The 72,089-nt window shown below is 41.9% G+C and overlaps 1 protein-coding gene and 1 pseudogene across 2 annotated transcripts; one reads left to right on the plus strand and one right to left on the minus strand.

Moving 5' to 3' along the window:
• Positions 1-1,851: 1,851 nt before the first annotated feature.
• On the minus strand, positions 1,852-53,104 carry TXNRD3 (thioredoxin reductase 3). 2 transcript variants are annotated; one of them, XM_025377636.1, is made up of 16 exons: positions 52,725-53,092; positions 42,764-42,824; positions 41,299-41,408; positions 39,483-39,587; positions 39,164-39,236; positions 37,236-37,355; positions 29,177-29,319; positions 26,483-26,598; positions 25,417-25,642; positions 23,779-23,871; positions 16,453-16,529; positions 15,737-15,893; positions 9,783-9,890; positions 5,486-5,581; positions 2,884-3,018; positions 1,852-2,327 (listed from the first exon to the last, which is right to left on the minus strand). In XM_025377636.1, exons 1-16 carry the CDS (start codon positions 52,761-52,763, stop codon positions 2,265-2,267), a joined length of 1,722 nt encoding a protein of 573 aa, XP_025233421.1. In that variant the 5' UTR covers positions 52,764-53,092; the 3' UTR covers positions 1,852-2,264. The 2 variants fall into 2 exon arrangements, with proteins under 2 accessions (XP_025233421.1, XP_025233422.1); XM_025377637.1 differs by lacking the exon at positions 9,783-9,890 and having other exon boundaries at positions 52,725-53,104.
• Positions 19,610-20,203, plus strand: LOC112618344 (annotated as a pseudogene).
• Positions 53,105-72,089: the final 18,985 nt, after the last annotated feature.

Raw genomic sequence — 72,089 nt, forward strand, 5'->3', positions numbered from 1 at the left:
AGAGGAAAATAAAAGGGTGAGAGGAAGCCAAGACAGATAGATTTATATGTAGGCATCCTCCCCTCCTTGCAAAAGAAAGATTATTAGCCATTCCAATAGTCTGTAACCTGGACAGTGGTTACAAATGCTTAAGATGGATTGCTTCTTTCCACTCACATCAGTGAGAAGACAGGCTTCTCTGCTGCCTCTCTCTGTGAGGCAGTCTGTTTCCCACTCAACTTTCCACTGGGGTGCAGCCCATTGGGCTTCCAGCTTTACACAAAGATTTCCTATCAGAAACTCCACCCATGCAAACCTGGGATTTCGTTTTTTTTGCCCCATGCTCAGTGCAAAGCAGGAGTTGAAGGCTTCCAGGGTTCTTGGTTTTGCTTCATTTGGGATTCTGGAAAAGCTGGCTCTGTGTGTGTGTGGCACTCAGCAATACAGTTAACAAAATTATTAAAAATATATTTTATCAAGTATTTAAATCAAGTCTGTTGAAAGCATTAATCACACCCTCTCCATATTGCTTCTAATCTTTAAAATCCTTTTGTCTCCTGCAATTCAGCTCAAATATGGCTACTTTCATTAAACTCTGTTCAATCACCCTACCCCTGCCCCACAGCCAATAGAAATTAGTAACATCTCCCTCTGCCTCCTGCTGCACTGTTTCTGCCACAGGGATAGCAATTACCCCAACATACTTTACACCTTTTAGATACATTTGTATTTTTTTCTCCCAAAGAAAAAAGCCACTCTATAACTAGGTCCTATGTCAGTTTTCTTTGGGTTTCCAGTCCCACTACCCCGCTGCTCCATTCCCTGCCTCCAGAAAGGGTAGCAAAATGCCTGTCTACAAACAGTGTTCCTAACTGTTGGCTTAACATTTGTCTTTTAAGATAAATGGCTAGAAATTCTGACCCCAGCCTATCCAATCTTAAGCTAAACAGCTAGTGTGGCTCATGAGAGCAAGTGGCTTAAAAGAGCCTTGCATTGGCTACTGTGTGGCATACTCAAGAAAACAGAGGTTTTCCAAAAGGACCTTGGATGGGCCTCTGTCTTCAAGGACCTCTGAAATGCTGACATGTCTGTAAATTCTCATGCAATCACTTAATATTACCTGTATTCATTTATGGAACTTGACCATCATTAAATAGACTATGACAGAATTATTTCACAGTTAAATTAGTTAGATTTCACATAATACAGTATTAAGAACTTTTGGAAATATTACTATTAAGATAGGGCCGGGCGCGGTGGCTCAAGCCTGTAATCCCAGCACTTTGGGAGGCCGAGACGGGCGGATCACAAGGTCAGGAGATCGAGACCATCCTGGCTAACATGGTGAAACACCGTCTCTACTAAAAAATACAAAAAACTAGCCGGGCAAGGTGGCGGGTGCCTATAGTCCCAGCTACTCGGGCGGCTGAGGCAGGAGAATGGCGTGAACCCGGGAGGCGGAGCTTGCAGTGAGCTAAGATCCGGCCACTGCACTCCAGCTTGGGTGACAGGGCGAGACTCCGTCTCAAAAAAAAAAAAAAAAAGATCAACATGAAAAAGCAATTCAAGTACTTTTATATTACATGAGATATTTTGTTCAGTGTAGAGATATTAATTAGGGGAGAATAGCTTCAAGGTTATCACCACCAAGTAATACGTGTGAGTGTGAAGCACGAGTCAGCATTTTAACAGTAGGTTAAATGTGCCTCAAAAAAGAAAAGAGATGACTAACCTTACATAGTGTGTACAGCTTCCTGCTAATGCACATGGTCCTCTGCAGACAGCTATCCAAATGCAGCCCACAGACACTGTTCACCAGCGAGCATGTGTGAATTCTAGGCCCACACACTAGAAAACCACCACTTTACAGAGTTTCATAACTAAAAATATATTTTCATAGAAACAACAAAGCAAAGGGGATGAAAACAATGGCGACCAGAAAAGCTAACTTAGATGAATGGTGCCACTCAAAGGTCTTTCTGAGGGAAGCTGAGTCCTGGCTTGCGAGAGTCGGCCTTGGCTCACCTCACAACAGGGCTCCAAGCTAAGGCGTCAAGGAAGCAGTCCCACTGCTTCTCGCAGTCAGCGAGACTACAGGGCAGATGCCCACTGCTGTCCTGTCTCCTCGTCTACTTTCTCATCTCAGTGTTGTAAGGCAGCCCTGCACTGGTCCCTGAGTAACAGAGCAGCTGTCATGAGCGCAGGTTCATGTTATCTGAGAGTGTTCTTATCTTTGAGAGAAATGAGAATATGACAAGGAAAACTAAACAGCAGCAGGCCTAGCCTCAGCAGCCTTTCTGAGTGATGTCTAGTCCCGACGACTTTGTGATTTCCAAAGTCGTGAACACCTGTTCAAGAGAAAGAAAACAAATACATATTTAGATGTTAGCACTGCTTTAAGAAAACACATTCTGAATATTACATTTATGCTATTCTTTAAAATATAGAAATCTGGCCGGGCATGGTGGCTCATGCCTGTAACCCCAGTACTTTGGGAGGCTGAGGTGGGTGGATCACTTGAGGTCAGAAGTTCGAGACCAACCTGGCCAACATGGTGAAACCCCATCTCTACTAAAAATAGAAAAATTAGTCAGGCATGGTGGTGTACACTTGTAGTGTAGTCCCAGCTACTCAGGAGGCTGAGGTGGAGAATCACTTGAACCTGGGAGGTGGAGGTTGCAGTGAGTCAAGATCATGCCACTGCACTCCAGCCTGGGTGACAGAGTGAGACCCTGTCTGAAAAAAAATTAAATTAAATTAAATTAAAAATAAAATATACAAATCAGTTACTAATATGACATCTAATAAGTGCTTTATAATAGTTTTTCAAACTACATATAGTTTTTCAAAAAACTATAATAGTTTTTCAACTGAAGCCAATTTTTAAAACCTCCTGTTTCCTACCTCCCCACATGTGGGGTGAATTCCAATGGTGTCATCAAGTAGCTGTTTTGTGAGCCCACATTTCATTGCAGCTGCAAATCCTTGGGTAACCTCACCGGCGTTTGGTCCAAGAATATGAAATCCTATCACCCGATCCTTTAATACAGAAACAAAACAAAGAGAATCCCTGTAGGTTAATGGTCTGAATACGGATCCATTCACTGCAAGTTCACAGTTAAAATATACAGTATCTACTACAGAAAAAGAACTTCAATGTCAAAGTGAGCAGAGAACATTACCATGAAACTAAGCCACTGTAAGAGTCTGTTAAATGAGCCAGTAAATGCACATCCAGAGTTAATTTGCACTCAAATTTACTAGAACAAACAATTTACCCACTGCATGAAGGACTTCATTAGTATGATGTAAATTTCCAAATTATGCTGAGACAAAGCACAACAACAACATAACAAATCTGAATTAAAGTCCAACACTGGAATAACTCTGGGGCAGCAGGTTTTACTGGAAATAAGAGGTTGCTGGCCCAGGAAGCAAGATGCCCTGTTCCCAACATCAAGTGGAGACAAAGGAGAGGCTGGTGCAGGGCTGCCACCCAGGACTGTGTGCTGAGAGGTATGGGGTGCAGGCAAAGAGCTGACCCACCGAGATGGGAAGCAAGATGTGCAGTCATTTTCCACAGTAATGGTGCATTCTAGGCTGTCCATTTGTCAATGTTCCTTCATAGCATTATCCTTCACTGTGATCTTCAACAGTAAAAGCATACAAGAGATGAAGAGAAAGACTATAAAAGGGCAACGGAGGCCAGGGCCAGGAGAAATCCTTGCCTACTGAGTTTCTGAAAAAAGCAACAGCTCAGAATAGTCATATACATCTGCATCTGCTAGCGGGCACTCCAGAGGGGAGGCAGGCAGAAGCTGCCTGGGCTGGGGCTTCAGAGTGAGTTCCCAGGGCCCACGGAAGACTACTGCATTGGAACCTGAGGTGGTTGGTGGGTTGCTCAGCAAACAGAAAAGTGGGGTGGCTCAGAGCAAAGTAAGGACACTTGGTGAGAATCTCCACTGATAACTGTAAATGAAGGTCCTGAGTGAGGGAAGTCTCATTTACAATTTTGACCTTAGAGCTGGAATCAAGTATTCCCATTTCATAAGTTCAAGGGTTCTGCTCAAGAAATAGGCATGTGGCCAGGGTAAAGGAAAGGGACACAATCCCCATGGTTAAAGAGCAAGGCCAAGAGTGTGGCCTGGGGACCTGGGCGGGAGCCAGAGGGGTGACGTGGGACACAGCAGAGGGGCTCAGAGATGGGAAACGGGGCTGACAGCCACAGAGGTGCAGCCCACACCCTCATGAGGAGGTCAGAACTAGCATGGTGGCTGCAAGTCCCACCTTCAGCAGCGGCTCTCCCATCAAACCCCAACCGTCTCACTTTCGGAGAGTAACAATGTGTAGTCTCTCCCTGCTCCCTTTGGAAAGGCCGCCCACAACTGCCAAAAATTGACCTCAGATAACTCTGTCCCAAAGAATCAGGATGTAGCCCAGCACATAAGCATCCATCCTTAGGAGCACAGCTGCGAACTTGCCCAACCTGGAGCATTTCAGGGCCATTATGATCACCATCCCTGTCACTGCCCTGTAGCCATGTGCAACTACCAAGAGACTAAGCCCTAGAGCTCTGGATGACTTCTTCATTCAGGCAAAAGAGCACATGCTAATGGGCTACTAGCCTGGGACACCCTGTTTTCTGTTATACTGAAAATAAGATAAATACAGAGATGTGAGAATTAAACAAGATAATGACTGCTGTTCAGTAAACTTTTATGTAAATGTCACTTGTTGCAGTTCATATTTATCTATTTGTACGTTTCCTCTCCCCAGATAGATGATAAACTCTTCAAGAGAAGAACCAAGTCTTAACACTGCTTTCTACGTTCAGAATTCTTTATAAAGCAAATTATAAATAAACTGTGTTTTAAACTACGCTACTGAGGAAGGCTATTAACCATTTTGATGCTCGCCACTGGTAACTGGGAGGAGGAAAGCCTCCAATAATGGGCTGCTGCTTTAGTGAAAGCATCAGGAATTAGCTCAGTAAGTCAAGTTTCACTTTGTGTGAACATCTCCATCTAAAGACTTTTGACATACATTCAGTCTGTTTATAAAATGCACACATACAACTTACTATTTGATGACCAAAATTTTCACAGATCTTCTAGTTCTAAACTATCAAGTTTAAACTATCAGGCTATCAAGATGGCCCTGGGAAAAGGCAGCTTTCAGTGATGTATTTTGAGTGGACACTGGTAGGGCTCAATCGCAAACTGTCACTGCTCAGCCTCTGTGACATGTTAACTAAATGACAACAAGGAGGTGCTCTGCATTGTCCTGAAAGCTACGTTAGAAAGATTATAAAAATGGAGCAGTCCGAGCTGCTCAGAAGGCTGAAGCAGGAGGATCACTTGAGGTCAGGAGTTGGAGACCAGCCTGGGCAACATGGCGAGATTCCGTCTCCAAAAAAAAAAAGAAAAAAAATTATAGAAATCCAAATACTAGAAAAAAAACTACGTTTAAATATCACAGCATTTTGGCTTCTAGTGGTATTACATACATGGTCTAATTTATTGCAGATTATCTTTGCGTAACAAGTGTTGTTCTCTCTGCCAGCTACTGTCCATTCAAGAGGCCAGAACAAAGTATGATATATCTGGAAGATAAAAGACAGAAAAAGGGCAGAATTAACGTATATGGAAACCATTCTTTGATAGGCTCTTTAATTCTATAAAGGCAATAATCTCCATAGCAGCTTTCAGAAATTTAAAGTTCAGTGACCCCAACTTTATGTATCTGTTAGGAGCCCCGGGGTCAAGGCTCCTGAAATGCTAGCTGCATACGTGTGTTGGCTGTTGTTTTACTTGCTTGGCTGTAAGTCCAAGCAAAAATCCACAGACAAAATTTAGTTTTCAAACATGTATAGAGTACCAGCAACCCAAGGCAGAGCACCAGGCACAGGTTCTTGTGTGGGCTGCAGAGTTGAAGACTGAGATCCTGACGTCAAAGCTGACCCTGATAGCAGGGCTCATGTTCCAGCAAACTTAAGGAGGAGCAGAAGAAATAAAACAGCTCCAGTCATTTAGAGCTCCAGAACATAGCGATGGGAGAGCAGGAATCATGTCTCTCACATTTCTGTCCCCAGGCCCTCACGCCAGTGCCTCTATGCCTCTTCAATCTGGCTCAGTCTTCTAAGAACCAGAATAAAATGCCATGTGCCCTCTCTCCAGCTTGGGGTTGCTGTGGTCTCCCAGTGTTGTACCTCTGAATCACTCCATACACAAACGGGCAGTTAATGCTGGGTGACAGAATTGGAAATGTAGTATGAACAATAATCCACAATGGATGGATTTAAATTTTAAAATACCACCCAGAAATAATCATTTTGAATGTTAGGGAAAAGCATCAATTGCTGGTGCATGTAGAGTTAAAACAAAATTTTTATTAAGGAGGTATCACAATATACAGTTACTTGTAGCCAAAAAAAAAAATTGATTTAACTTGTTTTTAACAGAAGAGAAATAAACTCTTCTACCCACTTTTTTGTTTGTTTGTTTTGAGACAGGGTCTCACTTTGTCACCCAAGCTGGAGTACAGTGGTGAGATCTTGGCTCACTGCAGCCTTGACTGCCGAGGTTCGAGCAATCCTCCTGCCTCAGTCCCTAAGTAGCTGGGACTACAGGTGCGCGTCTCCACACCTGGCTAATTTTTGTATTTTTTGTAGAGATGGGGTGTTGCCATGTTGCCCAGGCTTGTCTCAAACTCCTGAGCTCAAGTGACCCACCTGCCTCAGCCTCCCAAAATGCAAGGATTACAGGTGTGAGTCACCACCCCCCACCACTTCTACCTATTTTAATACAAACTTTTTAATCTCTGCAGCTACTAAAAACAGAAATGTTTCTTTATCTTAGAATATACTTTCCTAAAAACACACCTCTAAGGTTAAAAAGAGATGGTACAAACTCTTACCAGGTTTTGTTGTTGTTGTTGTTGTTGTGTTGTTGTTGTTGTTTTTTGTGAGACAGTCACTCTTTCGCCCAGGCTGGAGTGCAATGGCACGAACTTGGCTCACTGCAAGCTCCGCCTCCTGATTTCTCTTACCAGGTTTTAAACATGATTTTTAAAACAGTAAGCTACTATTTCTGATGTGTTCTATCACTTCTGCTATGAAGCAAGGAGGTGAACACTCACACTTCCCCCCATCTCCTTTCATTCTTTCACTGGTTTTGTCAAATGTGGTTTTTCCTTCTAGCACTTTGAAGATTTTACTGTATTTAAATTTCTTACCCTTCTGGTTCAAAGTGGATGTGAAATGTGGATCCAACTTCCAACTTTATATTTTTCCTTAATAGCTACCCACTTATTCCGGCACCCTTTAATGGATGGCCTGTGTTTTTACTATGGATTTAAAATATGACCTTATCACATACTAATTCTTACGAGCATTTGATTCCATTTCTAGGTTTCACATTCTGTTCTACTGATCTTGCTGTCCATCTGTGTGCCACTGCTGCACAACTGTAAGCACTGCAGCCATGTGGTAAAGTTTCATATTTAATTAGGGCTCCCCTCATTATTCTTGAAGTCTTTTTATCAACTTATGCACAATTACAGACATAATTTTCAAAGCTCTGCTGTGGAAAACAGTGATCTCTGATCCCACCTATTTCAATGAACCTAGAGGCCGCCATGTTCAACCTCTTTTATTTAATCATTTGGGTATTTACCTCTATGTTTCTAAATAACATGCTTATATTGCTACTGCCTGACTTTCCTATTTTAGGCTTTATTTATTGATTTGGCTCTATGCAAGAGCAAGATGAGCTCTCTTCCCTGGCCCCTAGCACTCACTCTAGCTCCTTCCTGCCCTTCCCATCCCCATCTTCCCAATACAGTTATATACTCTTAGCTACCACAGTTACCAGTGTTTCCTTTACTATGTAAAAGCTATTGACAGACAACTTGAAAGCAACAAGCAAAGGATGAAGCTGCACCCTTAGCTCGCACATGGACAAACACTAACTCAAAATGGACCACAGACCTAAATGCATTCACACTTCCTCCCATCTCCAGTCATGCACAGCACGTGTTGCAAAACAATGCTGGTCTACGATGGACAGCATATATGACTGTGGTCCCATAACATTAAAATGGAGCTGAAAAATTCCTGCCACTTAGTGACATTATAGCCATTGCAACATCATAGTGCAGCACATTACTCACTATTTGTGGTGATGCTGGTGATGCTGATACCGCACTGCCAATCTCCAACCGTCTAGCATATATAATCATGTACAGTACACAATACTTGATAAAGATAATAAATGTGATATGACTATGATACTGATTTATGTATTTATTATACCACACATTCTACTATTATTTTAGAATGTACTCCTTCAACTCATAAATTAACTGTGAAACTGCCTCAGGCAGGTCCTTCAGGAGGTATCCAGAAGAAGGCATTGTCATCATAGGAGGTAACAGCTCCACGTGTGTTACTGCCCTGGGACAGGATGTGGTGGGAGAAGATGGTGACGTTGATGTTTCTGACCCTGTGTAGGCCTAGGCTAATGTGTGTGTTTGTGTTTTCATTTTTTATAAACAAGAAGTAAAAAAAAAATAATAGAAAAAAGCTTATACAATAAGGATGTAAAGAAAGAAAATATTTTGTACAGCTGTACAATGTGTTTGTGTTTCTCTATAATGGGAACTTTAAAAAAATATTAACATCACATTTTAAGTCCTGTCATAAAGCAACAAATAAATAAATAAAACAGGTGAGTTGATCTGCAGCAAACCTTGGTGAAAAGACCTTAAAGTAATCCCAAAAACTTGGGGAACTTGTTTCCTATAAAGATAATCCTTTGTCTGGGACACAGCCTTCTACATCCTTCCTGTCATGTGCCTGACATCTTTCTACCTTAATTTTTCATTAATTTCAGAAACTTTTAAAACTAAATGTTAAATCCATAATTATTATCATCGATTTTCCAAGACCAATGCAAAAAGGATAGCTTATTATTATATAAAGAGTTAATTAAAAAACTCTGATAAAATGTTCCCTAAAATGTAAATTTCAAAAATAACCATCTAAAGTAACATAAGGTTTTAATTACACATTTCCCCAGCACCAGAAATTTAAATAGGAGTTTCTTAAATCCTTAGGCCATTTAACTAGGGAATATCAGTGCTATCATTTAAATAAATTCCCAATAATAAATCATACAACTAAACTGCCTTCAAGGAAAAGGACTATGATTTCAATTCTCTTTTACTTGAAATATCAAGTATTAATAGCCCTTCAATTCTTTTTAACTCTCTCTCTCCCGCCTATGTTGGGAGAGTGGGCAGAAAAAAGTCAATCAAACTTCCCAGCAAGAGACAATATAAGAAAATATTTTTAAGATTATAATTGGACAGAGTTAGGGTGTAAAGGAGAGGTAGCAATAAAGGTGTGTAGAGGGCATCCTTTTGGAAATCTGAAGAGCCCACAGGCAGACAACCCTGGAACTTCCCACCTTACCACCCACAGCCATTCCTACTCCTGCATTCCCAAAAGATCTTAAAATAACTTTGAGCTTCCTTGTATAAGTTTGCTCAAATAGATTTTTGTTACTTGTAATTCAAGTGTCCTGACTTATAGATTACACTCTCCTCTTTCCCAACCATATTATTCTTGTTTGCTAGACAGACAGGGTTTAAATTAATTGCTAATTTTCCTAAAATAGGAATATGATTTCCTACAATATAACGATCACAGTAACTTGCAAATTGCTGAAATAAAAAGTGACTGCAAAGGAAAATTGTTGATTAAAAGAGATTGTTTTTAAGGAAGTAATAAAACACAATCTTACTTCTAGATTCTCTTTTTTATATACTTCAATAGCTTTTTCTTCAGCTAATCCGCAGCAACCATACTCCAGAGGAGTAAACACCGTAGTCGGAACATTAATATAATCACACTGAAAGACAAACAAATTACATTGTTTTATTTTGTGAAACTTTACAGCAAAAATCTATATTACATATATTTATATAAAGAAAATAAATGAGTCCAGTTCAGTGTAACTGATTCTTAAAACATCAACAGCTTCAGGAAAATTCTAAGGTACCTTAACAGAGACCTGGGATGGGCCCCTGACTCAGGGGAAGAGACCACACACTGGCCAGCCACCAACAAACGGGACCGGCTCTCCTGGAGCACAGACTCAGAGGTCTAAAAACCAGGAGGAGGTGGAGGTAGTGCCACCCATCTGCCCCTAAAGACACTCTCCAAAATGTTTTCTTTCCATGCCCATGATTCTGGGCTCTGCTCTCCTGGAGCACTTCTTCCAGGCAACCTTGAATTATGCTACTTCACTGGAAGCTGAGACCACCTCTTTGCCATTTCATATTCCTTATGCCACTGAGAGGCGAGGCAAGTATGCAGCTCAACGGTGCTGGACTGAGTGTTCCTGACCATCAAAGCGGGATGGTACGTGTGTGAGTGTGTCTGGAGGGGGGTGCTAATATACGGCAGGGACAAGGATGACCATAGGTCATCTCTGTAGTCCAGGGGTTAAGAAAGAACTATCTCCAGAGCCTTTATCAGACTGAGTCAGAGAAGAATGGACATTACAAGGTGGCACTCCTGCCTAGGAGAGGCCCCAACTTGGGAGAAGAGAGGGCCTCTCTGGCTGTGTGGAGAGGACCTGGAATACTTTGGTGGGTGAACCATGAGACCGTGTGCATGGACAGAAAGCTGTGTGTAGGTGGCAGATAAAAGGTGGAAAGTGCCTGCCCAGTCACAGTCCCTTCAAAGGACACCACCATCCACAGCACTGTATGTTCCCCAACCCCTGCCAGTGGCCACAAGTGATCAGACTGGGGACAGCCATCTGATCTCACAAGAGCCAACACAAGCTGGCCAGAAATCTACGAAATGGCAGAAAAAGGTGGGCTGAGTCAATCCAATTCTTTCTTTTGTAGGAAAATTAACTAGAGGCAAAGAAAATTTTCCAGGTGGTAGAGGAATGGGAAGAAATGGACCTGCAGAGTTGTCGCCAAGTTAGGCCAAGGAAGAGCACATCTCTACAAACCCCCCACTGTGCTGCTGGGCCCCAGAGCAGCTGGGACCTCACCTCCAAATGCAGGCAGGCCTAGCCCTAGTATAGTTCTCTTTCGAGGTTCCTCTGAGATTCTACCTATTAATCCCAGGATTCTTACAGTAACCTCCCTCAGTTTGCCTAGTTTGAGTGAGCTTCTACTGTTTGTTACCCCAAAGAAAACCAAAACACCACCAGGTATCTCCCGAATCAATGAGAGGATTTGCATACAACACAGGTAAGTTCTCCAATTAGCCTAGATTCTTATGCTCTCATGCCACTTCATGTTTGCCTACCTGCAAACCATGGGCAAGCCAAGCATTTATTTTCTTTTCCCAACATGGCTGAGAAAATCACATAACTATGTGAACTGCCTGGGTATTTTCTGACTTCTCTGAGGCACTCACATGTTGCCAATCCATTTACTGACTGGCAACTGACCCCAGATTCCATAGCTTACATGGGAGGCCTCATTCTTAACAGATGCCTTTGTTTCCTGTTTCATATCAATTAAGAAAAATAAACAGGAAATGGCTCAACTCTGCCCCTTTCTCCTAAAAACCTTCTCCACATCTTAGACCATCTCCTCCACCTGGACTTGACTCATGCTACCCTTCTCCTAGGCTTCTTTCCATCTTGTGCTTTTCATCTCTTACTTTATACTCTACACATATTGCTCCATATTCTAATCCCTCCCCTCCACAGTCACCATGATCAACTCCTTACAGCATTAGGCAACTGCTCTGCCGACATATACCCCAAAATGTTATTTGCAGTTGAGATAATTCCTTGCACATTTAGCATTCCTGGCCCCCATCCATTAATGCCAGCAGAGCCCCCTCCCCAGTGGCCGGCCTCATGCACCAAATACACCCACCCACAAGGTCTCCATGCAAGGCCTTGGCAGATACCTGGGGGATGAAGCAAAGCAACACATAGCATTCCTCATGAAGAATCCATGCCCAAACCTCTTCATCTGAACACACTCATGCAAAAACAATTGGAGAAATTCAGAATGTGGGACATTCTACAAGAAAAGTAACCTGGATTCATCAAAAAGTCAGAGTTAAGAACTGGAATAAGACAAGGATGCCCACTGTCACCAGTCTTATTCAACACAGTACTAGAAGTCCTAGCCAGAGCAGTCAGTATGAGAAAGAAAGAACGGGCATCCAAACTGGGAAAACAGGAAGTGAAATTGTCCTTCTTTGCAGACCATATGATCTCATATGTAGAAAAACCTAAAGATTCCACCAAAAACTCTTAGAACGGATAAATGAATTCAGTGAAGTTGCAGGATACAAAAATCAACATACAAAAATCAGTAGTGTTTCTATACACCAACAACAAACTGAAAAAGAAATCAATAAAGCAATTCCATTTACGATAGCTACAAAAATAAAATAAAATATTTAGGAATAAATTGAATCAAGTAGGTGAAACCACTCTACAATGAAAACTGCAAAACACTGGTGAAAGAAACTGAAGAAGATACAAAAATATAGAAAGATATCCCATGTTCATGGATTGGATTAACATTGTTAAAAAGACCATACTACTCAAAGCAATCTACAGATTCGATCCAATCTCTATCAAAATACCAATGACAATCTTCACAGTAGTAGAAAAAAAATCTTAAAATTTTCATGAAACCACAAAAGATGCCAAAAAGCCAAAGTAATACTGAACAAAAAGAATCAAGCTGGAGGCATTACACTACCCAATTTCAAAATATACTACAAGTTATAGTACCCAAAACGGCATGATAGTAATACGAAAACAGACACATAGACTATGGAACAGAACAGTGAACTCAGAAATAAAACCATGTATTTGCAGCTAACTAATTTTTGACAAAGGCACCAAGAACATACACTGGAGAAAGGACACCATCTTTAGTAAATAGTAGTGGGAAAACAGTATATGTAGAAGAATGAAACTGGACCTCTGTATCTCACCACGTGGAAAAATCAATTCAAAATGAATTAAAGACGTAAATATAAGGCCCCAAATTATGAAACTACTAGAGGAAAACAGGAGAAATCCTTCTGGACACTGGTCTAGGCAAAGATTTTATAGCTAAGACCTCAAAAACACAGGCAACAAAATGAAAACAGACAAATGAGACTGTATCAAACTAAAAAGCTTCTGTAATCAGTAAAGGAAACAATCAACAGAGCAAATAGACAACCTGTAAAACGGGAGAAAGTATTTGTAAACTATCCATCTGAGAAGGTACTAATATCCCTATACAAGGAACTCAAACAACTCAGAGCAAAAAAAAGAATCTGATTTAAAAATGGGCAAAGGATCTGAATAGATGTTTTTCGTAAGACATACATATGGGCAACAAGTATATGAAAAAATGCTCAGTATCACTAATCATCAGGAAAATGCAAATCAAAGCCACAATGAGATACCATATCCTGATAAGAATGGCTATTATCAAAAAGACAAAAAATAACAAAGGCTGGTGAGGATGTGGAAAAAGGTGAACTCATACACACTGTTAGTGAGAATGGAAACTAGCACAGCCACTATGGAACACAGTATGGAGGGTCTTCAAAATACTAAAAATAGAACCCCCATAGGATCCGGCAATCCCAGTACTAATATTTATCCAAAGGAAAGAATCAGTGTATCAAAAAGATATCTGCACACCCATGTTTACTGCAGCACTATTCAAAACAGGAAAAATATGGACTCAATCTAAGCATCCATAATGGATGAATGGATAAATAAAACGTACTATATAAACACAATGAAATACTATTCAGCAATACAGAATAAAATCCGATCCTTCACAGCAACATGAATGAGCCTGGAAGACATTATATTAATGAAATAAGCTGGGCACAGAAAGACAAATACTGCTTGTTGTCACTCACATGTGGGAGTTAAAAAAGCTGGAGAGGTTGGTTAACAGACACAAAATTACAGCTAAACAGAAGGAGTTAAGTCCTACTGCTTTACAACACTGTAGAGTGAACATAATTCACAAGAATTCATTGCATATTTCCAAAAAGTTAAAAGAGGATATAACAGAATGTTCCCACACAAATAAATGACAAATGTTTGAGGTAATAGATATGCTAACTACCCTGATTTGATCATTACACATTGTATCTGTGTATCAAAATATCACTCTGTATCCCATAAATATGTACAATCATTATGTGTCAACTAAAAATAAAAGGAAAAAAGTCAGAGTCATAAAAAATAAAAAACAAATAAAGGCAGGGAGACTGTATCAGACTAAGAGACTTAAGCGTCATAAGAGCCACATGTACTGTGCGAACCAAAACACACACACTCTTAAGGAACAACTGAGGAAATGAGTATTATAGTACTTTTATTGAACTTCTCAGATATGGCAATGGAACTGTATTTACGGAGGTAAACATCTTTGTACTTAGGAGGTATATGCTGAAGTAGTTAGGGACAAATGTCATTGATGTTTGCCATTTCAAAAAGTGGCAGCAAAAAAGCTCAGCAAAAGAAAAAAGGAATATGAACTACACATACACATATTCAGAAAAGGAGAGACAGAACAAAAACAGCAAGATGTGAATAACTGGGGAATCTGGGTGAAAGGTTCAATATAGGCGATTGTTTTAGCAGTCTTTCTGTCTTTTGACATCTTTCTAAATAAAAGTTGGGGGACATAAAGGTATCAACAGATCCCTACTGCCTAGAGAAGGCCCTACCAATTCTTCTTTGTGGCAAAGATTTTTGATGATCTGGCACTAAATTAGTTTTCCGACCTCCTTTCCAATTGTACTTCCCTATCACCAGCTACTCTGCCTACACACATTCCAAAATGTTCTATTGCACTGTGTTTCGGACAATTTTTCTTTGCATGAGATGGTACACTCAGCATTCCTGACCTCACCCACTAATGCAGCAGGGCCCTTCCCCAGTCATCCGTCTCCCACCAACTCTACCACATGGACACAGACAGAGCTCCTGATGGAGCTGAGCAGTACTTCCCCAGCTGAAAGCTCCTGGGACACTACTCATAGTCCTTAGCACAAGCCAAGCACTACAGGTCTCTGTGTTTTTAGCCAAGCTATCTGCCCACCTGAAAAGTCCTTTGCTTCCTCAGTTTTGAATTACTCATCCTATAAAGCTCATTCCAAATATTTGATTTAAAAATATGAAAAGTGGAAATCCTCTGTAGAAATCATCTGATTCACATCCTTGGTTTTGCAGATGATGAAACTAAGGTCCTCAGAAGTTAAACAACCTGACCATATTTACAGGCCAAGTGGGCACTGAAGCCAGGACCAGAATCCTGACTCATGCCAAGAGTTCCTATGCTATTACAGCGCAACAGTCCACTTATGAAGGTTTTCCCCCTCCCTGCAGCTAGAATTAAACAATCCCTTCAGTGTCTCTAGAGCAACCTGCAGACAGCACTCTGGCACACAACCATACTCTGTCTTCTGTTCAGTCTGTGCCTGCCTGACTCATGATCCCACCTACCTGATAAGCCCCTGGGGCTGACCATGGCCAGTGCTTTGTGTATCACCCAGCACAATATCTTGCACACAGTGGACACTCAAAAATATTTATTTTAATCCATTAGTAAATAGTAAGTCTACTGCAAATTATATCTCTGAGGAACCCTTTACTGGGAAAACAAGCACACAAGTTTTACTTGTATTAGTTTTAAAAATCATGACCTTGATCAAGATATTATCTCAAAAACAGCAGAAACTTACCTTTTCTAAAGAGGCCCCAAAAAGTCTCCGAGCTAGCAGCTTGCCTGACTGTATGGCGACAGGAGTGAGCTCTGGCTTACCCTCCGAAATATCCCCAACAGCAAAGACATATGGCACACTGGTCTGTTCCACATCATTTACAGGTATTTTTCCACTCCTATTAGTTTTTGAAATGGGAAAAAAATATATTACAACTCACTCTACACTTCTAGGTGACTAACACTATTAGCCAAAAGACTAAATACATAGAGAAAAGACCTCTCTTAAAACTCATGCACCTCAGGATATCAATTATCTATAAGGTCAATGACTTAACGTAACAAGGGTTTCTGTAGCTCCAAAAGAAATATCTCTGGTGAAACCACGGGCATTTCCCGGACGCCTAGGATATCTGCAGACTGCCTCCACAGACTCACTTAGAGCTTTGGAATTTATCTCTTTGCCTGACCAAGGACATAAAGATGCGTTCTAAATCACAGACATTAGGTGAATATATCTCTGCAATTATTTCTTAAAGTCATCGTCCAATATATGAGCTTTTAAAGGCATGCAATAAGAGTTACTGATTGATGAAGAAATTGATTATAAAGAGCTGGTACTAAACTTATAAGATAAATTAAGATGTATCTCAGTAATTAAATTAGAATTTCTTAGAGGTGATCTGCAGAAACCTGTTGCTTTGTGCAGCTACAGTGCAATGATCCCAATATACTTACTTCTCATTAATTTTGACACCAATCTTCTCCAAGCCCATTTTCCTTGTACAGGAGTCACGACCAATAGCTAACAAAACCTGCATTTGGAGAGAAATCAAAAATACAAATTATCCATATCAGGAATGAAAGAAGGAACATCACTATAGATCCTTCAGACATTAAAAGGGTAATAATAGAATATTACAAACAATCGATGCCAATAAATCTGACAGCTTAAGGTAAAATAGAGTCCTTAAAAGACACAACTTACCAAACTTACACAAGTCTGAAAAGCCTACAGACTAAATTACGTACCTTCAAAATTCATATGCTGAAATCCTATCTGCAAGTACCTCCGAGGGTGACTATATTTGGAGACAGAGCCTTTACAGAGGTAATTAAGGTAAAATAGGTCATATGGGTGTGCCTTAATCCAGTATGACTGGTGTGCTTATAAGAAGAGGAGGACATGGGCAACACAGACCAAAGGACGACCATGTGAGGACACAAGGAGAAGACAGTCATGTACAAGCCTAGGAGACGGGCCTCAGAAGAAACCAATCCTGTCAACACCTTGATCTTAGACTTTCAGCCTCTAGAACTGTGAGAAATACATTTCTGTTGTTTAGGACCCCCGGTCTGTGGTACTCTTCCAGAACTGTGAGAAAATAAATGTTGGTTAAGCCACCCAGTTTGCGGTATTTTGCTATGGCAGCCCTGGCAAACTAATATGCCCTATACCGTTAAAGAAACTGAATTCTCAATTTGTAAACTTCTCATAAATTAATTCTAGACCCAGATAGCTTCTCTAGGAAAGTCTATGGAATACTTCAGTAAGAAATAATGCTAATGGTATAAAAACTCTTCCAGGAAAGAAAGAGGAAAAGGTAGCACTTCTCAACTCCTTTTTTATGAGGCCAGTATAAACAGCTGACAACAAAATCAGACAAGGGCATTAAAAGAAAAGAAATTCACAAGGCAACACTCCTCATGAATATAGATGTAAAATCCTTAATGAAATGTTAGCAAATCAAATATAGCAATATATAAAAAGGATAATTGTTTGTGACCAAGTAAGTTTGTCCCCAGAAAGCAAATCTCGTTTAACATACAAAAATCCATCAATGTAATTCATCATATTAACAGAATAAAGAGAAAACAATTCAATCATCTCAACAGATGCAATAAAGCATTTCACAAAATTAAACACTCTTTCATAATTAAAATCTTCAGAATAAAAGAAAAGAAAATTTCCGTCACCAGATAAAAGGCATGTGTAGTAAACTTACAGGTCACATCCTGGCATGATACAAGACTCAATGTTTCACCACTAACACCAGGAATCAGACAGGGATGCCCATTCTCACAATTTCTAATCAACACTGTATTGGAGGTCTTAGCCAGTGAAACAAGTCAAAAAAAAAAAAAAAAAAAAAGATTAAAAGCATGCAGACTGGAAAGGAAGAAACAAAATTGTTTTTATTTGTAGATATGAATCCTAACAAGCTACAAGGTCAATATTAAAAAAAAAACTGTATTTTTATATACTACCAACCAACCACTTAAAAATGCCATTTGTTACCTTTAAAAACATGAAGTATGTTTAGCAAAATATGTGAAAGACCTCTAGAGTCCAATGATAAAACACCGCTTAGAGGAATTAAGGAATACACAAATAAATGGAAAAACTTATAAGGTTCGTATGTTGGAAAAATCAACATTGTTAAAATGTCAGCTCTTCCAAACTGACTATGGAAAAAAGACAATTCCAGCCAAAATCCCAGCAGACTTTTGTTTCTAGAAATTAAAAAGCTGTCTTTAAAAGTTATATAGAAATGCAAAGAATCTAAACAAAATTAGAGGACTCACTCTACCTGATCTAAGACTTACCACAGAGATTCGGTAATCAAAACAATGTGGTACTGGGGAAAGGACAAATGGTCTATGGGACAGAATGAAGAGTACAGAAATAGGCCCACAGTTAAATGGTCTTTCATTGAAGATTCCAAAGCAATTCAATAGAGAAAGGGAAGTTATCGGGAGAACCCACTCCCGACGTTTAACGTGGGTTCTTTTCTATTTCCTAAGTGTCTTGGCTGGGTTGATAAATAAAGGGAAAAGAGCACAAGAGAGAGAAATTTAAAGCTGGGTGTCCCGGGGAGACATCACATGTCGGCAGGATCCGTGATGTTCCCTGAGCCGTAAAACCACCAAGTTTTTATTAGCGATTTTCAAAAGGGGAGGGAGTGCACGAATAGGGTGTGGGTCACAGAGATCACATACTTCACAAGGTAATAAAATATCACAAAGCAAATGGAGGCAGGGTGAGATCACAGGACTACTAAAATACCACAAAGCAAATGGAGGCAGGGTGAGATCACAGGACCACTGGATGAGGTGAAATTAAAATTGCTAATGAAGTTTCAGCAGGCATTGTCATTGACAACATCTTATCAGGAAACAGGGTTTGAGAGTAGATAACTTGTCTGACCACAATTTATTAGGTGGGAATTTTCTCATCCTAATAAGCCTGGGAGCACTATAGGAGACCGGGGCTTATTTCATCCCTTCAGCTTCGACTATAAAAGACGGGATGCCTTAAAAAGGGGACGTCCACAGACCTAACTTCAGGGCGCATTCTCTCCCTCAGGGATGTTCCTTGCTGAGAAAAAGAATTCAGCGATATTTCTCCTATTTGCTTATGAAAGAGGAGAAATATAGCTCTGTTCCGTCCGGCTCACCGGCAGCCAGTTCAAAGTTACCTCTCTTGTTCCCTGAACATCGCTGTTATCCTGTTCTTTTTTTAAGATGCCCAGATTTAATACTGTTCAAACACACATGCTCTACAAACAATTTGTGCAGTTGATACAATTACAGGGTCCTGAGGCGATATTCATCCTCCTCAGCTTACAAAGAAGACGAGGGAATTAAGAGATTAAATACAGGCATAGGAAATCACAAGGATATTCATTGGGGAAGTGATAAGTGTCCATGAAATCTTCACAATTTATGTTCAGAGATTACAGTAAAGACAGGTGTAAAAAATTATAAAAGTATTAATTTGGGGAACTAATAAATGTACATGAAATCTTCACAATTTATGTTCTTCTGCCATGGCTTCAGTCGGTCCTTCCTTTCAGGGTCCCTGACTTCCTGCAACAGGAAGTCTTTTCAATAAATGGTACTGGATATCCATACGGAAAAAAAAGAACTGCACAGTGAAGCACGTGTGCTCTATACAACCCATAACACATGTGATGAGGTAGAAAATAAAGTGGCTGCAGATCTAGGATGTGGCTGTGGAGTGATTAGTCTTGGAACTGCAATGTTAGGAGCCACGTTGCATGTTGGATTTGACATAGATGCAGATGCACTAGGAATAATTAATAGGAATGTGGAAGAGTCTGAATTAACATATGTTGGCATGGTTCAATGTGATGTGTGCTCCTTATCTAGTGGAATGTCCAAGTCATTTAATACAACAATTTTGAATACTCCTTTTGGGACCAAAAATAATAAAGGGACAGATATGGCTTTTCCAAAGACTACTTTGGAAATGGCAAGAATAGCAGTATATTCTTTACCCAAATCTTCAACTAGAAGACATGTTCAAAAACAAGCTACAGAATGCAAAATCAAGACAGATGTTATTGCAGAGCTTCGAGATGATCTGCCAGCATCACACAACTTTCAGGAAAAGGAATTAATGGACAGTGAAATGGACCTAATTCAGTTTTCTTTTCAAAAGCCTCCAAAACCAAAAGCAGCTTAAAATCTAATAAAAATGAGTGAGAATTCATTTGTTTACTAAAAAAATTAATTCAAGGTAGATTACGGACTTAAACATAAAAGCTAAAACTATAAAGCTTCAGGAAGGAAACAAAGGGATACTTTCATGACCTTTGGGTTAGTAAAGATTTCTTACAGCACACAGAGAGCATGAACCATAAAGTAAAATACTAATAAAATTGAACTTCATAAAAATTTAAAACTGTTAACCCAAAGATACTACTAAAAAATACATAGGCAAGTCACAGATGTGAAGAAAATATTCAAAATACATATATCTGAAAAAGGAATATGCCCAAGATATATAGAAGCCCTGCAATTCAATAAAAATTCAAACGATCCAAAAAGAAAAGGCTGAAGACCTGAACAAACACTTCAAAGAAAAGATACATGAATGGCCAATAAACACATAAAAATTGCTCTACATCATTAGTCATCAGGGAGATGCAAATTAAAGCCATAAGATACCTCTACACATCCACTAGAATGGCTAGAATGGGAAAGTCAGACACCCCTAAAAGTTCTAAGGGTCTGGAACAACCAGGCCTTCACATATAGGTGATGGAAATACAAAATGGCATAATCATTTGGAAACTGTTTGGCAGTTTCTTAAAAAGCAAAAACCATCCCATGATCAAGCAATTTCACTCCTAGGCATTTGTCAAAGATAAACTGAAATATATGTTGGCTGGGAGCAGTGGCTGATGCCTATAATCCCAGCATGTTGAGAGGCCAAGACAGGAGGATTGCTTAAGGCTAGGAGTTCAAGATCAGCCTGGACGATATAGTGAGACCCCAACCGTTAAAAAAAAAAAAAAAAAAAGGCTGGGCACGGTGGCTCACACCTATAATCCCAGCACTTTGGGAGGCCGAGGCGGGTGGATCACGAGGTCAGGAGATCGAGACCATCCTGGCGAACATGGTGAAACCACGTCTCTACTGAAAACACAAAAAAATTAGCCGAGCGTGGTGGTGGGTGCCTGTAGTCCCAGCTTCTAGGGAGGCTGAGGCAGTAGAATAGCGCTAACCCAGGAGGCGGTGGAGCTTGCAGTGAGTGGAGATTGCGCCACTGCACTCCAGCCTGGGCGACAGAGCGAAACTCGGTCTCAAAAAAAAAAAAAAAAAAAAAATTAGCCAGGCATGGTGGCATGTGCCTGTGGTCCTAGCAACTAGGGAAGCTGAGGTGGGAGGATCATTTGAGCCAAGGAGTTGGAGGCTGCAGTGAGCCTTGATCTCACCACTGCACTCCAGCCTCAGTGACAGAGTGAAACCATCTCTTTCTACATATCTCCCCATAAAAAGCTTTCTACAAAGAATCTTCACAGCAGTTTTAATCACAATAGTCCAAACTGCAAAGAGCCTGGTTATCTATCCACAGGAAAATGAATAAACTGCTACATTAATAAAATCTATACAATAAAAAGAACTACTGATGCACACAACACAGATGACTCCTAAAAACATCAATCTGAATAAAAGAAGCCAGATACAAGGAATATATACTGTACAACTCCACTTATATGACATTTAGAGGCAAACCAAACAAAATGAGTCTATGGTGACAGAATCAGAATAGTGGTTGCTTGGGGGTCGATGAAGCACAGAGCGCTTTCTGGACTCACAGAAATGTTCTGTTACCTAAAGGAGTGTGGATTACATGGAATGTGGACATCTGTCAAAACTGACTGAACTGTACACTTAGGATCTGTGCATTTCACTACATGAACATTATACCTCATTACAAAAATAACCAATTTACAGTTAGATATTATGGACAACTTCATACCAATATATTTGAAAACTCAGATGAAATGGACTAATTTCTGGAAAAAATATAACTAATCAAAAGTAAATCAAGGAAAAAATAAAAAGACTTAAAAGTCCTTTGACTATTAAAGAAATTAATCAGTGGTCAACTATATCTCCACAGAAAATTGTATGGGTAGACAGTTGCATCAGTGAATTCTATCAAACATACAAGGAACCAATTCTAATGTTACAAGAACTTTGTCAGATAACAGGAAATGAGGAAACATACTCCAAACTTCTTTCATGAGCAGGAATACCTTGATACTCAAACCTAAAATTAAAATCTTTAATATATAAAAGGAAAATTACAAGCCAATATGATTCATAAATATAAATTTATAAATTCTAAATAACGAAGTCCAACATTACCAAGTTGGGTTTATACAAAGGATACAAAGTTGGTTGAATATTAGAAAATCAATGCAATTCAACAAATTAACAGATTAAGGAAAAAATTCATCATCCACAGCTGCAAAAGAAACACTGTTATAACTGAACATCCATTCCTTTTAAAATATACAAAACAACATAAACAAAAAAGACACTTAGGAAACAAAAAACAGAAAAGGAGTTCCTTAACTTGATTAATAGCATATAACAAAACCCTACAGAAAACATTGGTTTTTAGTGAAACATCTTTTCTTTTGATGTTGAAAATAAGACAAGACTGCTTGCTATTGCCATTTCTTGTAAGGACTGTACTGGAGGTCCTAACTAATGCATTTATACAAGAAAAAAAGAGAAAACCAGTAAAAAGGAAGAAATAAACTTATTATTCACAAATGAATAAATGTGTACATAGGAAATCTGAAATAATCTAAGGATAAATTTTTCAGTAAGAGGTTAGCAAGATTACTGAATACTAAATCAAAGCACAAAAATAAGCAGCATTTTTATACACTAGAAACAGTTAAAGATAGCGACATTTTCATAAAAACACCATTTGTAACTACATATAAATTACATAAGTACCTAGTAATAAATCTAACAGATATTCTTGAACCCTAAGGAGAAATGTATTAACTTTGCTGGGAATCATTAAAGAAGATCTAAATTAATGGATAGATATACCATGTTCATGGGTGGGAAGACTGAATATTGCAAAGAAGTGTTTCCAAATTTTCCTATATATCCAATCCAATCCTAATCAAAATCTCAATAGGGTTGATTTTTGGATTTTGGTTTTGTTACATGTTTTCTGGCTTTGTTGATGCTCTCTAGGTTGTATTTTTTTTAACTGAAAAAATATCTACATAAAAGTATATAAAAACATAAATGTATAGTTTCTGTCAAAACTATAAACTAATTACAAAAGAATTGTTGGCCTCCAAAGTATTCCATGGGTTATTTCCCATTGTTTTGAGATTTTGTACTGCTTGTTTTTGAGAAAGAAAAATAGCTTTGCTGTTGTTTTTCATTAAAAAATATATTCAACATTTATTGCAAAAATATTCAAATTAAGAAACGTATAAAATATCTAATTCTCCAAAAGTAAGCACAAATAACATCTGGATATATGTGCTTCCAAATTTTACGTAGTCGCATACACATATATTTTACCATGATATTCCTCATGTATTACTGAAAATTCAAATGTCAGCAGCCAAATTATCTTCTCTGAGAATGCTCTTACAAAGAATTTAAAAATGTAAAAAAAAAGTTAATCCTGGTATAATCTTCTCATAAGTTTCATTTCTGTTAATTTAGGAGTATGTTCAATAACTTAGTAATGATAAAATAAAAACTCACTGTGTTATAGACTCCTTCAATTGTTTCTGTTCCTTCCGTGGATTTAGCCAATACTTTCAGCTTTCCAGGTGAACCTTTCTCCAACTGTTGAATCTAGTAAGAATGAAGAGTATAATGATGCTATCTAAATATGACAAAAAAGAAATGCACAAAAGGGTGTACACTGGTATGTTTGTGCATATTTGTGTGTTTGGTGGTGGTACATATAATAGGTCTTAGTATAGTTAAGGTTTCTGGACAAGGCAGAAATAGAGAAAAGTGGACTGTCACAGATACATTTTGGAGGTAGAAATGAATTAATGAATTAGTTGAGATTGGAGGGAGCAAAAAAAGAGAAATTAAGGGGTATTCCTAGATACTGGCTTAATACACTGTGTTAATTTACTGAGTACTGAGGTGGGCCAGAAAGATTAGCAGGATAATATATCTTTTTTTTTTTTTTTTTTTTTTTTTTGAGACGGGGTCTCGCTCTGTCGCCCAGGGTGGAGTGCAGTGGCGCGATCTCCGCTCACTGCAAGCTCCGCCTCCCGGGTTCACGCCATTCTCCTGCCTCAGCCTCTCAAGTAGCTGGGACTACAGGTGCCCGCTACCACGCCTGGCTAAATTTTTGTATTTTAGTGGAGACGGGGTTTCACCGTGTTAGCCAGGATGGTCTCGATCTCCTGACCTTGTGATCCGCCTGTCTCGGCCTCCCAAAGTGCTGGGATTACAGGCGTGAGCCACCGCGCCTGTAATATATTTAGGTAAAAAATCTAGTTTCATTATTGTCTTGTTAAATTTGAAACGCTTATGAGAGATTCAAGTAGCAATTTCCAGTAGGCAGGAGTATAAATGAGTGTGGGATTCAGGAGAGACTCTTAAATAGGAGATATAAATATGAGAATCATTAGCATTTAGATGTTTAAAACTATGGGCCTAGAGAAGATCATCCAGGTAATACAAGTGCACAGAAGTGAAGAGGGGCCGGGAGGAAAACAAATGGGTGCTGGAGTCTGTAGGTTGAGTAGATGTAGATGGGAAAATATTATAGACTGGGACCACAGAAGCCAGAAAGGAAGGTGCTTCAAATGAAAGGCCAATTTCAGAGCATGCTGCCAAGAGGCCCAATAAGATAAGGACAGAGACATGACCACTGGATTTGATGACAGGAAGTTTGCTAAAAGCCTGACAATCAGTTTCAAAGAAGTGATGGAGATGGAAGCAGCTGACAGTCAGGTAAGTGTGAAATGGAGGTAAGAAATTAGAAGTAGCATGCAGAATTGTTGTTTTTTTGTAAAGGAGAAAGAAAAATAGGGACCCAGCCAGAAAGGCAGCAAGGGTAAGAGAAGGCTTAATTGTTCAAGATGAGAAACAGTGATAAGAATAAGGAAAAAGAAAACTACTAACTGAAGATGGAACATCCTTGAAAAGGTGAAACAAAGTGGGAGATGAGAGAACTCAGCCTCTGAGAAGAGCAAGCACACCTCCTATATCAGAAGAGGATACGAGGGGGCAAATGAGGTTGGCTCTGTAGACTAGGGAGTGGAAACACTGTTTTAACATTATTTGAATACAGACTAATTTATGTAATGAAATGAAATAAGGTGGGATAAAGTGAAAAGTTAGAGAAAAGAAATTGCAAATGCCATGCTGCCTTACCATCACAGGTATGAATTTCCGTAGGAACTTCACACCATGCTGCTCCATGTAGGAACCCACTTTTTCTGCCATTTCTTGGTCGAAGCCACGGAGAAGGATTGAGCGTACCATAACTGTGACATCTAGGCCAATGCCAGCCAGAAAACCTGCACACTCCAGGGCGACATAAGAGGCACCCACCACTAATGTTTTGCCAGGGCAGTAAGGCAGAGAAAAAAGGTCATCACTGAAAAATAAAAATTAAAAAAAGAATACCTAGGCAGTAAGAATGAAATGAGTTATTCATGTTTCAACGTATAATGGTCTTATGATGACTGAATTATAATTTAGTGCTTGAATGAAGCAACAGCCTTTTGAAATTTGTCACTGAGTCTGCTATGGAGAGTCTGCTGTGAAAGTATACAAGAAGTATACTTCAGTTTTTTCAAAATCAGACCACAAGCAAGATTTTAAAAAATAAAATAAAATAGTATAGAAAATATCAGACTATAGAAAATATCAGACTATATTATATGTAATAAAAAAAAAAACTGTTTGTTTCAGAGGTGTATGTATATGCTATGTGAAGGGGTATGTGTTTATTTACCTGAACAAAAAAATGTATTTCTTAGTGTGAGTCGGCTCAAAAAAGTTTGCAAGTCATTGCATACATATCCTGTTTGACCACTAGGAAAATTCCCATGAAATCTAAGTGTTAAGAAGAGTGGTACTGCTCCTCCCCAGCTGGTTCATTTTTATCATAAGGACACTAAACCCTAGAGCTAACTGTATTTACTTCTTTGTTTTGGCCTGTAAGAAGTTTAGAACGAAATTCTCAGGCTACTTGTAGCAATCACCAAGACACATATGGCATATTTTTGCACATAAATTTTGCCACTGGCCTTATTTACCTGACCTTATATTCTCTGTTTCATTACTTTTAGCTATTTAGCTTCTTGCACTGTATATATTTTCATTTGTTAATTGAAGTCTTTTGTGGAATAAGACAGGAAGTAAATAAACTGGAAACATGTCAACATAATTCAATTTATTAACAGTAAAGTTAAAATGGTCTATTTAACCTTACCTAGTAATACAGTATTCTTTATCTCCTTGGATTCCTAAATATCGTGGCCTTTCACCCGTTGCTATGACAAACTGTGCAGCAGTATAATAAGTCTCCTGTCCTTTTTTATTGGTCACCTTGAAAAAAGAGAAGTAAACTTCACTTACTCAGCAAACACTACAGAGTACCAGACACCCTGGACAAAATAGTTACTACCCTCATGGAACTTCTCATTCAACAGGAACAGCAGACATGTGAAAAAGTAATAATGTAATGTGATAAGCACAAGCACAGAAAACGGAAGTCTTTATGAAATTTTAACCAAAGCCCCATGGTGAGGGTAGGGGAGTGGACTAGAAAGCCAATCAAGGATGTATTAAAGAAGGAGTAGAGATTTTCAAGCAGAGATAAGAAAAGTGAAATGATAGGAGAGGAACGGAGACCTGGAAGACAGAATAATGCACACAAAAGCACATGGGCCCAAAAGGAATTGGTGTTTGAAGACTGGAGAGCAGAGTTGTGTCAGAAGTGACATGAAACAGACTAGAGCCAAGTGCGAGGGCCCTTATGTCATCCTAACAGCTTAGGCTATGGGGAACCAACAAAGGTTGCTCACAATTTTTAATTATACAAATAATTCATAAAAACATTTTCATTTAAAAAAATTCAAATACTTTCGGAGGCCGAGGCGGGCAGATCACAAGGTCAAGAGTTCGAGACCAGCCTGGCCAACATGGTGACACCCCATCTCTACTTAAAAAATACAAAAATTAGCTGGGCATGGTGGTACGCACCTACAATCCCAAATACTTGGGAGGCTGCGGTGAGAGAATTACTTGAACCTGGGAGCCGGAGGTTGCAGTGAACCAAGATCACGCCACTGCACTCCATCCTGGGTAACAGAGCAAGACTGTCTCAAAAAACAAACAAACAAACAAAAAAAACACCAAAAGACACAAAAACATTCAAATACTAATGAAGGTATTTAAAGAAGTGTGTTGGCACTTTGAGTGGGATGGAGAACAGAGCCTGGAAAAAGAGCCTTGCTTAGAAGGGCTCTGAAACAGACAAGGAAGTACAGGCTCTGGGGTGAAAGGGAGACTCTGGAGTTTCTTGTCTGCAGACTGGGGATGTGTTAGCATCAGTAAACAAGAAGCCACACAATAGGCAGGCTTGGTTGGGGCTTATTCAACCATCTGTGCCAGGCAATTTGAGAAATAAAACATGCATTTCTGCTGTGTTTCATGTAAATAACATAATTCAAATTGGCCCATATAAGGTTTTAAAGGGCTGGCTTTATCTTATTATTATTTTTAACTGACTAAAACACATCATCCAAAATATAGATTATACGGCAAATGATAACAATCGTTAAACCTAGGAATTGAATATTTTGATATTTACTATGTTATGCTCCCAATTTCCTGTTAAATTTAAAAAATTTAAATAAAATGCTGAAAATAAGCACTGAAGGGTAGCTTTAAATGGACCATACCTCACACGTTTCTGAGATAACAACTGAATACAAAATAATCTAAAATCTTGTGAAGATTATCTCACACTGTGCTAACAAAGTACAAAAATAAACTAGATGATGAGGACAATATCTGATTGTCTGTCATAATTCCAGTGTAAACTGTTTGTGTTCCTCAAAATGATCGCATTTTCCATATGTATTAATCTAATAATATATACATATTACAAAGATAAAAGTATAAAATACACTAATTCTAATGCTACTTTTATCAATGCTTTTATGAATAATATAATATTGGAGTTCTAGTTAAGGTTTCATTTTTAGGCAGGATTCCACTAATAAAATTTTGATCTTTTTAGTCTTTTAAACTTCGAACTGCTTAGTTTAAACATGTTCTCTTTTAAGACGGCAATAAAATCAAAGGCAAATAATTTTAAATTAAGAGTTCTTTAAAACACAATTTCTTCAAGTTAACCAAACATGTAGAATCAACAAACAATGGGGGAGAAACACACACACACATGCATGGCCGTGTGTGTGTGTGTGCATGCCTGTTACACTCCTTAACATGCAACATGAAATTTTAGTTCAAGGCAACTACAAACTGTAAAGAAAGGAGATGAACAAGACAAGAAACTCAAGCAATACCTTTATTTGATCTAGAACTAGAAATACCATTTGACCCAGCGATCCCATTACTGGGTATATACCCAAAGGATTATAAATCATGTTACTATAAAGACACATGCACATGTATGTTTATTGCAGCCCTACTCACGACAGCAAAGACTTGGAACCAACCCAAATGTCCATCAATGATAGACTGAATTAAGAAAATGTGGCACATATACACTATGGAATACTATGCAGCCATAAAAAAGGATGAGTTCATGTCCTTTGCAGGGACATGGACGAAGCTGGAAACCATCATTCTCAGCAAACTATTGCAAGGACAAAAAACCAAACACTGCATATTCTCACTCATAGGTGAGAATTGAACCATGAGAACACTTGGACACAGGGTGAGGAACATCACACACTGGGGCCTGTCATGGGATGGGGGAAGGGGGGAGGGATAGCATTAGGAGATATACCTAATATAAATGACAAGTTAATGGGTGCAGCACACCAACATGGCACATGTATACATATGTAACAAATCTGCATGTTGTGCACATGTACCCTAGAACTTAAAGCATAATTTAAAAAAAATTAAAAAAATAAAAAATAAACAGTACCTTTATTTTATGATGTTCAACAAATTCTCCATAGGAATTGACATAGGCCACAGCCTTTTCCCTCAGAGATAACCTGTAGCCCCAGTTTAGAGAGCTGATGTGGTTCTGAATTGCTTTTGTCATCGTCTCCCAGTTGTGCTTCACTAAGAAGAAATAATCAGGGTGAAGATGTTAGGTGAATTTTACCTTTAATGGTAAATTATATATAACTACACGTGAGCCATACTAACAGTGCTTTAAAAATCAAGAAGTAGAAAAGATAAATTAGTAACTTAAATATTTTGTATGCCAGTCATAGTTTATACTCTTCCTATTTTATATTACCAAGAAACTGCAAAAAGCAGAGTTCTGAAAAGAAGAAAACTGGGGAAAAGTCCACAGAGGAGAGAATGGGGAAACTGGCCCTCATGTGGTAATGCCTGCCATGACGTAAGGCAGGAGGCTCACCTCTCCTCGGTGGCGCCTCCTAGAACCCTTTCCCACTCCATGGGACCTACTTTACTTGGCCCTTGGATGGGAAGAAGGCCTCAAGTCAGTGAGCTTGATACACTCACCTCAACAGACTGGTGTGGTTCCACTCTCATTTGGTTCACAGGGCATGGTTTCACGACAGTGAATATCTTACATGTCTTTACAACAAATATGGTTTACGCTCACCACTGCCAACTGTCTATATTACAGTGTTTACCCATTCCTTTGGAAGGTGAGGCAGGATTCGGGTGTTGTAATTCCACGTCATCCCTGTATCTTCTAGGTGGGATTTATCGCATAGTGTTCACCTTGTCTAAAGATGCCAGATCCTGAAGGTCACCCTGTGCAGCTCTATGTTTATAAGATGCAGGGGTCAGCCCAGCCAGGGCTTTCATCATAACTGGATGAGATCCCCGAAGACAAACCAACAACCTGAGGTCAAGGGTCACATCTGGAAACTTACCCCATCTACCACTGTCAAGAAATGTCCCCCTGCTGATTCAGGGACATGGGATGTTACCATGCAGGAAAGGGAGATGACTGGAGGAGACAGTCAGTGCACAGAGAGGCTTAGCCAATGTCAACACACACAGCCCTTTCTATGATGCCAGTGTACCACAGTCTCCTAAAATTCTGTAACCCAGAATAGTCGTTTTTGTTACTACATTACCTTATCCTCCCACACCCTGTGATGTTGGTTACAATTCCCAAACCTGTCCCAGTGGTGACCACGTCGCCACAATGGCACATATCCTCACATCCTAAAGATACTTCCTCCCCATCCCCCAGAAAAGCTTTTCTTCCAACCCTTAAACTATTTATCCTAAGAATCTTGTCAGTTCAACTAACAGTTCATGTGTCCTTGTTTCTTGTTCTAGTTGCAAAAGGCATCTTAGATTAGAGGCTCTCAAATACAGCTCACATCATAATGGGAATCGTGTTCACCTATACAAATCCCAGGACCTGCCAGAAACTATGGAATCAGGAGTGGGACCCCAGAACCTGTACAGCTAAAAAGCTCCTCCTGGAGTTTTTGATATGCCAAATCAATGAACTGGCACTTTGAAACCACCTGTTCTACTGTTTTATTGATGTGTTTAGTCCTGCAACAGTATAACATTTTTAAATACTGAGAAAGGTCACCCTCTATACTTTCTCAAAGGTTGCTTACCTATTTTCACGTATGTATTTTTCAATACAAATTTTAAAATAGTCAGCCAATCTCCAAAAAGAAAAAAAAATGTCTCATGGAGATCTTACTGGACTTATATAAAATTTACAAATAATTTTTAAGATACTGTCTTAACAATATTGAGATATCCTCTCTAAAATCATAGTAAATTTGTTATTATGCCTTTATATTCTTTCCTTATATATCCTGTATATTCCTGGTTGAATTTATTTCAAGTTATTTTCATTTTTTCTTACAATTTTCCATTATACATGTGAGTATGTGTATATATATATATTATACACATCACAGACATATATATACACATACACATGTATATATACCTATATACACATAAGCATACACACACACACACACACACACACACACACACACACATATTTTAAGAGACAGGGTCTCACTCTGTTGACCAAGCTGGAGTGCCATGGCATGCATGGTCTTGGCTCACTACAGCCTTGACCTCCCAGGTCCAAGCAATCCTTCTGCCTCAGCCTCTCAAGTAGCTGGGACTACAGGCATGAGCCACCATGCCCAGCTAATTTTTCTGTTTTTTATTTTTGTAAAGAAGGGGTCTCACTATGTTGCCCAGGCTAGTCTTGAACTCCTCATCTCAAGCAATCTTCCTGCCACAGTCTCGCAAAAGCAATCAACTTAACTCATTAGTTCTAATATTTCTTGTTTCATCTCTTATATATTCTACATATGTTGTATATAATGTACAACATAACTCATATTATACATTTAAAAATCTTTTTATTACTCCTTTTCTACACTAATCCAAAGCTCTAAACAGTGCAGATATCAGTAGTGAATGTCGATTCTTGACTTAATTCAAATACCCCAAGTTCTTCTCCCTTAAGTATTTGCTTCTGACTCTTCACCATGTGAAGAGGTATCTCTTTGTTTTCTAAAGCAGGAATGGGTATGAGATTTGTTTGAAATGCCCTCAGAGCTGAAATCCTGGCCTTCATGTTGATTCTGTGCACTCCTGCTGTGCTATCCTAGGCTGATCCCCGTCCTGCACCCCATGGCGAGCCCTACCCAGTCATGTTTGTTCCTTCGAGACACTACCAGAGATTTACCAATGCTTGTCCTAGAGTTTTGGCACCTCTACAGGGTATAGTTTTCTATTTTTAGACTATCTTTCTGTATTATAGTTATTTCAGCATCCAAAAAAAGGTGGCTTTTCTAAGTCTAGCTTTCCTAGAACAGTGTGAATCAAACTTGTCCAACCTGTGGCCCACGGGCTGCAGGAGGCCCAGGATGGCTTCGAATGTGGACCAACACAAATTTGTAAATTTTCTTAAAACATGAGGTTTCTTTTGCGATTTTTTTTTTAGTTCATCAGCTATTGTTAGTGTTTTGTGTGTGGCCCAAGACAATTCTTCTTCCAATGTGGCCCAGGGAAGTCAAAAGATTGGACACCCCTGGTTTAAATTATAGAGGAAGTGCCTGTTACTTGCAGATTCGGAAAAATTTACCTGTATGCTAATGGTACCTTTTGGGGACTGGGTTACTCTTACACAATGTTTTTTCTTTGATCATTCAAGTCAATTCTGGTCATTTATATTTTCGTAGAAGATATTCCTTTTCATCAAGATATTTAACATTATGACCACTAATTTTTATACTCAATTTGTGGCATCTCTCCCCACCTGTAGTTATACTTCTTTTCTCGTGTCTGATGCTGCGTATCTGTATGAGCTTCTCCCCTTATTTCCTTAATTGGATTTGCCAAACATTTGCCTATTTTATTTGTATTTTCAAATATACTCTTGGTTTTGTTTATCGGTTCTATTTGGGAAGGGAGCTAATATTAATTTCTGAGTTTTTCTGTTTGCTTACTTTTTGTTTATATTCTACCTATCTGATATTAACTACCACTGATATTATTTACATTTTCCTGGTATATTGTTTCCTGTTTAAAAATTTCCCATCTAAAATTTTAAATAGGAAATTCTTTTCTACTTAAAATGTAAAATTTCCATATTTTCAACAACTATTTCTTTTGGTTTTAGGTATTTGTCTTAAACATAGCATATGGAAGAATTTTGCCATCTACTAACCCAAAAATCTGACTCATTCAGCTTTATCCTAATAAGTAATATGACTACTCTTATGTAAGGTATCTTATTTTGTGTTGCTATTTTTGTTTGTTTGTTTTAACTTGTAGTTTCATGTTGCTTCCCTTTCTATTTTTTCTTTACTACCTTCTCTTTGTATACTTTCCCTTCTTTTTAAACTTTTACTTGAAAGTTCATTCAGTTTCTAATCTGGAAATTATCTATACATTTTAAACTTATTTTAACCTATATTTCTCTCTCTTTTTTTTTTTTTTTTTTTGAAATGGAGTCTCACTCTGTCACCCAGGCTGGAGAGCAGTGGCATGATCTTGGCTCACCGCAACCTCCACCTCCCGAGTTGAAGCGATTCTCTTGCCTCAGCCTCCCGAGTAGCTGGGACGACAGGTGCATGCCACCATGCCTGGCTAATTTTTTGTATTTTTAGTAGAGACAGGGTTTCATCGTGTTAGCCAGGATGGTCTCCATCTCCTGACCTCGTGATCTGCCTGCCTCGGTCTCCCAAAGTGCTCGGATTACAGGCATAAGCCACCGCGCCCGGCCCCTCGCCTCTTTTTTTTTTTGGTTTTTGAGGCAAGGTCTCCCTCTGTCGCTCAGGTCGCAGTGCAGTGGTGCAATCTCAGGTCACTGTAACCTCTGCCTCTCTGGTTCAAGTGATTCTTCTGCCTCAGTCTCCCGAGCAGCTGGGATTATGGGCACACATTACCACGACCAGCTAATTTTTGTATTTTTAGTAGAGACAGGTTTTACCATGTTGGCTAGGCTGGTCTCACACTCCTGACCTCAGGTGATCTTCCCACCTCAGTCTCCCAAAGTGCTGGGATTACAGGCGTGAGTCACTGTGTCCAGCCTAGCCTATATTTCTTTATCAATATCAAGAACGTAAGTATCTAGAACATTCTCCCAGAACACAATTTTGGCATCCTTTGACTTCCTCTCTTTTGCTGCTCAGAATCTGTTGACTTCCCTTGGCCCTTTATTGAGTCTATACCTAAATACACCATGTGTTGGCTAGCTAAATATTTCTTAGTCAACCCCCCAAAGCTGACTTAGAAAGCATTTTGGCCAGGCACGGTGGCTCATGTCTGCAATACCAGCACTTTGGGAGGCCGAGGTGGGCAGATCACCTGAGGTCAGAAGTTCAAGACCAGCCTGGCCAATATGGTGAAACCCCATCTCCACTAAAAATATAAAAATCAGTCGGGCGTAGTGGTGTGCACCTGTAATCACAGCTACTCGGGAGGCTGAGGCAGGAGAATCGCTTGAATGCAGGAGGTAGAGGAACGCGGTGAGCTGAGATCACACCACTGTACTCCAGCTTGGACAACATAGTGAAATTCCTCTATCTCAAAAAAAAAAAAAAAAAAGAAAAAGAAAAAAGAAAGTGTTTTGTATAGGGGGAACTTTGAGGAAGCTAATTTACCCATTCAAGGAAATTAGAAAGTATTTAGAAATATTCAGCACTTAGAACAGAATTAACATCAATTGACCCCACAGGGGCAGGGAGTGCAGCAAAGCAATGTGTACAGACATCCTGCTATCTCTTCTCTGAGACTGTAAGACAATGAAGAATAGACAGAAGTAACACACAGAAAGGTCCCCAGCTGGCACAGACCACACAGGTTTGATGTCACCCACACAAGCCACCTCTGCCTGCTGTGTCTCCAACACAGAGTGAGTGCCGTGGTTCACCCTTTACAGCCTCTTCCCTACCAGTGAAGTTTTAGGAGCTTCTCCCCTCTTGGACTCAGTTATTTTTAAAACACTGTATTTATTTTTAAAAGATTCCATAAGTACCTGCCAAGTCAAAATGTGCATAATTCAAATCCCATTCCATTTAGCCTTTCTGCAGCAATTGATTCAGTTAGTGCTCTTTTTAGACTACCTAAGGACCCAATCATGCCCTTAAGCCAAACCCCTCTTGGCTTCTGTGATTCAACTCTCTTGGTTTTCCTCCTCTTCCTCACCCAGTTACTATAGGTATTAAAATATCTCAGCGTTCTGTCTCTGTTTTCTATGCTTTTCATTTTCCCCAATCCCCCATGTGTTGTAACTCTCACACTCAGCTCTTGCCTAGCTCTCTTTTGGGAACAAATCCTCCCCATACAGCAAACTCTACCAGGATGTTCCCAAGGCACCTGAAGTACAGTGTCCAAGTAAGATGAAGGATTTAGGGAAAAGAAATATTTTTTCTTTTTCGAGACAAGGTCTCATTCTGTTGCCCAGGCTGGAGTGCAGTGGTACAATCAGAGCTCACTGTAGCCTTGACCTCCTTGGACTCAAGCTATCCTCTTACGTCAGCCTCCCAAGTAGCTGGGACTACAGGTGCATGCCACCATGCCTGGCTGATTTTTCTATTTTTTGTAGAGACAGAGTCTCACTATGTTGCCCAGGCTGGTCTCAATCTCCTGGGCTTGAATAATCCTCTTATCTCAGTCTTCCAAAGTGCTGGGATTATAGGTGTGAGTCCCTATGCCTAACCAGAAGAAGGATTCTTGAAAGTGAATAAAACTACCCCAAAATTACACTGCCAAGTAGGGAGGCCTCACTTTATCTACAACCAGCTGATCCTAGCTTGACCTAAAGCTCTTCATTGAGTTGACTGGAGAAATGTGTCCAGCATCAACCCATTATCCTGAACTCAACCCCACCCTGCCAATAAACAAAAGCTGCCTGTGTTTCCTATCTCAGTGAACGGTATTCCATTTCTCCCTAGTCTCTCTTCCTGCATTCTTTCCTCTCCCTCACTCCATATCCTACCATGACCTGGATGCCCTGTCATAATCACCTGGCTATGGTCAGAACCAGGATCATCTATGATGCTTTAAATGTGCACATTCACTGCCCACATCTACCAGATCAAAATCTCTACAGAAAGAGACAAGTGGTTTGTAATTTTTCTGAAAGTCCACAAGACATTCTGATACACAGCCAAGTCTACATCCAACTGGTCACCACATCTGGTCAATTTTATGCCTTCAACTACCCTCCAACCTGACTTCAGTCTTTGCTCAACCCTCTGTCATTTCTTGCCCCCACTTTCCTATCCTTTCCTCTCTTCTCTAAGTTCCTCAGTGCCATCAAAGGTGTGAAAGTTGTCAGAATCAAAATGGAGGAACTTGTGTAAAAAAAAACCAACTCTCTGACAAACAGAGCTGGGGAAGGCCATGAAGAAAGGGTTTTCTGGTTTCTATGCCTGATAACGAAATCATCACAAAGACTACAAAAACCACAAACTTGACCAAAGGCCATCACAACCTTACATAAAAATACATCTTCCAGGACATCTGCCCAGCAACTGCCTGTCCAACCTCGGACTTGAGTCACCCTAGTTATTGATCCTTGTAGCCAATGATAATCATTTCAAAACAATCATATCATCCTCCTCATTTTTGCGTAGGAAACCCTTGTCTTCCTTTATGTCCCTGAACGTGCACATAGTTTACTATGGCACACATATTCCAGCTGCAGTGCCCAATTCCCAAATAAGCATCATTTTCTTTAGGGAGCTTTTTTCTGCTTGCTACTTAGCTTGACAGCGGGACCTGGAATCATAGCCGTGGCTCATGCTCCTCTCCTGCTTCAACTCCCTTCACCTACTCTTCACTCCAGCTGCTACTAACCCCCCAAAACACCATGCTTCCTCACATCTCCATAGCTTTCATCAAACTGCTTCCGGTGTTAAAGGTCCTACTCCTCTGTGACCTTGCCGACGCAGCTCAAGGGTCACATTATCTGAAGAGCTTTCCCTGACACTCCCCCACCACCCTCAAGGCTACATGGAGCCAATACTCAAAACAGCATGGCTAATTTGAGCGCACTGAATGGATCTCCTTGTCTCTCTCCCATGGACTACGCGCTGCTTACAGGCAGCTCTGTCTTCCTCACATCTGTATCCTCAGAGCTTGGCCAATACATGTTTACTGGATGAATTTCTTTTCCACTTTTCATTAACCAAAGATATATATAACCATTGAGAAAAAATGTTATAATAACAGATATAATTCAAACAATAACCTTTGCTATTCTATTTTTCTTGTACTTGAAAGAAATCTGAAAATAGCGATTATTTAATCTTTTACATTCTGCTAAGAGGGTGGGATTGCTGCAGCTGAGACAATTCCCTCTCTAGGTGGTGAGGTTCACAAGAGCAGGCCCTTTTGCATCCTTTATGCCTGGCTGACACAGTGGCTTCCTAATGAATGTTCATTAAATGAATTACAAACTCAACTATAAAAATATGAATACCAAGTCTTTATCTAAAAAACTCATTTTTTCTTTTCTCTCAATCTATACTTTATATACCATTACTCACCTTGTTGATTATACTCCCAGCCAAATTTCCTTGAGTCACACAATGCCTGCCCCAAAAGGGCAGCCTGATGCATCAATTTCTTAGGAATACAACCTACATTTACGCAAGTGCCACCAAGACCTGAGAAAGAAAATAAGTATTAATGCTTCTTTGTGTGTCTAGTTTCACACATCTGCAGTCATATTATATTAAAACATGTGGAAATGACAAGCTCAATGGTAGGGGGGATGATACCCTACCCCAAAATAAGACACAAGGGATTAACCCAAATTTTCCGACCATAGGTCCACAGAAGAGACCCAAGGATGAGTAAAAATACAGATGTGCATCTGAGAAGTTTTCTGGGCACAGAGTTCAAAACTTTCACTTCAGTCTGATCCACAGAGATCAGAATGATCTAAGATTAATTAGATATGTACTACACCAGCCCTGTACTCTCCAAACTCTGACTCCTCGGAGTCACGTCTTCAACTGCAAGCTTCCTGGTCACATTTACTCTGAGTCCTTAACAACAAAAAATGGATTATGCAAAACGGAGTTCCCCTTTGCAGGGCAGGTCTCAGATTCTCTCTGACTACAGTGTCTTCTGGTATGCCAGATAAGTAGGATTATTTCTGGACAAGAAAGGGAGAAAGGGAGGAGAAAAAAAGGAAAGAGGCCAGGGTGAGGGACAAAAAACAAGTGTACACACACCACAAGAACATTATGAGAAAAATCAAGGTAGATTAGCTTCTGTATATAAAATTCTAGGCTATAACCTTCTGAGTAAGTTTGAATTTTAAAAATTGATTTTCACACTTTATGTGAAAAAATCTGCCAGAAATTTTTTTCTAGCAGAAAAGAGAAGACACACTCGAGTTGGGTAACTGAAGGATTAACAGAGAAATTATCACAAAGGTGTAAGCAGGAAGAGCAAAAAGGGATAGAATAGTTCCCTAAACTAGTGACAGCAGGGTACCACTGGCAGCCCCATGTGAAGGGGCAAGGAGACTGACTGCCACCACCCAGAGGGAGCCGGCCATCCAATGGAGGGGGTGGCCTTCCACAGGAAGATGCAGGGACCCAGCAGGGAAGAAGCCAGGGGAGTAAAATCCCAACTCCACTTTCCCTCTGCCCTCTTCCCATTACTCCAAAGTGGCCAAGCTGCCTCAGAAGCCAGAGGGCAAGGCTGCCAACAGATCAGTCTTATGGGGCGTAGAGCAGGGCAGAGGCAGAGGGGGAATGCATTTAAAGAATAAATGGAAAACATCCAGCACAAAATCTATGTGCTCTTTTCACTGTGGAAAAACAACATGGAAAGGTGAGTGCTCTAGTCTACAGTAGACAGCAGTCATAGAGCTGGTCATTGGTCTCGTTAAGCTAAACTGTAATTATTATATACACTCACTCCATCAGCTATTGTGCAGCTAATATAGTCAATTATGAAACCGACACAGAAACAAAGAAAAATGTTTCTGGCAAACTTATGTGATCACGACACAGTATATACACTGTGACCTCAACTATGTGACATGCATGCAAAAAAATACTATGGCAGAAGTGCTGAAATACTGGGGTCACGGAATCTTTTTTTCTTTTTGTAAAATCTTCCTTACTAATGTTTATATTATCTTTCCAACATCACTGCTTGTTAACTATATCCTCACTAAGACTCAGTTTCTTTTTTTTAATTTTTTTTAAAATTTCTTATTTTTTTGAATAGAGACAAGGTCTCACTATATTTCCAGGCTAGTCTGGAACTCCTGGGCCTCTCAAAGTGCTGGGATTACAGGCATGAGACTCTGGGCCAGGCCTAGACTTGCCTGTTTTCTTATCCAAGAAACAGGCGAGTTATACCTCTTGAGATTGTTGTGAGGATTAAATGAGATTACATAAAGCAAGCAACATATGTAAAGAGCAGAGAGGAACAACAGAGAAAAACAGCTTACCCCAGGATGTGCCCTGAGGTGACGGGACAACAAAGTCTAGCACCATAACTTTCTTTCCCAAAATGGCAGCTTCCTACAAACAAACAACAACAACAACAAAAAATACGTATAAAGATCTTGTCACTTTCCTGACACTCCCTCAATTTTTGTCTTCCCTAAAAAACTGTTTTTGTGTGACACACAATCTTTTACCTGAATTATACCAGCTATTACAACAAAAGCTTAAACTGTAACAGTAATTTTTTTTTTAAGTAGCAGAAAAAATGACTATGGCAATCATCAGGAAGATTATCTACGAGTTTCATTTCTATGTTCATACCTTCGCACATGAAAGGCCGCCAGAACCACCACCAACAATGATGAGATCATAATCATATGCTGAATCTTCCTGAAGGAGCTTCTGTAACAAACCACTCTGATATGCCTATGGTTTAATTACAGGAGAAAGAACACTGCAGAATTTAAAGTTTTACAGCTGTTTATGTATACCCTATGTTTAACTAGTATGGATTTCTTTTATAAAAATCTTAGGAACAATCTATAATTAATCTAAGTTAGAACTGTAAATTTATCTGGATGGTATTTAAAAATAGGGTCCAACTAGTTAAAACTTATACCAAAGTACATATGTTTTTGTCCTTTCTGACACCTGACAGCTAGGCCTGTGTCAAATAACCTAGAAGGCTGTGGCTCTGTATCGATGTAAAATGAGGTCATTTTCCTTGGTCTAATTATCAAAATGTTATAGTCAAGTGCAGTGGAATAGCCAAGTATCATTTTTTAAGATCCTTGCTCACTTGTGCTAGTCTTCATTTTGAGAACAATTCTTATGCATTATCAGCAAATTTTGTCATAGCTTCTCATAAATTGATCTAACCTTCGTAGTTACACTGGTGAGCTTTCTATACAACACCAACATCTCGCATTTTCTTTCAGCAACAGTCATGAGGCTGGCCCTGGGCCGTATCCTCTTGCTCATTTGGCCCTCCTTGTGATCAGTAGCTTAGACGATGTTAGAGGCTCGATGTGTGATTAGCAACAGTTTTCTCTATGCCACGTCAGTTGCTCACTCCCATTACCTTGGCTTTAGACAAACACCATGATCAAACTAGCCGTTCCTAAACAGATGCTTCATAACTACGTGGATTCACCAGTTGCCATGTGTTCCCATGAAGAATGGGTGCCCAAGAAGGTTTTGGGGACATTCTAAAAAGGGCCCCTCTGGCCTCCTTACTTTTAGGTACCCTTAGGGAAATCCACCTCCTCAGGATCTGCCATCCAAAAAATATCTTTCTGTCTTGAAATAATAGAATTGCTCTCTCTGCATCTATAGATTTATTCTTGGACATTATTTTCCAAATTAGGATTGGCAAGACAAGCACTTCAGAAGGTGTTTAGTGGCTATAATTACAGGACTTAACCACTATGTGCACTAGGTTATAAATTCTAGGACTAATAAAGCAGATTGTTACTGCATAAGGATGCTGATCATAGATTAACACACAACGTAGACGATTGTTTTTCTCCACAAAAATATAATTCTTAATTAAAGCCTCAAATACAACTATTTAATCAATCACTGATTACTCATATTGTACACTCATATAAAGGATATGACAGAGTAGAATTTTAATAAAAGTGAATGATTATAAAATAAGGACCTTATTTAATAAACATCAATTTTTATCTATCCCTGCTTACCTAACAACTCCTATTCATTTGTAGCATTCTAGGAATCAAAATATCAAAAGCCATAGGCCTTTGGAAACCACCACAAAGTTGGCAGTCTTAACAGGAATTCTAATTGCCCTAGACAAGAATGTCAGTGTTGACCTCTTTTTACTGGACAAACAGTAATGCTATCTCTCCCCATCAGGAGGAAAAGACCTGGGATGTCTCCAGGGTGGTTTGTCCTGGTGCCCTCACACAAAAATCCTAGCTTCTGAAGTTCAGGCTGGTAGAAAAGCTAATTTCCCTTAAAGCAATCAATATTATCTGACTGATAATTATCCTATATGCTTCATTTCATAACTTCCAAAAGATGAGTGGACTCCTAAAAACCATTTTCTCCTCCTTTAAATACTTTTTAAAAATGTGAACAAACAGCATTGAAGAACATATAATACTATTATTACCTGGAAAGTTTGGTCACATCCACCTACATGCACTTTATTCACAAAAACATTGGGCACAGTTTTCTGATTAGTGATTTCTGACAGCACTTCTTGAACCTTGGCCCCATCATCTAAAGAAGAAAAAAGCTATACATAAAAACACTGAAAAGAGTTCCAAATCTTTGTGAGTTCAACTAAAGTGTTACGACACTCAAATGTTCACATGTACATACCCATAACAGGTCAGTGTGTTATATAACTTTATGAAATGATAACTTGAGGGGAAAACATCCATGCTTTTAAAGAAAATCTTCAAAAATAAAGATCTACTTATTCCTTTAAAGATAAGGAATAGGCCGGGCGCGGTGGCTCAAGCCTGTAATCCCAGCACTTTGGGAGGCCGAGGCGGGTGGATCACGAGGTCAGGAGATCGAGACTATCCTGGCTAACATGGTGAAACCCCGTCTCTACTAAAAATACAAAAAACTAGCCGGGCGCGGTAGCGGGCGCCTGTAGTCCCAGCTACTTGGGAGGCTGAGGCGGGAGAATGGCGTGAACCCAGGGGGCGGAGCTTGCAGTGAGCCGAGATCGCGCCACTGCACTCCAGCCTGGGAGTCACAGTGAGACTCCGTCTCAAAAAAAAAAAAAAAAAAAAAAGATAAGGAATAAAGACAAAGATAAACTCTTCAAAATTAGATTTTGATATATTATTCAGTGACTATGCCAAGACAAACAGACAAGAGGCCTCTTTAAAGAGCAAATATCAAGATAAAATCTGCTGTAACAATAACTCAGAAAATACTTCTTACAATTACATTTGAAAACTGTTTATGATCATAGCCCAATATTTATCTTCCATCCCTAAAAATAAAACTGGTCCATGACTACTTAAGACTACCTTATTGGTATGCCCTTTAGAAAAGTCTCCAAGATTCAAGAGCATTTCACTCAATAAGGCAACTTGGTTAAAATGAGTCAGTGAGGTTCTATGAAGGCAGAAATCAAACTTGTTCAGTTCATCACCATGCCCTCACCCCTGAAAAGCTCCTTATGTGTAAAGTGCTCAACTAATATTAGATGTATGAATGCCAAGAATTCAAAAGTATAAAGCTAAAAACTTAACGCACTCTCCCTGGTGGATGACACAGCCAGGAAATGGGAGCGGATCCTTTTCGTTTGTTACAGCTTAATCTATTCTGCTAGAGAGCTGGCAGATACATCTGAAATGCCTCAAGTACTTCAAAGGGAGCAGCTTATATATCTTCCTCCCACTCCCTTCCCTCAAATATGGAAAATGTATAAATAAAAAACCTACACCAACTTATCTGCCACATAAGGGTTCATTTTCTGCATGCCTGAATGTAGACAAAAATGCCTCATTCAACCCGAAGACAAGAGTAATCTGAATTGAACAAAGTAAATGGAAAGCAGTCAATCTTGTTGGCATTTATTATAAACAACACCGTGTAGTAACTGGTCTACTTACCAACTTGATCAAGTTCCAAGACATTACATTCAACTCCCAAAGAAGAAAAGAGTTCTTTCACCTGTAACAAAAATTTAGCTAAGTTTCACTCTCACAAAAGATTCAATAGCTGTGAAATATGAACATAGTAATGAGAGATGTCAAAAATAAATGTTCTGGAGGAATAGCAGTTCTAGCTGATGGGTGGTTTTTGTTTTTGTTTTGATTTTTTTTCCTTTCCTCTACACATTTTCCCAGAATAATCTCAGGCCATCCCTTGCCTTCTTTTTACCGTCTCTTATGACTTTCAAATCTACAACTTTTGCCCAAATCTCTTTTCTGAACTCAAGATAGGCAGTATCTATTTTCCACCTGCGTGTCCCACAGGCATTTCACAGGCAACATACCCACAATACTACTCCTTTCCTTCCACATACCTTTTCCTCTTCCCGTGTTTCCTTTCAACAGTCATTAAATCATTCAACAAACTTTTATACATCAAACACTTTGAATGGTTCATCCACATTTCTAAGTACTCAAAAGAAAACAAGGAATAAGATACAATCTCTACCCTTTAGTAGGGGAAACAGACAAGTGACAATTCAATTTATAGCACCATCTCCAGTTGATTAAATAAGAGCAACTACAGCCTTGCTACTCATGGAAACAGAGGGCAGAGGAACAGAAGGACAGCATCACCCAGGAGCTTACCAGACATGCAAAATCAGGACCTGTAGCAGGATCTGTACCTTAACGACTGCAGAGCTCTAATTGGGAATCATTTTTATGCCTCCCTCTCAGGGAACATCTTCCTATCCCACATGAACTCCTCAGCCATTCACTGTCATTACAAAGTTTTAGCAATTCTCTGTTGAACTGGTTCATCTTTCTAGTTCCCCATAGTTGCTATCTTAATCTGAGCCATCAACATTGACTACTGGAAATTCTCAGTAATATCCTACAAGTTATTTCTGCACCAGCTTTGTCCTCTCTACTTCTGAAAATTACATCCAACGTGGTCATTTAAAACCACTTTTCACCACTTTACTTAAAAGCCTTCAGTGTCCTCAGCCCTCAAGGTAAGATCTAAAGGTTCCACTTTCAGAATGGAAGTGTGAACAGGGGAAAACTGGGGAAAATTATTTAAAACAACCACTAGAAACTATCTGGAAAGTTCCTACAGGCATTGAGCAAATGAAAAAACACTTATTCAAGAAAATATACTAAATCTCAATTAAAACCTGGAGAAGCTATGCCATTTGCTCCCCAATCCACCCCTTCCCTCCCATGCCCTGGAGCAGCTGATGGGAGCTCCACTCCAAGTGAGTGTGGTCCAAAAAAACCAGGCTCCCTAGCCCTAACCAGGAAGAAGACAGTGATGCTTTCACCACTTCTTTTGTTTTTTAACTTTTAAGTTCAGGGGTACATGTGTAGGTTTGTGATACAGGTAAACTCATGCCACAGGGGTTTGTTGTACAGATTATTTTGTCACCCAGGTGTTAAGCCTAGTACCTATTAGTTATTTTTCCTGATCCTCTCTTTCCTCCCACTCTGCACCCTCAGGTAGGCCCCAGTGTCTGCTGTTCCTATCTATGCATCCATGTGTTCTCATCATTTAGCACCCACTTATAAATGAGAACATGCAGTGTTTGGTTTTTTTGTTCCAGAATTAGTCTGTTTAGGATAATGGCCTCCAGCCCCATCTATGTTCCTGCAAAGGACATGATCTCATTCTTTTCTGTGGTTGCATAGTATTCCATGGTATATATGTATAATGTTTTCTTTATCCAGTCTATCACTGATGGGGGTTGGGTTGATTCCATCTCTTTAATATTATGAAAAATGCTGCAATGAACATGCACATGCATATGTCTTTATGATAGAATGATTTATATTCCTTTGGGGATATACCCAGTAATGAGATTGTGGGGTTTACCCTTCTATTCAAAATAGTAGTACTGCAGCTGAGAACAGTGGCTCACACCTATAATCCCAGCACTTTGGGAGGCCAAGGCAGGAGGACCGCTTGAGCCCAGGAGTGTGAGACCAGCATTAGCAACTGAGTAAGACTCCATCTCTACAAAAAAAAAAAAAAAAAAAAATTAGCCAGGCATGATGGCACATGCCTGTAGTCCCACGTACTCTGGAGGCTGAGGTGGGAGGATCGCTGCAGCCAAGAAGTTTGAAGCTGCAGTGAGCCATGATCACATCACTTCAAGATCACTTCAAAGATACAAGATTACTGTATCTTTATAGTAAGGTTTGAAGAACTCAGGAAGCATGAGTTCTTCCACTTTGTTCTTCTTTACAAGACTGTTCTGGTTATTCAGGGTCTTTTGAAATTCCATATGAATTTTAGGATGGATTTTTCTATTTCTGCAAAAAAGATCATTGGGATTTTGATAAGGATTGCATTAAATCTGTAGATTGCTTTGGGTACTACTGACATCTTTGCAGTATAAAATCTTCCAATCCATGAACATGGGATGTTGCTATTTTGCTATCTTATTTAATTCCTTTCAGCAACATTTGTGGTTTTCAACATCCAAGTCTTTTGCTTTCTCGGTTAAGTTTCTTCCTAAGTATTTAGTTGTTCTTCTTGCTATTATAAGTGAAAATTTTTTCTCAATTTCCATTTTGGATTGTTCATTATTGGTATACAGAAAATCAACTGATTTTTGTGTGTTGATTTTGTACAATGCAACTTTGCTGAATTTCTTTATTTCAACAGTTTTGGTGTGTGTGCATCTGTTAAATCTTTAGGTTTTCTACACATCAGATCATGTTGTCTGTGAACAGAGATAATTTAACTTATTTTCCAGTTTCGATGCCTTTTATTTCCTTTTCTCATGGTATTGCTCTGGCTAGGACTAATAGTACTTTATTGGAGGGAGACAGGGTCTTGCTGTGTCACCCAGGCTGTTGTGAAGTGATGTGATCATGGCTCACTGCAGCTTCAAACTTCTTGGCTGCAGCGATCCTCCCACCTCAGCCTCCAGAGTACGTGGGACTACAGGCATGTGCCATCATGCCTGGCTAATTTTTTTTTTTTTTTTTTTTTTTTGTAGAGATGGAGTCTTACTCAGTTGCTAATGCTGGTCTCACACTCCTGGGCTCAAGCGGTCCTCCTGCCTTGGCCTCCCAAAGTGCTGGGATTATAGGTGTGAGCCACTGTTCTCAGCTGCAGTACTACTATTTTGAATAGAAGGGTAAACCCCACAATCTCATTACTGGGTATATCCCCAAAGGAATATAAATCATTCTATCATAAAGACATATGCATGTGCATGTTCATTGCAGCATTCTTCATAATATCAAAGAGATGGAATCAACCCAACTCCCATCAATGATAGACTGGATAAAGAAAACATTATACATATATACCATGGAATACTATGCAACCACAGAAAAGAATGAGATCATGTCCTTTGCAGGAACATAGATGGGGCTGGAGGCCATTATCCTAAACAGACTAATTCTGGAACAAAAAAACCAAACACTGCATGTTCTCATTTATAAGTGGGTGCTAAATGATGAGAACACATGGATGCATAGATAGGAACAGCAGACACTGGGGCCTACCTGAGGGTGCAGAGTGGGAGGAAAGAGAGGATCAGGAAAAATAACTAATAGGTACTAGGCTTAACACCTGGGTGACAAAATAATCTGTACAACAGATACAGTAAGTTCTTCAAACCTTACTACAAAGATACAGTAATCAAAACAGTGCCGTACTGGCATAAAGACAGGCTTACAGACCAAGGAAGAGACCAGGGAGCACAGAAATAAAGCCTCATATATACAGGGAAATGATTTTTAACAAGGGTGCCAAGAACATTCAATGGGGAAAGCATCATTTGTCTTTTCAACAAATGATGCTGAGAAAACTGGCTGTCCACTAACAAAAGAATGAAACTGGACCCTTACCTAACACCGTGTACAGAAATTAACTCAAAATGGATCAAAGACCCAAAAGTCAGAGCTAAAACTATAAAACTCTTAGAATAAAACATAAGGCAAAAGTGTCACGACACTGGCTTTGGCAATGATTTTATGGATATGATCTCAAAGGCATAAGCAACAAAAGAAACAACAGACAAATAGCACCTCACAAAAATTTGAAATTCTTGGTCATCAAAGGACAGTATCTACTCAGGAGGCTGAGGTAGGAGGATCATTGAGTCCAGGAGTTCAGGGCTGTAGTGCATTTTGATCACACCTGTGAATAGCCACGGCACTCCAGCCTGGGCAACATAGCAAGATGCCATCTCTTAAAAAGAAAAGAGGACATTATCAACTGAGTAAAGAGGTGACCCAAGGAACTGAATAGGATATTTGCAAATCACATATATGATAAGGGATTAATATCTAGATTATATAGAGTACTCCTAAAACTCAAGAACAAAAAGTTAAAACCCCAACTTAAAAATGGGCAAAGCAGTTGAATAGATATTTCTTCAAATAAAAGATACAAATGGCCAATAAGCACATGAAAAGTTGTTCATCATCACTAATCTTTAGTGAAATGTGAATCAAAACCACAATGAGATAACACTTCACATGCATTAGGACAAGTATTATTTTTAAAAACACAGAAAATAACAAATGTTGGTGAGGATGCAGAGAAACCGGGAACCTTGTGCACTTTGGTGGGAATGTAAAATAGTGTTGCCACTATGGAAAACAGAATGACAGTTTCTCTAAAAATTACAAATAGAAATAGCATATAATCAAGCAATTCCATTTCCAGGTATGTATCAAAAGGAATTGAAAGCAGAGACCCAAATAAATATTTGTACACCCATGTTCATAGAAACAATATTCATAATAGCCAAAAGGTGGAAGCAATGCAAGTGACCATTGACAGATAAATGGATAAACAAAATGTGTTATATACATACAGTGGAATATGATTCAGTCTTTAAAAAAAAAGGAAATTCTGACACATGCTACAACATGGTTGAATGTTCTGGACACTACTCTAAGTGAAATAAACCAGACACAAAAAAACAAATACTGTATGACTCAACTCATATGAGGTACCTAGAGCAGTCATATTCATAGAGACAGAAAGCAGGATGGTGGTTGTCAGGGGCTGGGAGAAGGAGGAAAAGAGAGTAAGTGTTTAATGGGTATAGAATTTCAGTTTGGGAAGATGAAAAAGTTCTGTGGATGGATGCTGCGATGGTTGCACAACAACGTGCATGTACTTAGTGCCACTGAACGCTACACTAAAAAATAGTTAAAATGGTAAGTTTTATGTTATGTGTATTTTATCACAATATTTTTTAAAAAGTGAACCAATGGTAATATAAATTTTTAATTCACAAATGTACTGAATTCATACAGGACTGGGGAAACATGGCTTAAAATTAATGTGAGGAAAGTACTTCTAAAAGTCAGGACATTTTATTCACTGCTCAGTTTGCGTTATTATCTTACATCTGTCCTTTAACATTGACTTTCCAACTAGTCTAGCTGCCTCTATACTGAGTCTAGTTTTATATGATGGCTAGATTTCAAATCACAGGTCAAATGCTGCTCACAAGTGTGAGATGACTTTTCTTTGCCATATCATTAAGTTCACACTTATTAGCAAGCATTTTAAGACCTCCTTGGCCAGGCATGATGGCTCACACCTGTAATCCCAGCTCTTTGAGAGGCCAGGCAGGTGCATCACTTGAGTGCAGGTGCTCGAGACCAGCCTGGGCAACACGGTGAAAGACTGTCTCTACAAAAAATATAAAAATTACCCAGGTGTGGTGGCATGCGCCTGCAGTCCCACCTATTTGGAAGGCTTACGTGGGAGGATCACTTGAGACTGGGAGGCAGAAGTTGCAGTGAGTCAAAATCAAGCCACTGCACTCCAGCCTGGGCAACAGAGCAAGACCCCATCTCAAAAAAACAAAGACCTCCCTAAATCACCTTTGAAACTAAATTTCCAGCCATTTTCCAATGAATCTTCCTGATTCCCTTGCATATACATTGTGCTCAGCCATACTATTTTCCTTTTATCATTATCTATCTTTGCTGATACCAGTTTCTTTACTAGATGCTCTTTCTTACCTACAGACTAACTTATCCCTCAAGGACTGACTTACGTGGCATTTTCTTAGACTGTTCTGATCCTCCACAGAAGCCACTGTTTTATCTCTTATTCTCACAACTCTCGTTTTTCTTACGCACTTCTTTCTACACATGCAAGCGGGTTGATTACAGCTCAATTAGACTATGAGTTTACGGAAGGCAAGACCAAGGTTTATTCATTTCTGTGTCTCTGCAACACTAAGTACCCAATGACGCTTACTGAATGCCATTAGCAGCCCAATCAAGAAACAATCTCTCTCCTTGACTCTGCAAGGATAAGGACACATGTGGAATATGGTGTCTAATTTTGGGAGATACATTTAAGAGGTTCATGGGCAAAAAAAAAAAAAAAAAAAAACCTGTACAATCAAGTTAGTGAGCGGCCACATGTAAAGACAGGCATGTAAGAAAGCAGGCTACTCAGTCAAGCAAGAAAAACACTTGGCAAAATTACTGGAAGATCTGCCCTCCAAGCAGAAGCAAAGTTCTTAATTCTGCCCACTGGAGCAATGCTCACCTCCAAGAATGAAAAAACATTTCAGAGAGGCAGACTTCGCTTCACTTAAAAAAATTCCAATAATCAGAGCTGTCCAAATATGTAATGGGACTCAAAATCATGGCCACATTACTGAAAATGTTAACACATACAGAATAGAGGATCATTTGTCCTAAGATTTTCTGTATCAGCAAAGGTTTGACTAAAATTATTTAAGATAATTCACCCTATATTATGTGCCTGACACTATTGTCTAGGCCCCAGTAATACAGCAGTAGACAGACACAGTTCTGATCTCTTGGTATTTATGCAAACTACAAAGGACAACTCTTAAGAAATATAGATAGAAACAGACCCCAGAAACAGTCCAACACATACATGAGAACCTGATCAATGATAAGTGAGTATACAAACTAGTGTGGAAAGGATAGGGTCTCCAAAAAAAGGAAACAGGAACACCTGGTAAGTCACAAAGAAGAAAACAAATTGGATCCCCACTCGTATTACCAATATCAATCCCAGGTAGATGTCAAGAAGGTGGGTATGAAAAGCACACTACTCACTACTCAATTTTCAGGAGCTAAAACAGGAGAATATCTTTATGATCTCTGAATAGAAACAGATTTCCTAAATAAGACACCAAAAGCAAGCCATAAAAGGAAAAGAATGATAGAAGCAAATACATTAAACTTACAAACTTCAGTTAATGAAAAGATCCTTATATTAGTCTGTTCTCCCATTGCTATAAAGAAATATGAGACTGGGTTATATATAAAGAAAAGAGGTTTAATTGGCTCATGTTTCTGTAGACTCTACAGGAAGCATGATGCTGGCATCTCCTTGGCTTCTGGGAAGCCTCAGGAAACTTACAATGATGGCAAAAGGCAAAGGCAAAGCCAGCACTTCACATGGCCAGAGCAGGAGCAAGAGAGTTGGGTGGGGAGATGCTACACTTTTAAATGACTAGATCTCATGAGAACTCACTATCATGAGGACAGTACCAATGGGATGATACTAAACCATTCATGAGAAATTCACCCCCATGATCCATTCATCTCCCACCAGGCCTTACCTCCAGCATTGGGAATTACATTTCAATATTTGGTTGGGGACACAGATCCAAACCATATCAATCCCATAAAAAGAGTGAAAAAGGAAGCTAAATCTGACAGATTTTCTACAGCAGCAGGTCCTCAAATAACATTATTTCATTACAACAGTGATTAAAAAAACTATTCCCAGCCAGAGCCACTGTCAAGTGGAGTTTGCACCTTCTCTTCATGTTTCCTCCAGGTACTCCAGTTTCCTCCCACATCCCAAAGATGTGCATATTAGGCTAATTAGTGTATCTACATTTTCCCAGTCACAGAAAGTGTGGGTGTGTGTGCAAGTGCACCTGCAATGGGACGGTGTCCCAGCCAGGTTTGGATTCCGCCTAGCACTTGCAATCCTGAAATGGAGTAAATGGGTTGGAAAAGGAATGAATAAGCAAATATAAATTATTGCCAAATAAAGCTTCATAAAGTAGACAATAATCATATAGACGCAAACAATAACGAATGCAGTAGGAGAGCACTCAACAGTGTACCCTCCATATTTCTGATTTTGTTTTTGAACTGCCCAGTGGCACAAGGTGCTCCTTAAAATCCTGCTCTGCAAACATTTTTTGATTTCACCCACTACCATTAGAACCCAACCTCTCCTGATTCACCAGAAATTGGGTAAATACTTTTCTTCCTTGTTCTCATTAATCTCTCTTAAATGTATGTATAGTTCACATTTATTTCAATGTTTAATACTAGACATGTTTTGGGTCTTTATTTAAAAGTTTGGTGATTTTTAATTTTTGTGGTCAGAAATAATGCCATAGGAACTTAACTCTTACTTCTAGCCTACAATAAAACTGGTTTTGTTACATGTCATTTCGCTTAAGGTTGGTTTCCAAGAACCTATCACCAATGTTGAGTGAGCACTTACTGTATACATAACCTAAGGATAAGCATCCTAAATATATAAAGAACACCTACAAGTCTAGTACAAACAACTAAAATCCGCTGCATAGGAAAATAGGCAAAAGGCCTGAAAAAAATGAAAAGCACACTATAGAATTTCATAGAAGAGGAAGCTCAAGTGACCCATGAATACACTGAACTTCATTTGGGAAATACAAAATTAAACCATAATGGAATGCCATTTCAAAATTGCCAGAATGGCAAAAATTAAAAATATCAGCTGTTAGCAAGGATGTAGAGCAAGATGAATTGTTATAAACTAGGAGGAGAGTAAATTGGTATAACTACTTGGAAACTCAGTTGGGCATTACCTTGCTAAGGTAGAAATCATGCATCCTTTATGACCCAGCAACTCAGCTTCAAGATATCTATCCTAGAGTAGTCTCTTGTAAGTGCGCTGGGAGTTACGTGCAAGAATAAGCATACAGCTGTACTGTTTTTTAAGACCAAAATACTAGAAACAGCAAAATGATAAACTCCAGTATGATTCATCCTAGGGAGTAGTCAGCAATGAAAATTAATGAACCCCAGCTACAGATACTAATATGCATGAATCTCTGAAACATAACTGTTGAGGAAGAAAACTGCAGATGTATATATGGTTCGATTTATATCAAGTCCCAAAACAGGCCAAAAGGAACCAAATATTGATTAATAATGTATATATTTGGTAAAAATGTAAAAAAAAAAAAGAAATTTTGCATAGTGGTTAATCCTGAGGGAGGGAGGAGACAGCCAAGGAAGCTTCTACAGTACTAGTGTCACTTTATTCTTAAAAATGTATATGCATAATATGTTTTAAGAAACTATACACATCAATGTAAACTTCAAATATATTTGAAAAACACAGCCTATAATTTCATGAACTCAACCTAATAGTTTATGCTTTTGCATACTGTCTTCCACGTATCATTTTTCAACTTTCTGTAAAATGAAGTAAATTCCTAAACGTTGAAAGTCTCTGCCTTACACGTAGGTTATCACCCAAAGGCTCGTTTTTAAGTGAGGTATTCTTAAACTCAGAATACATTTGTCCTTAGAAATAATGCCGGATTCCTAGCCCGCGCTGAAAAGTTAAGGCAGTGTGCATGAAGCTGAAATTACCTCACAACCTTCCCGTACCTTCGTTTCACAAGACGGGGAACTGAGGCTCGGCACAGGGTCCTAACCCAGGTCGAGGTCACGCAATTAGGAGTGTTTCTGTTTTGATAAACCATCACAAGTCCACCTCAGGGGAAGCCCAGGGAGAGGAGAGGACGGGCGGCTGACCTCACTGCCGCAGCCCGGGAGTGAGGCGGGCGCCCCAGCCCGGACCCGCCCTGCCGGGGGTGGCGTCCGCGTGGCGGGCCCGGTCGCGCGCGGTGGAACTGGCGAGGGCCGCGCCTACCCGAGTACTGTGGGGACAGTAGCTCTTGCTGAAGATCATCACCCGGCTGCGCTCAATGAGGCCCCGGAGGCGGCGGCGCAGCTCCTCACGGGCCTCGGACGAGCTGCTGGGCCCGGGGGACGACAGGCGGGCGCGGCGCCCCGGCGGCGACAACACGCGCGCCCCTCGGACATGGCCCGAGCGGCGGTTGGGGGCATCGCCCGCCTTCCCCGGCCCTGGCGACTGTGGCGGCGACTGCTCCACGGTCTCGCTTTAGCTCCCGGCCGGGCCGGGCCCGCTCACAAACCGAAACCCAGGCGGCGGCGGCGGCGCAGGGACCTTGGCTGAGGGGCGGCGAACGCTGCCTTCGCTGGCCACTCTCAGCACCCGCGCGAATCCGCCAGGCAGCCGCTCGCCCCACCCCCAGCACCGCCCCGCGCATGCGAAATGGGCCCCCCGCCCGCCTGCGGCGTAGGTATCACCTGCCCTTCTCAAAGAGGCGGGTACCAAGCGCGAGCCTCTTTATCTCCAGGCTGTGCGCGCGTCCCGAGACCAACCAATCTTGGCGATGCCGCTTGGAGATGGCCTCTGTGCAATGCCTTTTACTCCTAATAATCCCCAACAGCCCATTTAAACCACCTTAAAATATACATTCTTCAATTTTTATGAGAAGTGTGAATTGGAAAGATTGATATTTTTAAAAGTTTAGATCACACAAGCTAAATAAATACATGCGTTTGCTATTGCAATGCAACTTTAAGATGAGTTTCCTAGGTTGCTACCCGTCAGTTCCCTTCTACATAGAATTCCAGAGCCGCCCCTAACAAAGGAACTCTGAAACTGCGAGAACAGGAATCCTCTGTCCATTTCAGGGGGTGGATGGAAGACCTTTGAGCTGAACTAGCCTGCAATGACTTACAGCCCCCTCCACCACAATGGGTGAATAAAACCCCAATAAAGAGAACAATCAACCGCAGGACCAGCAGGTGTGAACGGGTTCCTGCCTACCTCTAGGCTGTCATCCCCTGACAGTGTCCCTCCGGTTCATTCTGCTTCAGCTACACGGGCTTTCTCCCTGTGCCTCAGATGCGTCAAAACCATTCTCGCCTTCGGGTCTTTGCACCTTTAGCTTTATCAGTCTAGGATGTTGTCTCCTGCAGTGGACTGAATGTATCACCCAGATTTCATATGTTGAAACTCTCATCCTAATGTAACAATATTTGAAAGTTAAGACCTTTGGGAGGTAATTAGGTCATGAGGGCGGAATCTTTGAGAGTGGGATTAGTACCAGTAATTAGTATCACTAAGAAGAGGCCAGAGAGCTAGCTCACTCTCCACCATGTGAGAACACAGTGAGACCTTACAACTGGAATGGGCAAGTCGGCCCTCATCAGAAGCAACTGTGCTGACACCTTCATCTCAGACTTCCAGGCTCCAGAACTGTAAGAAATAAAATTCTGTTGTTCATAAGATGCCCCGTCTGTGGTGCTTTGTTCTAACAGCTCCAACAGACTAATACCTGCTCCAGCAAGTCTGGCTCCTCATTGCCAACTAAGTCTTGGCTTAAATGTTACCTCCTTAGATAACCTTTTGCTGTGTACCCAAAATGAAGTAGCTTCTAATTTCCATCATTTCACACATGTTCCAGTCCCTTCATGACACATTTATTATTATTTTCAACGACCTCCTATAATTTCTGGTTTCCTTGCTTGTTGTCTGCCCTACCCCTGTCTCCATGACCTCGACTGGAATGCGAGTTCTGTGAGAAAAGGGCCTTATCACTTTGGCCGACAACTCTAGCCCCAGAGTTTATCACAGTGCCTGGCTCATAGTAGGCACGGAATACAGTTTTACTGAAGGAATGAATTAGTGATTCACACATGTCACATCTTACCAGAACATATATTACCATATTTTGCTTCTCCTCTTGTCCTCACATGACAGGCTGGGATCTCAAATTCCTCTTCTTCCTACTCTGTTCATCCAGGGAGCCACAAGTCTGGGAGGTGGAGTACAGACCATGATGTTCGGGGACTGCCTCATGCCACTCCTGTTGCCCTGGGCCCACATGGCTTATTTCATGCCTTGACTCCACAAGCACTTCCTGAACACCTCGGTCTGTGCTAAGTGTTAGGGAATAAGCACATGGAAGATAGCACCTGTCTTCAGGAGATCAGAGCCCTTCTAGGAGAGATGTCAAAAATAAGAAATGCAAATGAGGAAGTAGTTCTAAAGAGAAGAATAATACCTGAGCTGGATGTGATGAAGTGAAGAATCATTGGCCCAGACAATAAGCACTGGAAGAGGGTATCAGAGGGAGGCAGCCGAGCTGAACCACAGAAGCAGGGGAAGGCTGGTGTATTGGGGGAAAGTGCTGAAAGATCCAAAAATGAGCAGAGGTGAGGGAGAAATGAATGCCATTGAAGTGAGCAGGGGCCAGATGGCTGCGATCTAGTTGACACTGTTTAGAAGATCTCTAGGAAGGAAAAGGAACATGAGACAATGACTTCAGGCAGCAAGAAGATGACTTTCCTATTAGCCCGAGCAAAAATCAGAGTTTGGAAGAACTGAAGAAGAAAGGAAACAGAACAAGAGAGAGGTCCCCTTTATCTTTTTATTTTTATTTATATTTTTAAAGAGACAGTCTTCTATTGGGACTCTGGACATCTAGACATCAGTGCAGGGGCTTTCTGAGGAGACCAGCCTCCCTGGCAGGCTTAGATGTGATCTAGCCTGAGTCAGGAGGGGAACACACGTGGGGCTGGATGTTCTTTCAGATCCCTGGCAGAGATCAAAGACAGAGTGGTCAGCTTGACCTAGCTTCTGCAAGGGCTGGTTCTGATGTGGGAGAGGGAGGCAGTCCCCAGAGCAGGAATGCCTTCCCTGGGGCTCCTATCCTTGCAGGGGAGAAGCTGGCCATTGTCCCCTCAGAGCTTCCTTCACTGCAGCCCGAGGGGGGCGACTGACAGATTCCTCAGGGGGGCAAACGGAACGGATTCCCCAGGGGAGGAAACCTCTGGGCTCTGGCTTCAACCCCCTCCCGGGGAAACATTCACAGCCCCTCCGGAGGAGAGCCCTGCTGCAGGAAAACTCTAGGGCAGGGCCCAGCTGCGAGGGGCCTGGGCTGTTGGTGATAGTACCCCAGGCTCCAAACTCTCTGGGCCTGGGGGCAGTTCCCTTCCTTGGTTACAACAGATTCTTACCCCGCCGTGCCCTACAACCCGCCCCGCGAGGAAGGGGCCCAGGAGTGGACGGGTGGACAGGCATTCCGGTGTCTCGAGTCGGGGCCAGCCTCAGCAGCACCACCCGCGTGGGGCAGACAGGGCATACAAGGCAGGCACCAGGCTCCAGAACAGCAGCAGACAAGTCTTCCGGCGGCGTCAGGTCTCCATGAGGACGGGGGCGGGGCCAGGCGGCCGTGATGGGGTTGGGGCGGGGCTTTTCAACTGTCAACGGCCCCGCCCAGCCTGGGCAAAGAGACATAGCCTGGCCTGGAAGACCGAGTCAGGGACCCCCAGGCAGAGCCTGACCCCTGCCGGCGGCCGGGGCCTCCTGCCTCCAGGTGCTGCTGCCCCTACACGGACGGGCGCCCTCTGGGGGTCCCGCGACTCCCCGCTCAGCGCCTCCAGATGCCTCACCCGGGCCCACTCCGCTGGGTCCCCAGGGACCTTAAAGCGCTGGCCCAGCAGCGGGGTCACTCCCATAAGCCTCCCGACCCTCCCATGGGTCCTTTGGAGCCCTGGATTGTGAAGCTGATACTTCCTCAGGGCCGCGCGCCCGGACGCGGCTGCTCCAGGACCACAGCTGAGAGCGGCCGCGTCCCCTGCAGGCCACCCGTCAAGGGCACAGGCCACAGGAGCCCCAAGGCGCAGTGGCTCACCCTGCCCGGAGCTGACCCTTGAGGTGGGGAGAGGGCACTAACTCGGGTCCTCTCCCCTTCCTCAAGGCTCCTTCCTCCCCTGGGGTGAAGGGCTCCCAATCCCAGCACCTTGGGGCCGTCCTGTTTAATTCATGCCCACAAATGATCATGCAGTGTGCTAGGACAGAGAAGACAGACACGCTGGCCTCCGAGGGGTGAGACAGACTAGTCTTATCAGTGCAGAAAATTCCCAATAGGGACAAGGGCCAGGAAGGAAACACCAGGAAAAGTGAGGGTGGAAGATGGGGGTGACCCTACTGCAGGTGGGTGCTCAGGGAGGGCTTCTCTGAGTAGGTGACATTCACTTGATTGGCAAAACAGATGGGCAGGGCCTGTGTAAGTCTTCTAAGAGAGGGAACGGCAGTGCCCAGCGGGCTGTCCCGGGGATGGAAATAGGGCAGCGGGTGGGGGTGGGGGTGTGAGCCAGGCAGGCAGGACCCAGACACCGTGTGATGGGTGCAGTGGTGGGACCCATGGAGGCTCTGAGGAAGCCCTGGGCCTCAGAAGATGGGGAAACAGGAGGACCCACTTAGAGGCCTTCACAACCTTCTAGGGCACAGACAGTGCAAAACAGCTCAGGCTAGAATGCAGTTTAGGTTTCAGAAGGGTGCTGGGTCCCCTACGCTCTTCTTGAGGCTAAAGGGCTCCGGCTCCTTGGGACCTTTCCATGGAGATATGGTTCTGGGGCCCCAGCTACATGGACAGCCTTCTGATGGTTGTCTACAGCCAGGAAGGGGGCATGGGCCGACCCACCCCTTCCTTGGCCAAGTGGACAGATGAAGGGAGCCTCTGGGAGCAGGATTGCTTGACTGAGAATTAGATTTGGAATGTAATCCAAACCCCCCAAAAGCCACCTCTTCTCTGGAGCTTGGCTTCTTCAGGAAAACTGGGCACAAAGGACCGCAAGAGCAGCTCTCAGGACCCTTGCCTCTCCACCCTGTGATGCTTTTAGATGGTTCTCAGGGGCCACCCTTTTCAGAAAGAATTCTTGGGCTATAGGAAAGTAAAGGGAGGAAATGTGTTTTGAGTGGCAATTAGCCCAAGCTCCAGACTAGGTGTTGGTTTGGTGGGGGTTGCTTTTCCCCTTGCACCAGCCCCCTTCACAAAACCTGAGTCCTGGCTAGGGCCGGGAGTGAGATTCCTGTTCTAGATTTTCATCATTCCGTATTGCCCAGGAGGAGGTCTGTGGGGAAAGGAGACAGATATTAGCAAGTATATAAAAGACAATTTAGCCAGAGAAAACCTAAAAGAGGAATCAGGATGAGGGGATTAGGAATGGCAAAGGAGGAGCTGGGGGAGAGGGAGTTGGGGGTGGGGCTGGGACAAACAGAAAGGAAGTGGGTGTGGGGGCCAGGGAAGTAAAGTCCAAGAGGTCAGCGGGACCAGAAGCCACAGCCTTAGTGGGGCCTCAGGAGAGCAGCAAGCTGCGTCTACCTTGGAAAAGTGGAGAAAGGACTGCAGTGAGCTGGGCAGGGAGTAGTGGGGAGGTGACAGGGCAGAGGAAGCAGGGAACAGACAGGAAAAAAAGATGATGCCCTGGGCCAGGTGGCCGCCACTGCTACCATCACTGTAAGTGGAAAACTCTTTGCCTTCTCCTTACCCCTGTGGCTGATGCCCCCATTCTTCACCCCGCTTCTTTAGTAATAGGTGCTGGCAACTAAGGAGCAGAGTCTGATTTGAGGTTGCCTAGGAAACACTTGGGGGCAGCTGTGAACCCACGAGGCTTGCCCAGTAGGGAGCTCAGGATCCCCAAATTGGACGAGCAAATAAGCTTAGTGAGTGACAGTTCCACCAACGTTCCCCAAAGTCACAGTAGGCGTCCACTGCCCCTGTGTGTCCCCAGGCCTGCTCTGCCAGGTGGCTTCGGGGACCCAGGACTATACTTCCAGTGCTCTGCAGACACACCTCGGGCTTGAATCCCATCTCATTGATTCCACAAATATTGATTGAGGGCCTACTGGGTGCGAGGCCTGTGCGGCTGTGAGGGAGTCAAGGTCCCTGCTCCAGTGCAGGTGATGGGCATAAAACAGGACAACTTCAGAACCTGAGAAGGGGGACAAAGCAGAGTACTGGGAAGTGGCTGGGTGGGCACGGAGCAGCCTGGGATGGGGTAAACAGCCAATGCTTTGCCATCCATTCTTGGCCAGATATTATTGGGGATCCTACCTGCTCTCTCTACAGCCTTGGTTTCCTCACCTGGATGATGGAGCTGGAGCTCCCCTCCCCCCGCACTGCCTGACCCTGCTCTCTGGGTTGCCTCTAGGGAGCCAGCCCTGCTCAGGCCTGTTCCCCTGCTCCATGGCTGTTAGCTCCTCCCGAGAATGTTCCCCCAAATGGAGGCCACTGGCAGCAAAGAAATGATCAAGACAAGGTACCCCGGCCCGCACCGAGGGCTGCATGGATCCCGAGGTGCGGCTTGGGTGGACACTAGGGGTGCTTTCCATCTGTGGATTTTGCCCAGGTTCCTGGAGCCCCTTCCCTATGGTCCCTTGACCAAGCCTAGCTCACTGAGCCTGGAGCCCTGGCTTCTGGAGAAGAGATGTCAAACTCTATCACAAGCCACAGGTCACAGGTCAGAAATAACTCTGGCCTTATCCGATGCAAGTGGGGGCCAGATCTGGGGAAGGCGCCTCTTCTCACGGGGCTGGCACTTCCAGAGGATGGATGGCAGCAAGGTAGGGAAGACTCTGCGGGACCCTTGGGGAGCTCAAGTGGGACCCAAAGGGGCCCTCTGTCTGGGGTGGCAAAATGGCATTGGGTGGAGGGAGATTCAGTATTGACACCTGGGGGATCCTTGCCCCCAAAGTGGATTTTAAGGACAGCAGCACACTGGGAAGACAAGGGGCCCCACAGCACTCCCACCTTCTCCCCAGCCAAGAGAGCACATGGGGGCTGAAGTCCAGCCCACCCCAAGCCCAGCTCCCTGATCCAGGCTACATCCATCTGAAGGGTGGATTTTCAGAAAGGCATTATACAGGCTAGGAGTGCCCTTCAGGCGGCCAGCTCTCTCATCTGTAAAATGGGCATCAGTGTCTGATTGTGGGCCCTGAGAGATCCCTGTGGCAGTTTGGACACCTCTGTCCTCTGCTGAATGAGGCCTCTGGGCCAGGCATGCTGGGCAGATGGCAGCCTGGGCGTCTTGCCTGGCTCCTACTTGCAGCTGTTCACACATTGTCGAGGTTTCAATGTCAGGTTTTAATGTTCTTGGACCTAAGAATCTTCATTGTCTCCATTCTAAATGCAGGGAGACCTTTGATGTGGACTCTCTCAGGTGTTTTTGCAGTATGCAGTGTGTTCTCATTGGTCACCCTGCTGTGTACTAGATGTCAAAACTTCTTCCTCCTGTCCATCTGAGACTTTGGTCCTTTGACCAACAACTCTCCATTCCCTAACTCTGCTGCCTCCCAGCTTCTGATCACCATCAACCTACTCTCTACTTCTATGAGATCAACATTTTTACACCAACACTTCAATGACATCATGAGAAATTTGTCTTTCTGAGGTTATGAATATGCTAAGTAGGTTGATTTCATCATTCCAGTGCACATATCTATCTAATCATTACACTGTACCCCATGAATGAATATAAACATGATTTGCCAATTGAAATAGTATTTATAAACATAATAAATATAATCAAATGCAGGCAGTGCTGCTTGACTGCCCAAACTACTTGGTTTTGTCTTGGTCATAGCTATCCACCTGGTTTGTCAGTGCTATCTTATTAAGATGAGGTTTCTGGGCTCGGCAGAAACAAAGCAATTTCAGCATGAAATTGAGACATCTTCTAGCAGCCCTGTGGAAGCCCTGGCTCATTTTATTCAGAGAGGCTGAAGTTATACCATCTGGCTGCCCAGCATGGAGGGAGCTGGCTTCCTGGGATGTTCCCTGGGACAAGGATTCTTCTGGGTCTCCCCCACTGCTGTTGGTGCTCTGGGAGAAGAGGAAGGCCACAGGGCCATACTGGGGTACTTTGCGTGAAATGGTTCACTTCATCTGCAGAACTGGTAGGGGACTGGCAGTAACAGTGGCCTTTTGCCCTGACTCCTGGTCCTCCTCAGGCATCTGAAAATGGGAAAGGCCAGCTGGCTTTGATTCCTCTTTGGCTCCACAGGGAAGGTGGAAACCTTCGCAGATGGGGAAGTTCAGGTGGGGCCTACAGGAGGAAGGGACTGTGCTCTAATGTTTTTCCACTAGATGCTCTGATGCTTTCCATTAGAAATGAAAAAAGTTGGTGAGTGGTACTTTCTTTGAGTAATTTTTTTCTGTAGGTCCTTAGAGTTCTCCAAGTAAAATGGCAGGGCCCTGGCCAACATAGTGTACAGGATGATGCCAAGGCTCCAGACACTGGTGGTAGGGCATTGGTACCCACGGCCCAGGAAGAGTTCTGGGGCTACATAAGAGTAAGTCATATGAAAGGTTCTCAGCCTCTCCCCCTCCCTAGGTGTCATGCTGAAGCCAAAGTCAGTGATATTAACATTGTGTGTGTTCTTCAACCAGTAGGATGTTTCGCAGCTGTAGCTCTCGATGTGTGATGTTCTTTTGGTGGCAGTACTGCAGTGCCTACAGAATCTGCCTGAACATGGTCCAGGCCTCCTCCTCCTTGATGTGGCCATGGTGGCGTATCTGGTGGTGCAGCTCTTCTCCTCCAGTGTACTCCACTGCCAAAGGGACAGTGTTTGCTGTGTCAATCACCTGGTAGAGTTGAATGATGTTCAGGTGATTGAGGGTCTTCATGATACTTATCTCTCTCTGGAGAGTGATGCTGGGGCAGCCACGCTTCTTAGAGATGATTTTGATGGCCACTTGGGTCCCAGTTAGCATGTGCTGGGCCAGTTTGAGGTCACTGAATGTGCCCCAACTGATGGTCTCAAAAATCTGTACTTTTGGATCTCCTCATCAGGTGAGTTTGAGGCCAAGCCCAGCTCCACAGTGCCTCCTAACTATGCTGACTACAAATCAACCTCTACCAACTCTTCTAACTAATGAGAAACACTAATTATACTTCCTAGGTTGACAATACTAACAAACCACACTAATTATACTAAATACACTAATAATACTATAATAACTATGCTAAAATACTAAGCAATGATACTGAATATACTAACTACACTAAAATGCTAAGCAACTAAACAGACTATAAACACTACATGAGAATACTAAGCAATGATACTGACTTACCAACTATGCTAAAACACTAAGCAACCATATTGACTATACAAACTATGCTAAAATACTAAAAACCATACTGACTATGCTAAAAGACTAAGTAACAATACCTACTATACTGACTATAAGCAAAGATGCTGATGTTACAGACAAAGAAACTAAGGAACAATACTGACTACACTACACTCACAGTACTACACAATGATATTGAGTGTGCTGACTGCTACAAAATACTAAGCAACAATATAGACTATAGTGATCACAATAAAATATTAAGCAACCATATCAACGATACTGACTACACTAAAATATTGAGCAACCATAAAAACTTTGCTAAAATACTAAGCAACCATGCTGATTATGTCAAGTACACTAACAAAACTAGGCAATAATAATGACTATTATAACTATGCTATAATACAAAGAAATAATACTGACTATAATGGCTATACTAACATATAAAGAAACCATGCTAACTATACAAACTTCACTAAAGTATTAACTAACCATATTAACTGTACTAGCTGCACTAAACTGCTAAGCAATGATACTAACTATACTACCTATGCTTAAATATTAACAAATTATACTATCTATATTGACTGTGCTAAAACAGTAAGCAACTATACTAAGTATACTCACTAGACTAACAGTGCTAATTAATGATACTGATATATGTTTCCACCCAAATATAATTTTCAATTGTAATCCCCAAAGTTGGATGTGGAGTCTGGTTGGAAGTGATTGACTTATGGGGCAAAATTCTTATGAATGGTTCAGTACCATCTCCCCTTGGTGCAATATACGGAGTGAGGACTTGGTAATGTGAATTCTCACAAGATCTGTTTGTTATACAGGGTGAAGTACTCACCACTCTCTATCCTCTCTTGCTCAAGCCAGGGAGTGCTGCACCCATAACACCTTCCACCATGACTGTCAGTTTCTTGAGATCTCCTGTAGAAGGGAAGCAGATGACAGTAACATGCTTCCTGTACAGCCTGTGGAACCATGAGCCAATCCCAACCCTTTTCTTTATAAATTACCCAGTCTCAGGTATTCTTATAAGGTAATGTGAGAATATACTAATATGGAAAATTGGTACTGAGGAGTCGGGCATGGCTCTACAGGTACCTGAAAATGTGGTAGTGACTTTGGAACTGGGTAATGGACAGAGGTTGGAAGAGGGTTGGGGGTTCAGAGCTCTGAAGACATGAAGATGAGGTAAAGTTTGGAACTTCCTAGAGACCAGTTAAATGGTTGTGACTGAAATGCTCATAGTGATATGGACAATAAAGTCCAGGCTGATGATGTCTCGGAGATGAGGAACTTTTTGGGAACTGGAGCAAAGGTCACTTTTTTTATGTGTTAGCAAAGCCCATGGAGGCATTGTGCCCCTGCACTGGTGATCTGGTCTTTGAAATTGGGAGTGATGATTGCAGGTACCTGACAGAAGAAATTTCTAAGCAGCAGAGTGTTCCAAGATGTGACCTGGATGCTTCTAATGACCACTGATGCTCATATGCATGAGCAAAGGAATGATGTAAAACTGGATTTTATATTTGAAAGGGAAGCAGAGTGTAAATGTTTGAGAAATTTGTAGGCCAGCCATATGGTAGAAAAGAAAAGCCCATTTTCAGGGGAGAAATTAAAGCAAACTGCAGAAATTTGCATAAGTAAAAAGGAACCAATGGCTAATAGCCAAGACAATGGAAGAAAGGCCTCCAAGACATTTCAGAGACCTCTGTGGCAGCCCCTCCCATCACAGGCCCAAAAGCCTGGGGATGAAGCATAATTTTGTGGGCCAGACCCAGGGCTCTGCTGCCCTGGGTAGCCTTGGGACACTGTTCCCTGCATTCCAGCTGCTCCAGCTCCAGCCATGGCTGGAAAGAAAGGCCCAGGTACAGCTCATGCCTCTGCTTCAGGGGGTGCAAGCCATAAGCCTTGGTGGCTTCCAGGTAGTGTTAATCATTTATAGGGGCATAGAGTACAAAAGTGGTGGCTTGGGAGCCTCTGTCTAGATTCTGAAGGATGTATGCAAATCCCGGATGTCCAGGCAGAAGCTGGCTGCAGGAGTGGAGCCCTCATGGAGAACCTCTCCTAGGGCAGTGGGAAGGGGAAATGTGGGGTGGGAACCCCACACAGAGTCCCCACTGGATCATTTTCTAATGGAGTTGTGAAAAGAGGGCCACTTCCCTCCAGACCCTAGAAGGGTAGATCCACTGGCAGTTGCATGCTGTGCCTGAAAAAGGTGTAGGCATTCAACACAAGCCTGTGAAAGCAGCCACAGAGGCTGTACCTTGCAAAGGCTTAGAAGCAAAGCTGCCCAAAGCCTTGGGAGCCCACCCCTTGCACTACTGTTCCCAGGATGTGAGACATGGAGTCAAAGAAGATTACTTTGGAACTTTAGGATTTAATGACTACCCTGCTGGGTTTCAGGATCGCATGGGGCCTGCAGCTCCTTTGTTAGGGCAGATTCCTCCCTTTCGGTAAGGCAATATTTACCCAATGCCTGTACCCTCATTGTATCTGAGAAATCACTAACTTGTTTTTCATTTCACAAGCTCATAGGTAGAAGGGACTAGCCTGTCTCAGACAAGACATTGGACTGTGGACATTTGAGTTAATGCTGGAATGAGTTAAAACTTCAGGAGACTGGGGGGAAGGTATGATTGTATTTTGAAATGTTACAGGGACATGAGATTTGAGAGGGCCCCAAGACAGAAAGATATGATTTAGATCTCTGTCCCCACCCAAATCTCATGTCCAATTGTAATTCCCAATGTTGGAGGTGATTGGATCATAGGGGCAGAGTTCTCATAAACAGTTGAGGACTCTCCCCTTTTAGTGCTGTATAGTAAGTGAGTTGTCATGAGATCCAGTTGTTTAAAAGTGTGTAATGGCTCCCGGCCTCACTTTTTCTCCTGTTCCAGGTGTGTAAAATGCTGACTCTCCTTTGCTTTCTGCCTTAAGTTTCCTGAGACCTCCCCAGAAGCTGAGGCAATGACAGCATCATGCTTCCTGTACAGCCAGTGGAACCATGAACTAATGAAATCTCTTTTCTTTATAAATTACACAGTCTTGAGTTTTCTTTCAAGCAAAGCAAGAAAAAACTGATACAGATATTAACTTTGCTAACTGCACTAAAATACTAAGCAACCATACTGGCAGTACTGACCATGTTAAAATGCTAAGCAATGACACTGACTATACTGGCTATGCTAAAATACTAAGCAACCATACTGACTGCACCAAAATACTAAACAACAGTGCTGACCATATTGATGGCTCTAATGATGAGAAGCAACAATACTCACTGTGCTAACCACACTGAACTGCTAAGTAACAATACTACCTGTACTGACTATGCTAAAGCCATAAGCAACCACACTGACTATACTGACTATGCTGAAATACTAAGCAACTACACTAACTATGCTGACAATGCTAACATATTAAGCAACCATACTGACTATACTGACTACTCAGGAATACTAAGCAATGATTCTGACTATAGTGACTACACTGAAATACATAACCAATCCTCCTAACTATACTGACTGTGCTAAAATAATAAGCAATGATACTAACTATACTGACTGCACTAACAATGCTAATGATACAGAACACTAGAATACTAAGCAATGATAGTGACTATACTGACTACACTAAAGATGCTATGCAACAATACTATTGTTCTAGCATAGTAACTATTGCTACTATACTAGAATACTATCTGTGCTAGAATACTGACTAAACTGACTATGCTATAATACTAAGGAAGTACATTAACTATAGCACCTATGCTAATTTATTAAGGCAACAATAGTGACTATATTGACTATGCTAAAATATTATCCAATGATACTAGACTAACTCTTTTTTTTTTTCTTTTGGGACGGAGTCTCGCTCATTCGCCCAGGCTGGAGTGCAGTGGCACAATCTCGGCTCACTTCAAGCTCTACCTCCTGGGTTCATGCCATTCTCCTGCCTAAGCCTCCCGAGTAGCTGGGACTACAGGCGCCCACCACCACGCCTGGCTAATTTTTTATATTTTTAGTAGAGACGGGATTTCACTGTGTTAGCCAGGATGCTCTTGATCTCCTGACCTCGTGATCCACCCACCTCAGCCTCCCAAAGTGCTGGGATTACAGGCATGAGCCACCGTGCCTGGCCTAGACTAACAACTCTTAACATGCTTAGACATGATACTGACCACACCAACTATGCTAGCAATACTTAACATTGACACTGCCTATACTAACTATGCTAAAATATTAAGAAACCATACTGACCGTATTAACTACACTGAAAGGTTAAGCAACCATACTGACCATGCTAACTATGCTAAAATACTAAGCAATGATACTGACTGTACATTTATGCTAAGATGCTAAGCAACACTACTGACTGTATTAACTACACTAAAACAAAAAGCAACAATACTGACCACATTGACCCTGCTAAAATACTAAGCAATGATACTGAATATGCTGACTATGCCAATATGCTAAGCAACAATATTGACCATATTATGGTAAAATAATGATTAACAATACAGACTACACTAACTACCCTAAAATACTGAGCAACAATGCTGACTATACTAACTATGCTAAACTATACTAAGCCACAATACCAGCTATACTAATTACCATAACAATACTAACTAACGATACTAACTGTACTGACTATGCTAAAATGCTAAGTAACCACACTGACTGTACTAACTGGGCTAAAACACTAAACCATGATACTGACTCTACTGACTACTGTAACAAAACTAACCAATGATACTAACTATACTGACTATGCTAAAACTAAGCAACCCTACTAACTACACTAACTACACTAAACCACTTAGCAATCATACTGACTTTGCTAATGATGCTAAAATACTAAGTAACCATAGTGACTATACTAACTACACTAAAGTACTAAGCAATGATAGTGATTATGCAGACTACGCTAAAATACTAAGCAACCATACCGACTCTATTGACTACACTAAAATCCTAATCAACCTTACTGACTATACTAACCACGCTAAAATACTAAGCAACCATACTGACTATATTAATGATGCTAAAATACTAAGTAGCCATATTACTATACTAACTATGCTAAAGTACTAAGCAACGATAGTGACTATGCAGACTATGCTAAAATACTAAGCAATCATACTGACTCAGCTGACTATGCTAAAATTTTAATCAACTCTACTGACTATACCAACTACACTAAAATACTAAGCAACCATACTGACTAATTAGGCTAACACACTAACATACAAAAGAACCATAGTGACTATGCTAAGTACGATAAAATGCTATGCAACCACACTGATTATACTGACTGGACTAAAATCCTGATCAAACATAGTGACTATACTAACTACCATAAAACACTAAGTGTATTTCCCACACTAAAATTCTAATCAACAATGTTGATTCTAATAACTAAGCTAACATATCAAACAATGATACTGACTATACTAACTATGCTAAAATACTAAGGAATGAGAGTGACTTTATTGATTATGCTAAAATACTAAGCAATCATACTCACTATACTATGCTAAAACACCAAGCAGTGATACTGAGCATACTAACTACATTAAAAATACTAAGCAATAATAATCACTATACTAACTTCAGTAAAATACTAAGCAACAATACCGACTATACCAACTGTGGTAAAATACTTAGCAATGATACTGACTACATTAACTATGCCAAAATACGAAAGAGTGATATTGACTATACTAACTACCCTAAAGTACTAAGCAATTAATCTAACTACACTGACTGTGCTAAAACAGTAAGCAATGTTACTAACTATACTGACTGTACTAACAATGCTAAGCAACAATAAAACTATAGTAACTGGGCTAAAATACTAACCAATGACACTGACTATACTAACTGCACTAAAATTCTAAGCAACAATACTGACTATACTGACTGTGCTAAAATACTAAGCCATGATGCTGACTAAATTGCCTACACTAAAACACTATCAACAATACTGAGTATACTAACTACACTTAAAATACTAAGCAATGATACTATAATATCTGCACTAATAACGCTAACTAGAACAACACAGAGTAAATCAGTGAGAGTCCTCTAGTCACCAAAGCAGCTTCTAGAGATAAATTAGACCAAAAACAGTCTCTGTATGTGAACCCATCACAGGGGCTGTTCGCGAGGTCAGAGCTAAACATGGACCATGCCTGGGGATCATTCACAGTGGTTTTCTCACTTTTATTCCTAATAACATTTTCCCTTTTGAGTAAAGGGTGTTTTATGTCTAGATGGGTTATAGAGATTGATGTTTAGTTTCTTAGCTATTTAAACTGCACAATGCTTCAATGGCACTTTCATTTGTAGTTTGAAAATCTGTAATAACTTTTGGTTTTCAAAGATTTCCTAATGTCTACACTCAAAATATTCCATTCCTTTTCCTTCAACTCTGAATGGTTAGTCCCCATGATTGAGAAGGGAGGGAACATTTTCCTTTCCCTGTAGGTCTTTTCCTTCCTCATGTGGTTGAGATCATGCTGCGGACACAGAAGGAAACAGACACACCCTACCCTCCACAAGCCCATAGCCTAGTCAGGGAGACACCCCAGCCATGAAGCTCCTTCAGGGTGAAGAGCACCAGGTGAAGCGGGGGCCGGAGAAGAGTGACCTGGGCTGCAGGTCAGCGCTGGGTAGGGGAGGAAGCAGCTCTTTCTCCAGGCCAGTGTGCTGAGCCCTGTAGTGTGAGGAGGGGTCTTAGGGACTTAGGGACAAGGGCAGGAGGGTAGCCTCTGCAAAGGCCCGGGGATGACTGAGGGTGGCTCGCTGGAGCGATGTGCTAGTCTGAAGGTGTGACTGGGGCCAGGTTGGGAGAGCTCGAGTCCCAGGACAGAAGCTGAGCCTGTGTTCTGAAGGTCGCAGGCGCTGTGGAATAGTTCTGAGCCCCCTTGCTGTGCCACAGCCTTCAAACCCTGACTATGCTCCTGACCTGGGAGTGGGTTCAACTGAACTTTGCCTCCTCACCAGCCTTGCTGCCTCCAGCCTCCCCCACCCATGACCCTCCATTCTGACTCCCAGAGGGATCCAAGGGAAAGCCACCTCTGGCCTCCGCCACCCACCTGGTGGCCCTGAGACTTTTGGAGGGAAGCCCTTCTCCTTGTCCACCAGGGCTCACCTGGGCAGCCTGTTCTCCCCACAGCCCTGCCTTACAGACCACCCAGTGTGCCCATGTTGGCCATATTTCTTGCACACAGTCCCCAGTGCCTGGAATCTGCCTCTTACTCTTCTGCACCGGGTGACCTGTCCTTCCAGTCCCAACTGAGATATCCAGCACCCTGGGGAGCATCCCTGAGACCCAGACACAGAGGAGCCCCTTCTGTCCTGGATCCCAGAACTGCTTGTGCTTTCCTTCTGTCACAACGCAGAAACCCCTACCCCCCGCCACACACACACACATGCATGCACACACATGCATACACACATACACATGCACATGCACACACACCCACACGCACATGTACTCACACACACACACTTGCCACTGTCTAGGCACATGGATAGCTGCCTGCTGGACTGCCTCTCCCCAACCCCAGCCTCTCTCAGGGGCCCCAGGCAGAGGCGCTGCTGTTAATAGTATAGGTGCACTAGACTGCCCACGCCTTTAATCCCAGCACTTTGGGAGGCCAAGGCAGGCAGATCACCTGAGGTCAGGAGTTCAAAACCAGCCTGGCCAACATGGTGAAACCCTGTCTCTACAAAAATACAAAACTTAGCCAGGCATGATGTCAGGTGCCTATAATTCCAGCTACTTGGGGGGTCTGAGGCGGGAGAATCATTTGAACCCGGGAGGCGGAGATTACAGTGAGCCAAGATCGCCCCATTGTACTCCAGCCTAGAAGACAGTGAGACTCTGTCTCAAAAAAAAAAAAGTATAGGTGCATTGGAGGTGGGATGAATTGGAGGTGGGGATGGGAAGGGCTCCCCAGGAATAACCCTGCCTAGATGACAGCCACCCTATGGCGGACTCAGCCACCAGGAAACTTAAGTCTTGAATATGGTGGAGGCAGCAGGTACAGGCTGGAAGAGGAAAGTGAGATTAGATTCCCAGGGTCCCTAAATGTCAGGATGAGGAGGTCCTAATGCCTCATGGGAGCAAGCTTTGGAAGAGGCTGGGGCTGCATGGGGGCAGCAGTAGGGAGGCTGGCCTGGAGGGAGGTGGCACTGAAGGGACACACCTGTGCCTGTCCCCGATGGCTCAGTCCTCGCTGACACCAGGAATCCCTTAGTTGGGAGTGGGGGGCGTCATGGCCTCCTGCCTGGTGCCTGAACACCCCAACGGGTTCCCCTAGGACTTTGCACTTCCTTCCTCTGCCCTGACGCCACACCCCCACCCCCCCGCCCACCTGATTGCGGAGGCATTCAAGCTTCCTCCCCTTGTAGTCTCTGCTCCCCTGAGAGCTGCTCTCTCTTGCAGACCCACTCCTTATCCTTGTCACCCACACTGCACACCTTCCCATCACTGACTCAGTCTTGCTCTTCCATCCGTGCATTGGAGTCACCTCTCCCTACAGGCAGCTGCTGCACCCTGAGTGCCTGGCACACCTGTGGCCCCAAGGAGGTGCTCAAATATACAACTCTCTGGATGCCTCAGATCTGGGTGGCTCCCTTGTGTGACATATGGAGGGAAGCAGAGCTCGGTGGGTCATGTGCCACCCTAGGCGATGAGGGCTGTCCCTGTCCTCTCGTGAGCCAGCCGTGGCCCCTCTTCCAAGGGACCCTCCCCAAACTGCCCAGACTGGCCAGCAGCCTTCCCATCCACCCTGAGGTGGTGTCTGCCACACGGTCCGAATCTGGCCCTTTACTGTAAGGCCCCGAAGGGCAGGGCGTGCGTGTGAGTCACACACCGCTGGGGACTGGTGGGGTGGGGTGGTGTCTAAGACAGACTATTGCCAACCCCCTCCTTGGTCTGGAGTGGAGGAGCCAGCAACTCGCTCCATCTTTGGGGACTGAAGGGAGGCCTCAAAGGGGCTGTGGCCATTCCGCTGGGCTCAGGAGCACCAGGGGCTTATTGGGGCTTGTGACTAGGAGCAAGGCCAGGCTCTGGGGCTTTTAGGCCTGCTCTTCTGGAGGTGCAGCCTGCAGGCTGGCCTGATGTTGGCTCTTGGGTGGCCAAGATGGCCTGCAGATGGCCTCCTACATCTGATGGCCTTGCCCTTGCCCTTCAGCACGACCCTCTGGTGCCGGTGTCAGCCTCTACAGAGCTCATCCTGGTGGAGGACGTGAGAGTGAGCCCAGAAGAGGTGACCATCTACAACCTCCCTGGCGTTCAGATCCAGCCCTTGCCCTGTCACCCCCTACCTGGGTGAGGCCCACCGGGGGACCCCTCACCCTCTGGCATGCTGCCTGCCCTCCCCTAATCTGCCTCCTGCAGGTGGAGCTCCAAGACAGGAAAGACTTGGGCTACTTCTTCCTCAACACCAGTGCCACGGATGACATCAAGGTGGCCTGCCAGGAGGCCAGGACCATCGCCGTGGTGAGCCTGGGCCATCAGTCCCCCAGGCAGTTTTCATTCCTCATCTAGGCTACATGTGGTTAGTAGATTGGTTATTTTTTAAGCTGGCACTTTTTGATGGGATTGTTTGTTTTCTTCTTGCTGATTTGTTTGAGTTCCTTGTAGATTCTGGATATTGGTCCTTCGTCAGAAGTATAGATTGTGAAGATTTTATCCCACTCTGTGGGTTGTCTGTTTACTCTGCGAAGATTTTCTGTCACTCTGTGGTTGTCTGTTTACTTTGCTGGCCTGAGGACATGAATAAACGTTCTCAAAAGAAGATATACAAATGGCCAACAAACATACAGAAAAACGCTCAACATCAGTAATGATCAGGAAATGCAAATCAAAACCACGATGTGATACCACCTTACTCCTGCAAGAATGGCCATAATCAAAAAAGTAAAAAATAGTAGATGTTGGCGTGGATGCGGTGAACAAGGAACACTTTTACATTGTTGGTGGGAATGTAAAGTAGCACAACCTCTATGGAAAACAGTGTGGAGATTCCTTAAAGAACTAAAAGTAGATCTACCATTTGATCCACTCCTGGGTATCTACCCAGAGGAAAGGAAGCCATTATTCGAAAAAGATATTTGCACATGAATGTTCATAGCAGCACAATTTGCAATTGCAAAAATATGGAACCAACCCAAATGCCCAGTCAACAAGTGGATAAAGAAAATGTGATATATATATATTGTTCATTATATATATATATTATT

This window comes from Theropithecus gelada, chromosome 2 (assembly GCF_003255815.1).
Source record: "Theropithecus gelada isolate Dixy chromosome 2, Tgel_1.0, whole genome shotgun sequence".
Classification (NCBI taxonomy): Eukaryota; Metazoa; Chordata; class Mammalia; order Primates; family Cercopithecidae; genus Theropithecus; species Theropithecus gelada.

What these genes read in the sequence shown, in the direction of transcription:
- TXNRD3 (XM_025377636.1), bottom strand. Translation starts at nt 52,763, where the DNA reads ATGATCTTCAGCAAGAGCTACTGTCCCCACAGTACTCGG. An exon ending in AAAGAATACTGTATTACTAG is followed by an intron (nt 25,643 to 26,482) that starts GTAAGGTTAAAT and finishes TTTATTTTTCAG; the next exon opens with TGATGACCTTTTTTCTCTGC. An exon ending in GGAAATTCATACCTGTGATG is followed by an intron (nt 23,872 to 25,416) that starts GTAAGGCAGCAT and finishes CATTCTTACTAG; the next exon opens with ATTCAACAGTTGGAGAAAGG.